Genomic DNA, 68,441 nt, shown 5'->3' with positions numbered 1-68,441 from the left:
AAAAAAAAAAAAAAAAAAAGAAGCCTTTATTAAGCAAGACTTGCCATGTTGCCAAATCAACAGCTTATTTTTGTAATTCAAAACTGTGAGCTCTAGCTATACTTTTAAAATCATTGATTTAGGTAATTGGTACAGTTTGGGTGCTAATTTTATTATGAAGATCTTTTAAAATAGTAATTCTTATTTGCCCTATTCTACTTCCATTTGTTGAAGCATGTTTATTATCAGAACATACTGTTTCATAACCATTCCATAAGACTTCAAAAATTATGGTAGCATTAGGCGCTGTGAACAAAGACTCTGGAGCCAGACAATCCAGCTTTGAATTTCAGCCATCACTCACCAGCTTCATGAGCTTGGGGCAATTGCATAACCCTTCTGTGCCTCTATTCCATTACTTGTAAAATAGTAGTGATGACAATGAAAGTACCTACCCATAAAGTTATTCTATGGTTTGAAAAATTTACTGTATATATTAAATTGCCTATTTTTTTGAAGGGCCTCAATCTGTGCAGTGGTGCCATCTCAGCTCACTGCCTCAACCTCCAAGGCTCAAGTGATTCTCCTGCTTCACCCTCCTGAGTAGCTGGAACCCTAAGAGTATGCCACTCATCTGGAATTTTCATTTCTTTTTTTTTGTAGAGACAGAGTTTTGCCTTGTTGCCCAGGCTGGTCTGGAACTCCTGGGCTCAAGTAACCTGCCAGTATTGGCCTCCCAAAGTGCTACAGTATTTAGAATAGAGTCTAGCACACAGGAAACATGTGTGCTTATTATGGCTATTGTTATTTTCTTCTTTAAAGGCTTCTCTCAGGATACCACACTATTTTAACCATAACATCTTCCAACCTACTCACTACTTAAACTATCCCCAGATAGGGAAAGTAAAGAACTAGGGTGGAATCAAATATGTATAGATTGGCATTGTAATGTATTTATTTGAAAATAAAACCAATATTGTCTATGAGTCACAGAAGTATTACCCACCCCTTTCTCAGCACCACTACCCCTGGATACAATCTGAAAAATTTACATGATTTACTTTTGTGTATCAGTGAAGAGCATGGGACAGCAAACTTTTCTGTAGCAGTCAAGAGATCATATATGTTCAGTGGTATTGGTCATACAATCTCGTAGTCATCTGGAAATGCATTATGCAATCCCAGCACTTTGGGAGGCCGAGGAGGGCGGATCATGAGGTCAAGAGATCGAGACCATCCTGGCCAACATGGTGAAACCCCGTCTTTACTAAAAATACAAAAATTAGCCGAGTGTGGTGGCAGGCGCCTGTGGTCCCAGCTACTTGAGAGGCTGAGATGGAAGAATTGCTTGAACACAGGAGGCGGAGGTTGCAGTGAACCAAGACTGTGCCACTCCAACCAGCCTGGCAACAGAGCAAGGCTCCATCTCGAAAAAAAAAAGAAAAAAAGAAAACCGCCACAACCCAATAGGTAAACAAATAAATGTGACTGTGTTCCAGTAAGGCTTTAATTAGTAAAATAAACCTGAGCTGGATTTGGCCCATGGGCTATAGTTTGGTGACCCCTAATTCAGAGCATCAAAGATAATGATTTTAGTTTTCAGCAACTCTGTTGACTGCACATGTTATAATTTGATGCAGCAAAACGGTCACTAATATAAGCCTTTGCTTTCTTCCCTGCCTTTAAGTTTCCTAGCTCTATCCATGGAGGATCAAGTTATGAGTCCCAACTATAGATCTTGACCCTTGTTGACTCCCTTTCTTTTGCCCTCCAGATCAACTCTCCACACTTGAACAATCTTGTTGGATTTGTGTATTAGTCTGTTCTCACAATGCTATAAAGAAATATCTGAGACTGAGTAATTTATAAAGAAGATAGGATTAATTGGCTCACAGTTCCACAGAATGTACAGGAAGCATGGTGGGGAGGCCTCAGGAAATCTACAGTCATGGTGAAAGGCAAAGGGGAAGCAGATATGTCATACATAGCCAGAGCAGAAGGAAGAGAGCAAAGAAGGCGGTGCTACACACTTTTAAAAAACAAGATCTCATGAGAGCTCATTCATAAGCATGAGAACAGCAAGAAGAAAGTTCACCCACTATCTCGTCAGCTCCCACCAGACCCATCCCTCAACATTGAAAATTACAATAAGATATGAGATTTGGGTAGGGACACAAATCCAAATCATATCATTCTGCCCCGGCCCATCCCAAATCTCATGTTGTTCTCACATTGCAAAATACAATCACCCTTCTCAACAGTCCCTCAAATTACTATCATTACTATTTTTATTATTATTTTATTTTAAGATGGAGTTTTGCTCTTGTGGCCCAGGCTGGTATGCAATGGCATGATCTTGGCTCACTGGAACCTCCATCTTCCAGGTTCAAGTGATTCTCCTGCCTCAGCCTACTGAGTAGCTGGGATTACAGGCATGTGCCACCACACCCAGCTAATTTTGTATTTTTTTTAGTAGAGATGGGGTTTCTTCATGTTTGTCCGGCTGGTCTTTTAACTCCCAATCTCAGGTGATCTGCCCACCTTAGCCTCCCAAAGTTCTGGGATTACAAGCATGAGCCACTGTGCCCAGCCCCCAATTTTTAACTCTATCCAGCATTAACTCAAAAGTCCACAGTCCAAAGTCTCATCTAACACAAGGCAAGTCCCTTTTACCTATGAACTTCAGGGTAGCTGAGTTCGTCCACAAAAGTACTATTCTTCTTAAAGTGGGCAACACACTAGAGCATTCTCTTCCTCTTGGGTTTTATGCACACCTTTTGACCTCATACTTTTGAGCTTTTGAGGAATAAACTCTGGATGACCAAACTCTTCTTCGTGATTCCCTACCCCCATATCTTTGGAGGTAATGCTTTGAGAATGAATTATTACTGACATATCCTAATTTGAGTGTTTGATTAGTTTCCTATTGAGTCCTAGACTGACAAAGACTCTGTCTCTCAGGATAAATCCTACCAGAACAGAACTGGCATCAGTAGGCTCAACATCAATGTCTTATGAGCATTAGCATTTATTACTGATTATTCCTGAAATGTGAGGTTGGAGTTTACAGTAAAGAGTAGTCAATGTTGACTGTACAGGTCTCTGAGTCACACAACATGTTGGGAAGAGTTTCTCAAGAAGTTCTGAAGAGAGGGAGATATTAGAAAGTTAGCATGGAAGCAGAGAAATGAAGGCAAGAGATGAAATTTCTTAGAGATACAACAGGCAATCCAAGGCTCAACATAAATAGATCAACTTCAATTTTAGGCCAGGGACCAGAGGAGGAGGAATTTGATCTGGTGAATCAGAGAAGAGCACAATTTTGGTGCCGAGACAGAAAGAAGTGGGTACTGAGTGTACGAATTTCAGATCCAATGTTAACTGTCTGTTGTGCTGGATCTATGAGTTAACACTTAGGTCTGCTTCTGCCTTGCCTTGGGTGTGGTACTGAAATATACACATCTGAAACTGTCTTCTTGAGATTCCTTCTGGTCATTGGAAGAAACTCTATCCAAGTTCATAATATTCACCAGATACTATGGCAATCCCTTGTATTTCCCTACCCCACTGTGTTGAGCTATTATTCTTTGTGTTCTCAGCTATTGGTTGGAGTCCTATTTTATCACAATATCCAATAACTAAAATGCAACAACCCCTATATAGTCAGAGTTCTTCTGAGAAATAGAATCAATTAGATATATGTATACCCAAACACACACACAAGTATGTATATAAAAACAACATATATAATATATAAACATATAAATACTTGTATATGTGTGTATATATACACATTTATATGTACATATAAAACAACATATACAATATATATAAACATAAATATGTATGTGTATATATATACATACATATATATATTTATATGTACGTGTACGTGTATATATGTGTGTGTGTGTGTGTGTGTGTGTGTGTATATATATGGAGAGAGAGAGAGAGAGTTTGAGTTTCTTTTAGGAAAACACTTATGTGATCATGAGGCTGACTGTCCCATGATGTCATCTGGAAATTAAAGATTCAGAAAAGCCAGTGGTGTAATTCCAGTTTGAGTTCAAAGGCCTAGAAACCTAAGATGCTGATGGTGTAAATCTAATTCAAGGGCAGGAGAAGATCACTGTCTAATCTAAAACAGACAGGCAAGAAACGAAAGAGAGTAAATCCTTCTTCCTTTGCCTTGTATTCTATTCAGGGCCTCAGTGAATTAAATAATGGCCACTCACATTGGGGAAGGCAATCTACTTTATGGAGACCACTGATTCAAATATTAGTCTCATCCGGAAACACCCTCACAGACACACACAGAAATATTTAATCTGAGTACATGTTGGCTCCAATAAAGTTATCACGTAAAATTTACCATCATACTTTATTACGTAAATTCTTGCCTTCTGTCTGAGATTAATATGTTTTCTCATCAGAATTGAATCTCCTGGAACAAACTCATTGTATTCTTCTAGCTCTTCTTACACAGGCCAATCTATAGCCAGGTTAATTGTCTCAGAACCATGTCATAAAAATCAGAGAAAAGGACTCTAAGCAACCAGCTTAACCTTGCTTTACTGTGTGCTGCCCATTCTAAATGCTTTCCTACTCCAACTGCCTTCTATTTTGAAGTTGTCCTGTGTGAAAATTCACTGTGCTTCTTGACCTTGAAACATCCACACATTTATACACACGTGCACACACACACACAGGGAATACAAAATGCCCTTTGATTTCAAACTGCATTTGGTTAAAAGCAGCAAAATCTAAGTGTGAAGTATCGAGGAATCAGAAAAAGCATCTACTGAGAGTCAGGATGCAGAGATAGTCATAGTTTAAATCTTTACAAGAAAAAAAGCCAGGCCAAAAGTGATATAGGGAGAGTGAGAAAAGTGCAAACGAATGGGTGGCTGGTTAAATTCATTTTCAATAATTCATTTAGAAACGAGTAGCAGAATAGAGCCTGAGAAATCTGAAAATGTCAAGAACGACCTATTAAATGACTTTGAACTCTTATCCAAGGTCACGAGAAACATTAGCTTGAAACCGTGAACATCCTGGCTCCTAGGTTCCAATTTTAACAACTAGATGATGTGCCCTGTTCTTCCAGGTGCAATCTTCATTCACTGAGGAATGAAAAGGAAACAAACCCAGAGATAAACAAATTTAATCCAGATTATCTTGGCTTTATCTGTTAAAAGACATTTGTTTAGTAGAAGTAGCAGTGAGTGTGAATTATTCAAAGCCCATATCCTTCCCAACTTTAAGGATTTTTTTTAAAGCTAGGTATATAGATCATTAATAATTGATAAAGCATTTGTAAACCCTTAGCAAATGAACCGTCAAGGGACACATTAATAAAACATCTTTTAAAATCTCCGTCTCTCGGCTGATTCTCATCACGCTGTCCCAAAGCAGAGTAAACCGGGATGCTTATCTTGCAACTGCTGGTACTTCCCAGTATGTCTAGCAAGGTGAGACAGAAGACAGAGGGCAGAGCCTTTTTGGAAACCAATGCCATCTTTCACACAGGTATCCACACACCTCCAGCTGATTCACAGCTTAAAACCATCCCCTAAGTAAATAAATCCTTAGCCAGAATTTTTTGCTGGGTCACTAAACATAAATTTATAGATGGACCTTTTGACATTTCTATTTGCAAAGCAAAACATTCAAGACCCTAGGGGAATTGAAGGGTTAGGCATGTAGGAAGAGCCAATGAAAGTGTTCACTTTGAGGTCACTGTTCATCTTCAGCTCAGGCTAAAGGAGCGGTCAGGGTCACTGAACACCAAAGCTCTGAGGCAGTTAAGTGGCTTGGCTCACCTTATTCTTACCAGTTAATGCAAAAGATACAAAAATGTATTTCACTGACATGGCATCTTTCTTCTTCGCAATGAAGAGCAGTGCAGGCCCAAGAAGAAGCCAGCAATTAGCATATCAACCTGTCACTGCCCTTGGACAGAGCAGAGGTTGTCAAGAAACCTCAGTGTAAATACGATCAACAGCAGGGGTCAGGAATGAGGAGAAGAAAGCATTTTCTACAATCCTATAAAAAGAATTACCCACCTGGGGTGTAACTAGAGGTTACCCAGAAGCATGTATTCATCAGCTAATTTGTCCTCATGTCAAGGCACCGAACAGTAATTTTAGGGATGGTAAACAATTTTGTCATTAGCAGTACCCCGAACATTTATTGAACTCTAGCTAGATGAACGACTTTGTTGGCACTGAGTGTATAATGCTATTATAAGACCCAGTCTGTGCTTTCCTGATGATATCACTCTATTTATGAAGGTAAAATTTGTAGGTAAACAGAGAAATTATTTTTCAAGGTGGCACAAAATTTCAAGGTGGCAGAAAATTTCAAGGTATCAGAGTAGAAACAATTTTACAGAAGCACTGAGAGGAGATGGGTATTTTAACAGTGTACAACTGATATAATGAAGGGCATTATAGGATAATAAAACAGAGATTTTCTTGAGTCCTATACATTTTGGCCTAATTCACTTAACACTGTGCCCACTTGGATCCAATTTGTCAGATCAGTTCTGCTTCATCCAAATGAAGGAGGTAAGCCTCTTATTTGCAAGAATGCTAGTTGAGACGCAGAGTTTATGTTTATTACTCAGAAGGAAACCCAGAGTCTTCCGTTCATCTTTAAAAAGCATAAACTTTTATCAAATCTATATCAAAATTTTCAAAGGCGAATAAAGCCCTTTATCTGTATGATTTCCCCTGCTGATCCCTTTAGCTTGTGTTAGGGTTAGAGCTTGGGTTAGGTAAGAATTAGAATTCATGTTGCCCCACATTTTCCTGATTTAAAAATAGAGGTTGCCAAAATGAAGACATATCCTCATTCCACAAAGACTTGTTCTTGGTTTCATTTAATTGCTTACTTAACTAGTTCTCAACAAAACCCAGGGTGAAATGATATAATCCACCCTAGTTCAAGCCTCACCCACTCTCACCTGGATGAATGCATCCCCCTTATAACTAGTTTTCCTTTTGTAATTCCAGCATGCTTATAATCCTGTTCTACACAACATTCAGAAGGTTGTTTAGCAGTGAAACTTAGTCTGTATAACCCATCTACTTAAGATATTCCTTTTCACAGCATGCTAGGGCTTCCTGATGGCTTCTCCAGCTTCTATCCATTCCTGAATGTTGACTGAGAACACATACCCACATATTAGCCATTTTTTCTTTGCTATGCCTTACAAGTTTACAACTATAAGAGGCTTGCTCTCTGTTACTTGTCCCTAAAACACTCTAATAACAAATATTTGCATCTTCAGTTCTTTCTTTTCCTTCAAGCCTCTGCTTGAACACCCAAGAGGTCTCCCCTGATTATTGAACTCCTCTACCATCTACATCGTCATGCATAGAAATCCACCCCACCTCCATTGCCTGGCCACTCTCTACCACCGAGTGTTTTATTTCTTTAAAAAATGATTACAGTGTGTTAATATGTTTTATGTTATTTGTTTATTTATTTCTCTATTTTCTCTACCCCTACCTTCAATTAGAAATGCATTCCAGGAAAATAAGACTATGTTAAATGAATGTTCGGATAGTTCTTAAGACATAGTCCCTATGATTAAGAAATATATATAGTAAGAAAATAGGGAACATATCAAAATAGGTATTAAAGACAATGTGCAAGAATTATTAAAAGTAAAGGTGAGCCACAGATTAGAAGAGATCAAGGAAAGATGACTTCTACCTACAATGAATAAGGAAAGTGCTGTGATCAAGGTGATCCTTTAATTGACAAAGGATTGGGGCTTGAGGGTGATTTTAGGGAACCATTCCACTCACGCTAAATAATAGGCAAATATTTTTAAAGACATATGGAAAATTAATCTCAAACTCCCATTCAGAATGAAAGAACAGAGACCAGGTAAGGCAGCCAAGACCCTCCGGAGGATTTTATTATTTCTTTTACGATGTGGCAAAAAAATTTCCCATCATTCAAACTAAAACATTCAAGGCAGTTTTTCTTAAAGATTTGAAAACAGTAAATAAACAATTTATTTTAATAAATTGTATTCCTTGGCACGCATTGGCTCATGCCTGTAAACCCAGCACTTTGGGAGTCCGAGGCAGGCGGATCATTTGAGATCAGGAGTTCAAGACCAGCGTGGTGAATATGATGAAACCCCATCTCTACTAAAGCTACAAAAATAGCCTGGTGTGATGGTGTGCACCAATAATTCCAGCTATTCAGGAGGCTGAGGAGGAAGAGTCGCTTGAACCTGGGAGGCAGAGGTTGTAGCCAGTGGAGATTGTGCCACCGTACTCCAGCCTGGGCGACAGAGTGAGACTCTTATCTCAAAAAATAAAACAACAATGACAACAACAAAACAACCCTTTGGCAGGGCGCAGTCTCTCACACCTGTAATCCCAGTGCTTTAGGAGACTGAGGCAGACAAATTGCCTTAGTTCAGTAGTCGAAACCACTAGGCAACTTGGTAAAACCCCATCTCTACTAAAATAGAAAAAAAAAAAAATAGCTGGGCATGGTGTCAGGCACCTGTAATTCCATCTACTTGGGAGGCTGAGGGGAAAGAATCGCTTGAATCTGGGAGGCAGAGGTTGCAGTGAGCCAAGATGCAGCCACTGTACTCCAGCCTGGGCAACAGAGTGAGACTACCACTCAAAAAAAAAAAAAAAAAAAAAAAAAGAGAGAGAAATTGTATTCTTCTGTAAAAGGACCATATGCACATAGCTTATCTATACCGTACACTCAAATGCTTGGCTACATATAATAAACTATGCTTTCCTTCCCTGAGACACGAGATTGTTGCTTACATGATAGTAAAGATAATCTCAAAGAATCCTAAATCTGATGTTTCTTCTTCAAAATTATTGTCTCCTTAATGACAAGATACACACTATTTTTGAATATATAAACAAACTGTCTAAACGTAAAAAATAATATCTGTGAGTGTAGATGCAAAAGGCCTGGAAATTATTCTTTGTTACCAAAAGCGGTACATTCTCCTCCCGGATGATATTTAAGTCCTGCCAGCATCCCAGTTGCTCACTCCCTGTTCCCCACCCAGATATTTGCTCTTGTAATAGCCTTGTTCTTCTTGCAGCAACACAATTCTCTCCAACAGCCTCCTATATCCTTGTAGGCAATGGGCTGTGTCCATCCCTATCAGCACAAAGGATGCAGTGAAATAGATCTTTAGGTACATACCATGTAGTGAAAGGCCCAGGAAAGGGGTTTTGACTATGACAGGGCCCTAGTTACTTATGAGCACCGTCTGATAAATCACCTAGTAAGACCCCTACTGCCACTTTGCTTCTGTGCTGCTGTAGTCTGATATTTTTCAAAGCAAAGTCCACGCAGCCATTAAAATAAATAAGGAGACCATTACTGACTTCCAGTCTCTTCACAGAAAAGTAAGTTAAGAACACCCACACCCGCACGCACACACACATATACATATACACACACTCCAAGACCAGTGACAGTGAAGATTTCATCAGCTGTCTGACAAGAAAATATTTAATTAACTTTCCTGCCTGTCTCTCCCTGCATGAGACAAACAAATCAAGAAGTTTTGGAAGAATAATTAATTCAAGATGTAAAAGCAGCATCAGATTAAAAAAACAACAACAACAAGAGACGGAAGCAGTAGGAGTCTGGAGTGTTTAATTTTCATGAAACAGCCCTTTGCTAAGAATTTCGCCATCAAGCATGCCTCTGAGGTCAGGACCCAGCAGGTCCTAATCCACCAAAATACATACAATAAACTCCAAGGTCCTAACAGAGGGCCACATCAGAAGGTGAAAATATGCTTTTGGAAATGAATGCATACAGAGTGTTAAAGCAGCTCTCCAATCTCATCTTCGGAAGTATGTAGATTGGGAGTTATTTTCTCAATGGTGAGGATGGATTCAAAATATTAAAAATAGACTATATCCTGGCCTGGTACAGTGACTCACTCCTGTAATGCCAGTGCTTTGGAAGGCTGAGGTGGGAGCGTTGCTTGAGGCCAGGAGTTCCACGCTGCAGTGAGCTATGACTGTGCCCCTGTACTCCAGCCTGGGTGACAGAGCAAGACCCCATCCTTACATAAAATAAAATAAAGAAAGAAAGAAAAAGAAAACAATTATTTCTCTTCGGCCAATTTATGTGCACAGAGGGGCTCTAGCCCCTCCTCCTCTCTATAAATACCCCTACCCAATGGGAAGAGATGTAACTTTCTTAATTGATGAATTTGGAAGAAGTACTTGAGCATGCTTAATTCTGCTCCTGCTCTCTACTTTTGGCCTTATCTTGTAAGCAAGAAACTTCTATTTTCTGATAGACAGTTCCTCGCCAGGGAATGCTCGATTTTCCTGTTTTTCCTGTCATAGGGATGAAGCATTAACAAGATCAATGCATCACAGGTATTACATCACATTCCCCAGATTTACACTGTTTTGTAGTAATAAAGCTACTATTTTGTTCTTTGTCTCTCTGGTGTCTACATCTTTCTCTCAGTGATTTTGGAATTTGAAAAAGGATGTATTTATTGGTATCACAATACCTCTTTCACCTGGTAGAAGGAATGTTTAGATACCAGCTATGGTTTAAATGTGTCCTTCGGAGTTCAGGTGCTGGAAACTTAATCACCAGTGTTGGGAGGTGGGGCCCAATGGAGGCGTTTAGGCCATGAGGGATCCACCCTCATGTACAGATTAATGCTGATTATGAAAGAACAACGTCTGTGGTATTCTTTTACAGCAACACAAAATGAGTCGAGGCAATACCATAAAGATAATTTCAATGATTTTGTTTTCTTTTGCTACATTAATAGACTCTTAATAACTTTTTGACTTCAGGCAAACAAGGATAAAATTAAAAGGAACAGTCACACAATCAGAAATCGTTCTTTTTAATATGTGTCGATTTGAAGTTATAAAAATTAGAAAATTGTCTTAGGGAAGAATTCTCAAATGGAGGGTTGTGGTTTAAGAAATCCTACACGCATTTACAAGAAATGTCAGACTGAGAACAAACTGCCATTTACTTCCTGTATCCTCTGTCTATTACATTTTCATTAATAGCAGTTTGAAGAAATTTGCATATTTTAGAAAAGAAGCCATACTTGCCAAGCTTTCTGCGAGAAGAGTCGTTTGATTCCCTGGTGACATCTTTAATAATAGTTTGTTCTCCATGCACTGAAAACAATCCTGCTCCTGGTGGCCTCAGGGCTTCTCTTCTGACTCTGATTTTCCTCTCCCAAAACCTCTAGATTAGCTGGCTTTGCAGATCCCTTATGCCAGGTCAAGTCTAGTCAACCTCTTTCTTCCCACTACATGTGGTGCTTTTAACCATCTCCTTATTTTCAAGCTTTATTAATCAGAGACAATTCTTTTTCTTCCTCTTTATATACCAGACATGTATAGACAATAACAACCTCCTCCTAACATTAATACCTCAAGCACTTCTGGGTATGAGTCTAGGCCGTCTACAAGTGACTGCTTCTGCTATGTACCCAACACTTTAAAAATGTTATGATACTTATAACAATACAAAAGTACATAGGCACAAGGTTATTCCCTGCAGCATTCTTTGTAAATGCAAACTATTAGAAACAGCCCAAGTGTCATACGTAGAAGAGGGTTTGGGTAAACTAAGGTGTAGCCACACAATAGAGAACTATGCAGCAATAAAAAAGAATAAGAAGATACCTTATTAATTAAGACGGACAAATTTCTTGGATGCATTTTTAAGTGAAAAAATTCAAAACACATACGAATATCTGTTATATGCTAAGAAAATATATGTGTAGCTAATAACATATGCAAAATAAATACAAGAAAGATAAACCAGAGAAAGTGAGATAAGTTACTTAGGTGGGGAAGATGACATTAAGGTAAAAAGAATGAGTAAATGAAAATGGGATAAAAGGATTGAAGTTATAAAAATTAGAAAATTGTCTTAAGGCCGGGCGCGGTGGCTCAAGCCTGTAATCCCAGCACTTTGGGAGACCGAGGCGGGTGGATCATGAGGTCAAGAGATCGAGACTATCCCGGTCAACATGGTGAAACCCCGTCTCTACTAAAACTACAAAAAATTAGCTGGGCATGGTGGCACGTGCCTGTAATCCCAGCTACTCAGGAGGCTGAGGCAGGAGAATTGCCTGAACCCAGGAGGCGGAGGTTGCAGTGAGCCGATCACGCCATTGCACTCCAGCCAGGGTAACAAGAGCGAAACTCCGTCTCAAAAAAAAAAAAAAGAAAAAAAAAGAAAAAAGAAAATTGTCTTAGGGAAGAATTCTCAAATGGAGGGATGTGGGTCAGGAAATCCTATATGCATTTACAAGAAATGTCAGACTGGAGTCATACTTCTCTGAGTACAACTTTTGTTATGGTTCTGACCTGTAGAACATACATGTATATATACACATATAGTTATGTGCATATGTGCATGTGCATATGTGTGTGTTTGTATTATATACACATTTTCTAACCATATCTATTGCAAGCGCCTAGAAGCAATAATATCTTTGTAGGCATAAGCACACCTACCATCTGGATCTTGATATCTAAATGCAATTTCCCAAATAAAAAAACCAAGACTCTTTGGAGAAATAGCTGATTTCAGGGTTGAGTAGAAAAAGTACAAGTTGAGCCCAGAATTTTTGTCATTCCAGAAAGTAAACACTCAAAAAATGATGGGATCAGTTTCAAACAACTCAGAGTCTAATTTGACATAACTCTCAATGGCCAAATCTAGGAAAATTCAAGGAAAGAATATACGATGATGGAAAGAGGTTATAACCCATAAAATACAATAGATATACATGAGTCCATGCTGATATAAGTAAATAAGTGAATGAATAAATAAGGAAGAAGAGATAACTCTTCCTTGCAGTAACATTCCAATTAACATGCAAGAATAATGAATAATAATTCATCTTTAGGTGGTCAGTACATAAGGGCTGCAGACAGGCATTGTGGGTAGATAATAAAATTAGTGGACAGAAGTATGAGAAAAGGGACATTTTTATGGTCTCGAAATATCTCACCATAAGACATTCATTACAAAGAAAAAATGGTCACCGTACAGTGATAAAATCTGGCAGACTCATCTTTATCAAGTGATCAAAATTAATGTCAGTAATAACAAACCACAACATAAAGTTCTCCCTGTTATGTTGCACTGAGGAAGACTCATCACGCACTCATCACAATGCTACACATTAGGTTGCATTCTTTCCAAAAATGTGTGATCTCATTCTAATCATTTATAAAAATCAGCCAAGTCCAAATGGAGGGAGAGTCTAAAAAGTAAATTGCCAGTACTACAAGATTCAAAAGTATCAAGGTTGTGAACAATGAAGAAAGACTGAGAAACTACCACAGACTGGAAGTCACTAAACAAACTTGAAAACTAAACGCCCTACCAAATTCTGAATTGGATCCCAGACCACAAAAAAAAAAAAGGACATTAATGGGAAATTTGATGAAATTTGAATAATACATATACATTAGTTTGCAATCTCTAAATTTGAATGATATCAATGTTAGTTTCCTGCTTTTGATAATTGTAGTATGGCTAGGAAGGTTGTTAACATCGAAAGAAGCTGGATGAAGAAACATCAAGGGAAGCTGGATGTGTTACTTTTACAACTCACTAAGTCTAATATTATTTCAAAATAAAATTCTATAAAATTCTATACTTTATTCTCTCATTAACACTATTCTGTAGTTATTACTACCCCTACTCCATAAATGAAGAAACTGTGACCCAAAGAGAATGCACTGATTAAGATTACTAAACAAATGAGATGCTAAATCTGAGTTTATTTGAGTACTATGAACAAGTACTTTTAATATACTACACTGCTAAATCTTTCTTTGGTTATTTAATTCTAAAATTAGATGAGATCACTGTCAACTCTTTTCCTTGTGATACAGACAATAGTAATAAAATATTCCTGCTTTAGATAGAAAACAGAGGCCAAGAATAATTGTGTGATATTACAACAAATTGAAGAGTGATTGGTGACTTCCAAACAGACCTGGAATTAAAACCAATTTACCAAATTTATCAAAGAAAACGGTAATATCTCTGGAATCTTTATGGTCTACATTAGATGATATATTCTTTTAGTGCAAGGGTAGTCATTTAATGTAGAGCATAAAGATGCTGTTGTCTACCTTATCTTAAACTGCTAACATTTTTCAGGGATCTACTATATGGCAGACCTTTATATACAGTGTTGAATTTCATCTTCACAATCTTCCCTGAGTTAGGAACCAACATAATCTCCATTATCTCAGGAAGATAGGTGATGGGCTAGGTAACTTGTCTGATGGGAAATTTAGATCCAGACTTTTCATCTGATTACAGAGCCCATCCTCTTCCCAACTGCACAAAATAGTCAGTGTAAATGGAGGATAAGTACATTTAACTGTAATATGTTGTTCTCATCTCTTTTTCCTTTGGTATCTTTGAAAACTCAATGCGCTTCTAGGACACAATTGTGAATGCTGGTTTCTTGAAAAGGTCAGGCAGTGCCCCTGAAGGTGCATTTTTCCATCACACACCATGCAAGCATATCTCTTCCAGCTCTGTCCTTTATTGTTATGGATTTCCTATAATTTCAATTATGTTCTTTTTTTTTGCAGCAGGTTAAATCAGATTTGAGGACAATAAAGGGTTAATGAAATGATTTGGTGTAATTACTCATTATAAAACACCTCCCTTTTGGTTGAGGCCTTCTTTGGAATAGAAAAATAATTCTCCTTGGGCAGCAGCAACAAAGGAAGCTGATAAAGGAAGGGAGAGCTGCCTATTCTTTAGTGATTTTTATCGCAAATGGAAAAAGCATGTTACTTGTCAAAAATGCTATTAGGAAACTCACTGAAAGATGAAAAGTGGGACCCCAAAAAAAAAGACTCCCCTCCCAAAAAAAACACAACAGCCTGCTTTGCTCTTTCTCATTGCTGGGGAATGTTTGTATTTGCTTGTTTAAAATGACAGTTTGAAATGTAAGACAGAAAATGCCTGGTTGACAGGAGTCTTTGTTTCCTACTCTCCCTATTGTATTTGCATGCACTGTATATGTATAAATCTTGCGAACCCTCCCTCCTCCCCTCTGCGAAGCGTCTTGATAATGATGTGATTGGAACGCTTAGAACTCAAAGTTGTATCTTAATTGAAAGAGAGAGAAAAGGAAAACATTTAAAAAGACAGCAATAATAAAAATCTGGGCTTGTCTTTTACCTAAAGTAAAGTGGATTCACTCTATACTTAATCTTTATTACACAGTCATTTTTGGAAGGTGTTTTGGTTGATGCCTGTCTCCTTTTTCTACAGCAAAAAGCATTTCTATAACTCAAGCTGTTAAAATCATGGATAGAAATGCCAAGGTTTTGGGGTTTTGCTTGCTTCCAGTGTGGAAGCATGGTACATCGCCTCCCACAAACCCTAAGTCATCACATCCCCTTTTCCACTGATAAATTGGTGATCATTGAAGCTGCATAAGAAAGCAAAGATTAAAGCAGGAAATCTCAAAAGATCTGTGTGCTTCATATTTTAGACAGCTTTCTGCATGAAACTGCTAAGGCGTAGATGGCAAGAAAACACTGGGTTCTAGTTGTATTTCAGCCCTTATCTGGTTTGAACACTAGAAAAGCTTCTTGCTAACAACTTTACCATGAGTCCCATTGCATTTCAGTCTCTAATTTAATAGGTGCCGTCCAAAAAAGCAAAGCTAATCATGACATTTCCCCATACAAAAGCATCTTTTAATTACCTCAATTCAAAGAATAAAATTAAAATTGTTCAGATAGACATTTAAGGCCCTTCACAACTGCAGCCTTTTCTAGAACCTTACCACCTGTTTGTCACCTTTGACAGCCTTTGAAAAGTAGAATAGGATGATCAGTATCCTCTGACATGACTTGGTAGATTACTAGGTGAGTCAATATGATTATTTTCCTGGAGTTTGTGTTAGGAAATCTGGAGGGAAATCATTAAATTGTTAACAGAAAAATAAGTGGACAGATATAGAGGTAGATCTGAATTAATACTAAGGAGTTAGAATAGAAATTGAGAAGCTTTGCTGCAGAGATTTCTAGGGCTACTTAGGATTCAAATGACTGACTTGTTCAAGCTCAGAGACCTTGGTTTTGCTGCTGTTTCTGCTCCTTCTCAGCCTGGATGCTTTGTTTTGCTTGGTTTCCCTTCAAATCTATGCATACGGCTGAAATCCTTGTTTACTTATTTCCATGTCTATCCTTAAAATAAACTCTACATAGTTCAAGGTAGCCACAGTTGATTATTGAAGAACATGGGAGTCAGGGTTGCTGAACTCCCAATCCTGTGCAGGCAAAAATCTGCATACAACTTTTGACTCCCCAAACGCTTAACTGCCAATAGTCTACTGTTGACTGGAAACCTTATTGATTACATGGAGTCAATTGTCAGATGTTTTATGTGTTCTATATATTATATACTATATTCTTACGGTAAAGTAAGCTAGAGAAAAGAAAAATGTTAAGAAATTCAGAAAGTAGGTTGGACATGGTGGCTCATGCCTGTAATCCCAACTCTTTTGGAGGCCAAAGTGCATGGATCAAAGTTCGAGAACAGCCTGGCCAGCATGGTGAAACCTGTCTCTAGTAAAAATACAAAAATTAGCTGTGCCATGGTGGTGTGTGCCTGTAATTCCAGCTACTCAGGAGGCTGAGGCTGAGGAAGCGGAGGTTGCAGTGAGCCAAGATTGCACTACTGCATTCTAGCCTGGGTGACAGAGAAAGACTCTGTCTCAAAATAAATAAATAAATTAGAAAGTAGAGAGAATATATTTACTATTTATTAACTGGAATTGGATCATCATAAAGGTCTTCATCCTCTTGATGAAGGCTGAGTAGGCTGAGGAAGAGGAGGCAGAGGAGGAGATGGTCTTGCTCTTTCAGAAGTGGCAGAGGTAGAAGAAAATCTGTGTGAGTGAACACTTGTAGTTAGTTCAAATCCTTTTTGTTCAAATGTCAACTGCATAGTGAGCTTCTCATTACCCAAACATCGCCAGCACTACCAACTTAAGCTCTGCCAACAGGAATGAAATGGTAGATTGACCCTAAACTAACTTCCCTGGAAAATACTTTTTTAAAAGTTCTGGGTCCTGCCCGGAGCTTTTAAATCCTGTCCATTGGAAAACCACATTGTCCCCCAGACAGAGCTTGGTTCTACTCTATTTCACCATGTATTTTGCTTCTCTCTGTTACAGCATGTAGGGAATTCTTTGGGCTGCTACAACTACAAACCACCGCTTGGTGACTGGAGACAGAGGACATTTCTGCTCTCACACCCTTTAGGCCTGAATTCAAAAATCAGTGTTGGTAGGAGCACACTCCCTCTTAAGGCTCTAAGGAAGAATACTTCATTATTCCTTTTGGCTTCCAGGGGTCCTGGCACTCCTTAGATTGGGAAGCATAGCCCCAGCCTCTGCCTCTGTCTTCATCTGGCCTTCTTCCCTGTGTCTTTATGTGTCCCGTCTTCTGTCTTTTTAAAGGACATTAATCATCGGATTAAGGGACTGCCAAAATCAAGATGATCTCATATGGAGATCCTGAACTTAAGTACATTTGCAAACATTCTGACTCCAAATAAAGTCACATTTTGCTGATATACATGGTCATATCTTTGGGGGACCACAATTCAACCTAATACAGAGCAGTTACCACATTATTTTATAGTTCACTTGGCTTTTCTTTGAGACTACAGACCCTCAACTGCAAGACTCATACCTTATTTTTTTATATCCTGGTATTGAGCAGTATCTGGCACATAGTTGAAATTCAATGAATAACACATTGAATAGACACATGAATAAAAATATTAAGCACTTGTATCTATATTTCTAGGCTTTAGTTTCCTAATACTTAAAATGAAATCCTTACTTTGTTTTTCTGTCCACTTTTGGCATTTGATTAGTAGAATAAACAGCCAGAACACTAAAATTTGGGCCTCTCAACCTTCCAGTAAATCTTTCTGAAAAGATCATCCCTTATAGTCTTTGATAATTTAAGAGAACTATCTCTAAAAATAAGTCTTTTTTTTTTCTTTAAGTTGTTCTACACAATGCTTCCTTTGGAGGTAAACCTACATACAGGATCAGCAATATACATTCAATGCCCTTATGGTGATACATGTATCTTATAAGTCAAAAAACTGGGACTATAATCAGATAGGTAAGAACATTTTTATGGCCATAAAGCAAAAGAATATTTTGAATCAAGTGTAGTTGATACTATGCTCTACAGCCCAGATTTCTCCTTCAGAACTGAGACAAATATTCTGCCCACAGATGGGAGTAGCTGTGCAGATGACAGATGAGTCACTGTTAATGCCCTCCATGAAGGAGAACATTCTTGCCTAAATCATGATCTTCACTGGGGGCAAAGCTCAACCAATGACAGGCCACTTGTGGGGAATGGTACAGGGTCTAAAGGCCCAGCCTCCATTCCTTAGGACAGGACACTTCTGAAAGGCCACCTTGCCACCAGGGAATCTTATGGGATCAAAGTTTCAGCGAAAATTCTCCTTTGGCTTAATCGTATTTCCAGTCAGGCATCAGTCCTGACGGCATCCTCCAATATTTTTGGGTACGTGTCTCTGCCCTACAGTTGCTTTATTTTGAGCCTACACCTAAGATACCAAGCCTGTTCCAGAAGATCATTTAGCATATATTCTGTTTAGCTTTAGACTTTTTTAACTTAGTTGTTAATTTTATTTAACTGAGACATTGTAAGTGTACATATCGAGGGGGTAAAATTTGATGTTTCATTGCATATCTATGTTTTACAATGATCTTTCGGGGTCATTAGTGTATCTATCACCTCATACATTTATCATTTCTTTGTGGTGAGAACAGTCAAAAACCTCTCTTAGCTATTTGGTAATACACACTAGTTTACTGTTAACCGTAGTCACCCCACTGTGCAACACAACACCAGAATTTATTTGTTCTATCTACTTGTAACTTTGTACCCACTGACCAACCTCCTTCCATCCTCTCCTTAGTTTCTCCCCTTGCCAGTCTCTGGTAACCACTCTTGAACTCTCTGCTTCTACGAAATCAAGTTTCGTTTTGTTTAATTCTACATATGAGTGAGATCAAGAACTATTTATCTTTCTGTGGCTAGCTTACTTAGCTTAATATAATGTCCTCCAAGTTCGTCCACGTAGTCACAAATGACAAGACTTCATCCATTTTTATGGCTGAATAGTATTCCATTATATGTGTGTGTACATATATAGATACCATATTTTAGTTATCTATTCATCTGTTGTTGGACACTTAGGTTGATTCCATATCTTGGCTATTGTAAATTATGCTGCAATAAACGTGGGAGTGCAGATAATCTCTCAACTTCTAATTTTATACTCTTTGAAAATATATGCAGTAATGGAATTGCTGGATCATAGGTAGGTTTTTAATTTTCTTTTTAATTTTCTGAGCAACCTCCATACTATTTTCCATACAGTTGTACTACTTACAGTTCCCCCCAAGTGTGCAAGTAACCCCTTTTCTCCACATCCTTGACAACATCTATTTTCTTTTATGTTTTTGATAATAGCCATTCTACTTAAAGGGAGATGGTACTTCATGGTGAATTTGATTTGCAGTTCCCTGATGATTGATTACTGATGGTAAGCATTTTAAAAACATTCCTGTGGGTGATTTGTATGTTTCTTTTTCTTTTTTCTTTCTCTTTTTTAAATTAATGTTTATTAAGGTCTTTTGCTCATTTTAAAATCAAGTTACTTGTCTTTTTGCTATCTAATTGAGTTTCTTATGTAGTCTGGATATTAACGCCTTGTTAGATGTGTAATTTGTAAACATTTTCTTTCATTTTGTATATTTTCTCTTCTCTCTGTTAATAGTTTCATTTGTTGTACTTTTTAGATTGATGTAATCTCATTTGTCTATTTTTGTGCTTTTGAGGTCTTGTTTAAAATATCCTTGCTCAGCCCAATGTCATGCAATCTTTCCCCTGTGTGTTTTCTTTCATAATTTTCATAATTTTCCATCTTACATTTAAGTCTTTATTCCATTTGAGTTGTTTTTTCTATATGGTGACAGGTAGAGGTCTCATTCTTCTATATGTAGATATCCAATTTTTCCAGCACTGTTTATTGAAAATATTGTCTTTTCTACAATCTGTGTTCTTAGCAACTTTGTTGAAAATCAATTTGCTGAAGATCTGTGAATTTAATTCTGGGCTCTCTGCTCTGTTCCACTGATCCATGTCTGTTTTTATGTCATGGTTACTATATGTCGGTAATATATTTTGAAGTCAGGTAGTTTGATGCTTCCAGNTTTTTTTTTTTTTCTGAGGATTGCTTTGGCTACTCAGAGTCTTTTGTGGTTTTATATTAATTTTAGATTTTTTTTTTCCTATTTTTTGAAGACTGTTCTTAGAATTTTGATAGGGATTGCATTACATCTGTAGATCTGTTTGAGTAGTTTTAACTACCATCACTTTAGTTATTTTAACAATACTAATTGCTTCAATCCATTCCTGTGGGGCATCTTTCCATATTTTTCTGTCTTTTTAAATGTCTTGCATCACTGTTTAATAGTTTTCAGTGTAGAGATCTTTAGCCTCTTTGGTTAAATTTATTCCTAGGAAGCTTAATTTTTGTGGCCATTGTAAGTGAAATTATTATTATTTATTTTTCAGTTAGTTCACTACTGGCATATCATGAATTTTGTATGTTAATTTTATATCCTGCAATTTATCTGAATTTGTTTGTTAGTTCTAACAGTTTTGTTGTTGTTTTTTAAATCTTTAGGGTTTTCTCTATATCATGTCATTTGCAAACAGGACAATTTGACTTCCTCTTCCCAATTTGGATGACTTTTTTTTCTCTCTTGGCTAATTTCTCTGGCCAGCACTTCCAGTACTATGTTGAATAGGAGTGGTAAAAGTGGGAGTTCTTATTTGTTCTTGATCTCAGAGGAAATGAGTTAAGCTTTTTTCTCTGTTCAGCATGATGTTAGCTGTGACCCTGGCATCTATAGCCTTTATTGTGTTGAAGTACATACTTTCTATGCCTAATTTGTTATAATTTTTATTATGATGGGAGATTGAGTTTTGTCAAAGGACTTTGTTGCATCTGTTGAAATGACCATATATTTTTTGTCTTTCTGTCTACTAATGTGGAGTATCACATTTATAGATTTCTGTAAATTGTCCTTGCATGCCTGGGATGACCTCCGTTGATCATAGTGAATGATCTTTGTAATGTACTGATGGCTTTGGTTTGCTAGTGTCTTGTTGGGAATTTTTGAATCTATGGTCATCAGACCTACTAAACTGTAGATTTTTGTTTTGTTTTGTATGTGTGTGTGTGTGTGCGTGTGTGTGTGTGTGTGTCCTTTTCTGATTCTGCAATCAGGGTAACGCCAGCCTCATAGAATGAGTTTGGAAGTATTCCTTCCTTCTCAGTTTTTGAAATAGTTTAGAAATATTTGGTATTATTATTATTTGAATGTTTAATGCAGCTCAACAGTGAAGTCATCAGATCTGAGTTTCGTGTGTAGTTTGAGCTTGTTTCTCTGGTACCTTGAGTTGAACCATTAGCTTATTTATTAGAAGTCTTTCTTTTTTTTGAGGTAGGCATTTATTATTATATATTTTCTACTTAGAATTGTTTTTGTTGTGTCTTCTAGATTTGGTATGATGTGTTTCCATTCTCGTTTGTCTCAAAATTTTTAATTCTTAAAAATTTTATTAACTGCTTGATCTTTTAAAAGCATGTTGTTTAATTTTTATGTATTCAAAAAGTTTAGAAAGTTTTTCTTGTTGTCAATTTATATGGTTTAACATCATTGTGGTTGGAAAAGATACCTGATATTATCCCTGTCTCTTGATGAATCTCATACAGACAGCATATAGTTAGCTTTTCTGCTTTCCATTTGTTTTTGTTGTTGTTTATATCCATACAGCCCCTCTGTGTATTTTTATTTGAAAATTTAATCCACATACATTCAAAGTCATTATTGATAGATAAGAACTTAAGAATTTACTCCTTTTCTGTTAAATTTTTTTTCTGAATATTTTGTAGATTCTCTTTCTTCCTCTCTTTGTTGTTTACTCTGTGGTTTGGTGGTTTTCTGCAATGCTGAGCCTTGTTTTCTTTCCTCGTATTATTTGTATATCTGCTACAATTTCTTCCTCTGTGGTTACCATAAAGCTAACATAAAAAGGCTTGTGGTTATAATAACCTACTTTAAGCTGAGAGCAATTTAACTTTGGGGGCATAAAAATACTCTAGACATTTTCTCTCCTCTCCACAATTTATATTTTTGTTGTCTCAATTTACTTTGTTAAAAATCTATTATGCGTTCCTTAGCTGCTAATGATACCTTATCATTTTTAAACTATTTTGACTTTAAACTTCCATACTAAAGGATTGAGAGATTTACGTTACACTGTTACATTGCTGGTGTATTCTGAGTTCAATTTATGAATTTTCCTCTACTGGCAAGTTTCCTATTTTATTGTATTTTCATGATAGTAATTATTCTTGTTTTGTTTCAAGATGCAGCACGCCCTGAAGCATTTCTCATAAGGTTGATTTAGTGTCATAAATTTTCTTAGATTTTGTTTGTCTGGGGAAATATTTACTGCTATATTTCTGAAGTATAGCTTTGTTGAAAGCAGTATTCTAAGCTGACAAGTTTTTTATTCTCTCAAAACTTTGAATGTATCATTTTATTCTCTGCTGGCCTGAAAGGTTTCTGTTGAGAAGTCTGCAGGTAGTCTAATAGAGATTGCCTCATGTGTAACTTGATGCTATTCTCTTTTATCTTTTAGAATTATCTCTGTTTTGAATTTGATAATTTGAGTATAACATGCCTTGGAGCAGATCTTTTTGGATTAAATTTAATTGGAGATATCTGAGCTTTCTGAATCTGGAGATCATATCTCTCTCCCATACTTGGGAAGATGTAGGCTACTATTTTGTTAAATAGGTTTTCTGTGCCATTCTCCCTCTCTTATCCCACTGTAACTCCTATAATACAAATAGCTGTTTGTTTAATGGTGTCCCATGAGTCCTCTAGGCATCCTTTAGCTTTTATTTCTTTTATTTATTTTTAATATTATGACTGGGTTATTTCAAAAATACCTGTTTTCACATTTAAGCACTCTTTTCTTCTGTTTAATATATTCCATTGTCGAAGTACTCAATTGTGTTTTTAAATTTTATTTATTGATTTATTTAGCCCCACGTTTTCTGTTTAATTCTTTTGCATAATAATGACTGTTGATTTTCACTCAGATCATGAATTATTTTTGTTTTATTGAATTATTTGTGTGTATTTCCTTGTATTTCAATGAGTTTTCTTGAGGTAATTATTTTAAATTTATTTTCAGGCATTTGTTACTGTTCTTTTCTTTGAGGTGTATTACTGGAGACTTATTGTATTCTTTGGAGGGTGGCGTGTTTTCTTGATTTTTTATTTCTTGTGTCCTTACATTGATATCTGCATATCTGTTGGCATAAAAAGTGCCTTTTAAAAATTACTTATTTAATTTAGAAATGAGATTTTACTCTGTTATCTAGGCTGTAGTGCAATGGTGTGATCTTTATCAAGTACCTTTTATGAGAAGGCTCTTTCCTATAGATGAGTTCTTGGGTTTTATTTGGTTATGTTGCATTCAGTTTGGTTCTGAGTAGACTCAGTAGCACAGTGCAGTCTCTTTAGCTGTAATCCCTGTTAGCATCTTTTGTGACAGCAATGTCTGCAATTACCTCAGTGGCTTAGGCTGTGAGAATCTGTGATGACAGTGTTATGGTTTATATTATGCTAAGGACCAGTCTGGCATGTATGGGCACAGATAGTCAGGCATCTGACTCTCTGGGGAGATGAGGCTGCTTTTGGGCCACCTGTCATGCTGAATGGCTCTTCAGCGGCCTATCAGTGGAGCATGGCCACTGCAGGACCAGCTGTTGGGGCAGATGTGAATATCTATGGGCATGATGGGGCTAGGCAGCTATACTGCATTCTTCCTTGGGGAACAAGTTGCAACAAGACTGTGTTTAGCCTTATGTTGTACAGCTGCACTGTCCAATATGATAAGCACTCGCCAAATACAACTAGATGAATTTTAATTAAATACAATTGAATAAATTAACAGTTCAGTTCTTCATCTACATTACCAAAATGTGGTGAGTGACAATAATATTGAATATCAAAAATATATAACATTTTCATCATCACTGCGAAAATTTCTACTGGGTGGTGTCTTAGTCTCCTTGGGCTACTATAACAAAATACCATACACTGGCAACTTAAACAGCAGAAATTTATTTCTCACAGTTCCACAGGCAAAATCCCTCTTGTTGGCTTGAAGACTGCTGCCTTCTTGTGTCTTCACATAGAAGAGAAACAGAGAGAAAGTAAGCTCTCTGATATGCCTTTTCTTATAAAGGCACTAATCTCATCATGAGAGCCCCAATCTTATAGCCTCATCTAAAGCTAATTACCTTCCAAAAGACTAATCTCCAAATACCTTCACTTTGGAGGTTAGGGCTTTAATATATCAATGTGGTAACACAATTTAGTTCATAGCAGTCAGTGATATGTTAGGGTACAGAGTCATTTCACTTACACTTCTCAACCTTTCTTCCACTCCTAACTTAACAACGAACCATTTCTATAGTCTTTGATAGATGGGAGAACATAAACGTAGGAACCAGGGTATCTCATTTCCTTATATAATAGTGTTCTGTTGGTCCTCTGCAATTGGCTTTTGGAAAGGAAATCAGATGCCTAGCCTATGGCCTGATGGAACACATACAGCCACTGCCTTGAATGCTGGGCATCTTTCCCTACACGTGTGGACATTCCCCCACAGCTCTTCAGAATGTGGCATCTGTGAAAAGCAACTGGTGGTATTTTAGAAGTCTCTGAAAAAAACAAAAAAAACAGAAAGTGAAGGAGGTCATTGGCAGGGCTAAAATTATGAATACTATAGATATATGTATGGAAAATGAGATAAAGACAAGAAAAGAAAGGAAGAATGCAGTAAGTTGCTTGTAGTGACAAATTTCTCCTCTATTTCAGGGGAATTGGGAAGTATAAGACATAAAACACTAGATTTGAATCTTGCCTCTGTCACGTATACTCTATACAATCCTGAGTGATTTTCTTTGTCTTGTTGAGCCTCAATGCTTGCCTGGACAATAGACCTAAATTATATTTTGAGAATTAAATAAGAAGATATGTAAATTCGATTTAACCTATTACCTAATACAGTGTAAGCTGGCACCAAATATTTGTTCTTTCTGCATCCTATTCCATAAGTCTCCACAGAAAATAATTTACTCAGCCATTTGTTTTAGACGTTGCATCATTTACTTTTGTTTACTTTTATTCAAAAGTATAAATAGTGAATTATATATTATCATGGACTGAATTAGACTGATATAATGCAGTATGAGAACGTGGATTGAATTTGGGCTCTGAAATCAGGTAAATTCAGCTTTGAATCCCAGTTCCATAACTTATTTTATTTACAACCTTTGGCAGGTTTGACTCTCTGAGCCTCAGTTTCTTCATTTATAACATAAAGATAATAATAGTAGTAATTATCCTTTGACTATTGCTAGAATAAAATAAAATAATGTGTGTATAGTGTTTATCTCCATGTCTGACAAATAAATTGAAATATAGAAAGGGAAAAAGAAGAGAGAAGATGAACATTTGGAAGTTGTAGAAAACTTTAGAGGAAAATCATTTTCATTGCTTCAAAATTCCTTTGGTCCCACTCTATTTCTAAAAAGTTGAGGCAGTGTGCCACAGGAGAAGGAACACTGGTTCAGGGGGTCTATTCGTTTTCCAGAGCTGCAATAACAAAGCGTCATAGGCTGAGTGGATGAAAACAATGGACATTTTAAAATCTCACTAATTGTTTTGTCCTTGTGTGCCTGTCTCTGTGTCCCTTGTTGTCTTCTTATAAAGACACCAGTCTTGTTGGATTAATGGCCAATCCCACTCCAGTATGACCTCATCTTAATTAATTAATCTGACTGATTTGCAACCAACCTATTTCTATATAAGTTTACATTCTCAGGTACTGGGGATTAAAATATCAACATGTAGTTTGGGGAAACACAATTTAACCCATAACAGGGGCCAAAATTCCTGGGTACAAATTGTGCGTCATCTTCTAGTTAGCTGTGTTCATTGAGTCTAGTTATTTTTTATTTTATTTTTTTTCTTTAGAATAACAAAAAATATTTTACTAAAACATAAGATTTACAGAAGTGTCCAGACAAGCCATACAAAACGGTCACAAGCTTTCTCGGAAGGGGGGAATCTACGCTTGACAGCAAAGTCACAATGCTATTAGTGAGGGCTGTGATGTTTGTTTAATGTTCACATTTTGGTTCAAACAACCAAGCTTGTCCATCTACAGCATCTAAATAAAGTTAGACTTGGCTAGAGAGCATATTCTAAATAACAGCTTAGCTGCTTTTAACCAATGCAATTAGATCACCATAAAAGGGGGAAAGGAGCCCATAAAATTAAAATAAAACTACCTCCCCCTTCAAAAAAATAAAGGAAAACACCCACACCCCTGCAGCTAACCTGACAACCACCTTCATTCACAGTGCTTTATACTTTAACCTCATCTCCTTTTCTTCTTCTCTAAATTAGTAATTATAATACCCATTTAACAGATTTATTGTAAAGAGTAAATGAAATGTTTGATATTTCATATCTGTTGTATAGCAGGCATCCCAAAACTTTGGTGAACACATACACACATAATCATTCAAACACAGAAATCTACATGTATATATTTAGCAATATATTCTGATTACATAAAATATAATTGGAACTACCAGAATAAAAAAAAATGTTTGTTCTGATTCAGATAATTTTTTCATATTCTAGTTTTGTTCCAAGTGAATTGTTATAGAAACTATATAAACTCTGTTCTGATCATATTGTTTCATGATTCTCAGCAGAAAAAAAATCCAAAATAAAGCAAAATTAAAAATTCTACAAGCTCTATTTTGGAGTCATAACATTCATACTGTCTGTTATCATTTTTAGTTGACGATTTAGCCCTATTCAAGTCCCTAGTAATTATTACCGTCCTCCTGGCTTTTGTAAAGGATGAGTGGTTTTCCTGCTATAGAGTGATTATTTATTTGCTCTATTACTTAGAAAGACTTGTGGCTGTAGCAGTAAATTGAAATCAAAACGATAATTTAAAATGTCCTCTTTGTTGTTGATTCATCTTCGCCTTCCAATGAACTGTGACAAGCACAGCAAACCCATTCAAACCTACTATATTTGTGTATGTGCTCACAAGACATGAATGACTCTGCATTCAATTGGATGCTTATAAATTGGATCTCCATGTCACCTTTAAGTGAGAAGGTAGGAACACAAAATAGCTTAACATAAGAGCAGACTTGTACTAGATGCCTGAGTGAAACTAAAATAGTGAAAGCTCTGTCCTGTTTTCAACAAGATGTGTGTGCATTGTACATACAGCATTTTATTTTTAACAAAAGATAATTGATAAAAGTCATTGCATTGTAGAAAGTAAATAGCATAATCGAAGGAAAATAAACCTGCCTGAAGTACTACCATCTATTTTGTCCCTTTGAGACACAACAAGAATGTTCATATGGCTGAGTCTTGGACCGATGAGAACTTGGAATCAATGCTAATTTTATAACAAGTCAAAATTTTAGGATTTGTGACTTTTTGCCAAGATTCAAAATTAACTTTTTTCTCATGCTCTTATTTTTATATCATGCAAGTCAATTCAAAATATTAAAAAATGTTTCATACTGGGCTTTCTCATTCATTTGCTTGCATTCCCTGTCTCTCTTATGTATATTTATATTATGTTTAGTAATTACTCTTTGACTTTGTAGGTCCATTGGTACTTTAATTTTGGAATTTTATATTCATTACTTCCTTAGGTTTCTCCTGCTATAGATAACAATCTCTTTCATTTGCTTTTTTAAAATGTATTATTTCTAAATGGATTTGTTCTCATTTTTCATACTCATCATTACACTTATAATAGCTTGTTTTCCATCTGTCTCCTTTCTTTCTTGCCTCTTGGGGCTTCTTAAAATCTCATCAGAAGCTCATCAATGAACAACACTATTAGGAATCAAAGTGGAGCTCTCCTAGGTAACTATTTACAAACTATTTTATCAAATAAAGGAAATATGGGAGACTCTCAGGGTTTCTGGCTAATTCTGCTCTTCTCCAGGACAAAAACCCGTAAATCATCTGCTAAGAAAGATTGTCTCATAGCTTCTCAGATACTAGGGAGGGCTCTTAACAGAAAGGCAGGAAAGGGAGATTGAGAGGAAAAGTTCCCCACTTAAAGTAGTGCTTAGTGTATTGAGAATCACAAACTAGGGGGAGTAGTATGAGCTAAGGCTATGGGGGAAGAGTATCTCACAGGCCATTTCGGGCCCATTAGCACAATCCTGGAATCAAATTGAAGTATAATTAAAAGTTATAGAAATGGTTCAGAAAGGACAATACTATTATCCAATTCATTATATGTTAGAAAGATTTTTCTGAGCCCTATGAGGATAATGGATGGAGAGGGATGGTAAGGATAGATGCTAGAAGGCATATAATCAAAGAAAGTTAAGGGTTGCTTCAGCAAGATGTTAGAAGAAAGTGTTTGTATTTTGTAGGCAGTTATAACACAGTTCGATAACTTCTACAAATCAGAAAGCAAAAGTATGAGCTTGGTGTTTCCAGATTTTTTTTTTTGGAAGGTCTGGTATTTTGAAGAGAGAAATCCCCCCAAATATAAGAAAGTTACATTGGTTATGATATAATTATGACCTTTTAATATTAATATTCCCCAAGGCTTACTGTCCTGTAGTAATTTGGGTTGTATGGATATACTATCCACCAGACTTCATCTGCATACACAGTTCCAGGACCTTGCCACTTTACTAACTGCTGCTTCTTATGTATTTTAGATTTGGTCACATAGTCTTGCTGTCATAGTGTTTTGATCAAATTAAATTCTGGTATAATATTAAATCATGATTGTCAGGAAGAGTTGTATTGAGTGTGCTTTACTGCTGGGTAGCTCTCTCCCATGGATGGTTAAGCAGGTTGTGCACTGTACACGCCTACTTAATGATCTTGCATGCACACTGATGACCTCTTGTTGTGCCAATGAGGTCTCCACCCCAACCTCCATCTCTCTGTGCTGCAACTCCTCATGCTCCATTGCAAGTGCTTCCCTGGCTTCCACTGTCAGTACTATCCTTAGTTTAACTCATCCCATCTTGATTCTAACAATGTGTAATGAGCTTTCCCTCTGTACTACTGCAATTTTGTTCTCCTGGAAATATCGGTCCAAAGCATCCACTACAGGTTTTTGAAATGAACCAAAGAGAAAAATGAGAATGCCCATCACAAAGCAGCCAGCATCTGAGATATGGGATACATGCACACAGCTGTATTGACATGGACTGCACCAGAAGGTAAATCCTTTTCATTGTTCATTCATATAAGCCATTAGTTTCTTTACGGCTGCTCACTCATTTTTTAATCACTTATGTTTAGTATGCCTCCTGCTATAATTTGCCTTTTTTTATTACTATCCTTTGGTTGGACACAAACGATAGTTCTTCATGAAAACCAAAGACTACCATTTATAAAGGCCTTTCAGGTGGAATTATTTCATTCTTTGAACATTCCTATAAGGTCCTTGATTTTATTTCCATGTCTTTCCTATTGTTTGTTAGATCTTAATAACTTAATAAAACATTAGTGAAAAAGGTTTAGATATATCTGTTTTACTTGACTTCCTGACCTAGGATATTTCTGACTTATTTTCAAAGCCCTTTCTAAGGTGTTTCTAAAAGATTTCAAATTCAATATAATGCAATTAGCTATTTCTCTGGCTTTATTTTTTTAAAAAAATGGCAGGTATCAATCTTGAGATCCATCACCATCAATGCTGCCATTTCTCTCCATTTGTCTAATTGTTATTGACCATGGAAAAGTAGTTTTTGATTGAGGTACAATGCAAAGTAATATGGATTATAGTAAATGAACTTTTCTACAGTTGCTGAATCAATTAGGGAAAAATATCTAGAGTTGCTCCTAATGCAATAAAGTCCAATTTTCATGTCACTGACTCATAGCCCTAGTTTCTTGCTTGGTCTAGGCCTAGATGTTTAAAATAAATCCCTTCTTTTGTTTATATATCAAAATCCCATTGCCCTGAGCAGAAGGATAGTCAAAATAAGTCTGTACTCCTGCTGTTCAAAGAGAACAGAATGAAATTAGAACAAACCCAGATTTTACTTTTAATCCTTCAAATAAGAAGCTTTTCCACATGCATTTATATCAAAGCAATATACATGGTATTCTAGGTTAACAATCAAGAAATCCATATCAAGAGGATATCAGCGGTCTGCAGCTGCTATCACACAGGAAGGAGGCTCAGCTCTGATTTTTCTGAGATGACTGATAATGATAGCATTGTAGATAGATGAAGCACCTTTCACCCTGAAATGCTTTATAGAAATCACTCATGATAGCTGCGACTACTGATGCTTAGTCCTCTAGGGACTTATACGCAGCAACAGAAATGTCACATGGAGGAAAAATGGAGAGAGAAAAAAGAAACGGCTACAGGACAGGTATAACCTTATGGCTAAAGACCCATTCAAGAGCAGGGAGGGACTCTTAAGGTATACAGTACTCTCAAGATCTGAACGTGGGGTCTGAAGGTTTACAATCTTCGGATCTGTTCTTTTAATCTAACTATTGAAATTCATGCCAGCCTTAGATCTCAGGGCCTCAGTGTTCCTTTGGTATAAAAGTTAGTAGGTTCATATGTAATACTAGAATAGCTGTTAATCCATGTAATTTTTATTGAATTTGCATAACGATCTCTGCTGTAACATAAGTGAGTTGGATTATTTCTGTGCATTTGGGTGTTCAATGACTATCAAATCTGTATATCATTATTAGTGAAAATTCATAGCTCACTTTCAATAAAGCATTGCAACTTACAATATTATATCATATGCTTTTTCATTTGAGCCCCCACCTTTCATATGTGATATGAAGGAATGCTTTTGCAGTTGTTTTGTCTCTGTGTTATAGAAGAAGATATTAAGGCTTTTAGAATTTAATAGACTAATACAAATCTGTGAAGGTGTCAATTGATTATCTAACACCAGATCCACTGATGTCTTCCTCTAGACAATATTACTAAATGATGCTTGAGGTTACATTTTTTTACATGTGTCACCAAAATATTCCCTAATAAACTCTTCTACTCATATGCCAATAATTCTGGAACTCCTAATTCATGAAATAGCCCTTCTTTATGAATACAAATTTTCTTGGTAATCTATATTGCTATGACTATAGTTATTTCATTTGTTTTAGAGTTTAGAGGTTGTTTTTAGAGTTAAAATTCATTTTGTATAATTTGAATGATTCATACTGGTGTTAATGACCTGCTTTTTCTTGTGCCAACATTAGCTATGTATGCTTTTAGAAAAAAATACTGAATATGTCTGTTTTATAGATTGCTCAATGAATTTCAGGTCTCTGGTTCCCAGACTAAAAGGACTGAACATCTTCATTACAAAACTTGATTGTTACTAATTTATTATAAGACAATAATTAGTGTAATTATATTATCCTCCTGAATAAATCAACTACTCATCTTCCACCCTGCCTTTCTGCAAATATAATACTTGCTACGGTTCTAATATGAGAGTAATCAAGACTTTTGCCAAGGTAATAAATAATGTAATCTTCAGCATATGGGGAAAATGAATTAAAATGAAAATTTTCCACTCACCTTTTATATATGGCTCTATAACATTCTTAAGAATGTTAAATCATGATTATAAGGAAGGGTTTTATTTAGTGTGCTTTACTTCTGGGTGGCTGCTTCCTGTGAATGGTTGAGCAGGTTCTGTGCTGTGCTCCCATATGTAATTACCTTGCATCCACACTGATGACAATAATTATTTCATTCAAACATTAAAAGCTAATTTTGTGTCTTTTTCTAAAAGATAGGGACATCATTAAACCAGATGGCCTAGGTGTCTGTTTCATAGAGTAAGTATTTCAGCATATATATGTGTGTGTTGTGCACGTGGGCCAGAGGATTGTAAATAAACAAACAAGAAAATGTATCAATTATTTACGTGGTATGAATAAAATAAAACGATATGATTTGTAAGTGATTCAAGAGCTCTTTTAGACTAAGTGGTCAGAAATTGTATTCCTGAAAATGCGACATTTAAGCTAAGACCTGAATGATAAGAAGGATCCAACCCAGCAATGATGTGGAAAGGAGTATTTTAGGCAGAAAAAACAGGAAGTCCCAAGGTCGTGTAAAGAGAATACATGTAAGCAAAGGGAAAGTGATACTAGATAAAGTCATAGCAGCAAAGGGATGAGGAGCAGATTGTGTAGCAACTAACTAACAAGAGTAAAGACTTAGGGTTTCATTTTAAACTCTGTATAGGAGTGTTTTGAGCAGTGGAATGACATGATCTGACAGATGTTTTTAAAAGATGCTCTGGTTATAGAGTGTCAAACAGAGGATACCCAGCAGTTACTAGTTGTTTCTGTTTTCCAAGTAAGAAATAAAGATGGCATGGTTGAGGATGCTCTTCATGGCTGTGGTCAGGAAAGATTTTGATGGTGGAGCCAATAGAATATGCTAATATCCTACATATAGGATAGATATTTTATATGTAAGAAAGTAAGGCATTAAAACCATCCCCTGTGTTTTGATCTTAAGCAACTAAAAAGCTTTGTTATCACTTAATGACTGGAAAAATCCAGTGTAAAAGCAGGTTTGTGGTGTTGAGTGGGTGGAAGAGTTATTTTCTAGATATATTAAGCTTAAGATGCTTTTTTAGATATTCAAGTGAGTTGCTGAGTAAGTTGTTTGATAAACATATATTTGAGGTTCAAGAGGTGATTGAGGCTACAATTAATTTTTTTTCAATATTTGATTTATATGTATTAAAAATAAAATTAAAACATTGAACATCTATTGAGGTCAGGTACTGTATTAGTAATTAAAACCCAGAGGCAGAAATAACTGTTATTAATCTGATTGTAGTAACAACTAATAGAAATCTGAACACAATATTTTGTGTTATGATACGGACATGTAAAGGATACTGTGGGTATCATGAAGTTTGGTATCACAGAAGAAGTCTTAGAAGAGGCCATGAGTGAATTGAGTCTTCAGAAAAAAGTGAGAGTTAGCCAGTTGGGGCAAGCAGGATAAAGTTATTTTATGTGCAGTCACATGGAGGTTAATGCGATTACCTTACCATGTGTTAACTTTACCATGTAATTTTAGCACAGATGACATATGGTGAGGACTCGAACATTACACTGTTTAAATTTTCTTTTAAAGCTAATAGGAAACAAGGAAGGATTACGATCAGATTTTGTTTTTAGAAAGAATTGTCTAAAAGCAGCTTGGAGAACAGAATAGAGGATAGTACTGAAGACTGGTTGATCATTGCATTTGTTTTCTGTTAACACATGAGAAATAATATCGCACAAGGGACTTAAGCAAAACTCATGTATTAGCTCACAGTTCTGCACGTAAGAAATTGCAGTGGGGTGGCGGGTGTATTAGTCCATTTGCATGCTGCTGATAAAGACCTACCCAAAACTGGGCAATTTACAAAAGTTTAATTGAACTCACAGCTCCACATAGCTGGGGAGACCTCACAATCCTGGAGGAAGGCAAAGAGGAGCAAGTCACATCTTGGATGGATGGCAGCAGGCTAAAAAAAAGCGTGTGCAGGGAAACTCCCCCTTATAAAACCATAAGATCTCATGAGACTTATTCACTCTCATGAGAACGGAACAGGAAAGACCTGCCTCCATGATTCAATTACCTCCCACAACAAGTTTATCTGTGTCCCCACAAGATAAGACTTGGGTGGGGACACAGACGAACCATAGCAGCTGGGTTCAATGTTTAATGTCCCACAAGGTTGACAGCAAGCCTTGGCTTGGACATAATTTTATCTTGAAGCTCTGGTATCTATCCTAAGCTGCACCTCCCTCAGGAGAATCATCAGAAGCTTAACACTGTGGAATGAAAATCTATGTCACTAAAATAATCTAACCAGTCATGAAAGAAAGAAATAAGCAAACAACAATAATAAGCCTCAGGGGAGAAGGTGATACTCAGAGTTGTCAAAATATTATATTTTAAGCTGGATGCGGTGGCTCACTCCTATAATCTCAGCACTTTGGAAGTTTGAGGCAGGTGGATCATTTGAGGTCAGGAGTTTGAGAACAGGTTGGCCAACATGGTGAAACCCCATCTCTACTAAAAATACAAAAGTTAGCCAGCCACGGTGGCGGAAGCCTGTAATCTCAGCTACTAGGGAGGTGGAAGTGGGAGAATTGCTTTAACTCAGGTTGTGGCAGAGGTTGCAGTGAGCCAAGATCTGCCACTGCACACTAGCCTGGGCAACAGAGTGAGACTCTCTCTCAAGAAAAACAAAAAACAAAAACAAAACCTATATATACATATATATATAGTACGAATATATATAATAAACAGAAACTGCCTGTGAGAGTGACCAGAAGTTGAATTTAAGAGAAAAAAGACATCAAAAGTAGCCATTATAAATATGTTTAAATAACTAAAAGAAATCATTATTGAACAAGTCAAGGAAGATATAATAAGCGGGAGTAAAGTTCTATTAGGCTGAGAAAATGACTCCAGATGGCAACTTTACTCCACAAGAAGTAATGAAGATAATTAGAAATCTTAAATGAGGATGTTAACATATTAGAATCTCTAACTATGAGTAAGGGATTTTTATATGTTAACATCCTTATTTAAGATTTGTTTTTACTTTCTTTTCTCCTCTCAGCTTCTTTGAGACATAAAATTATACACAGTAATAATTATAAAAATATACTGTTGGATCTGTACCATTACTAGATATAATGTGTATAACAATCATACAACAGAAATAAGAAAAAATAAATAGAAAATATATAGGAGCAATGTTTATAGGTCTTAATGTAACTAAGGTAGTATAAACCTGAAGCTGATTCTGATAAGTTATGGTGCATATGGGAAACTGTAGAACAGCTACAAATAAGCTACATTAAAAAAAAAAAAAAGAGGATAAATTTTTAAGCTACTAAATAAATTTAGTGCCTTATTAGAAAATATTTACTTAAGGGAAAGGAAACCAATAGGGGGAAGAGGAACAAAATAGATATAAGACACATGCAAAACAATAACAAAAATGACAGATGTAAATCTATGTAAAAAATAGTGTAAATGGATTAAACAAATCCAATTAAAAGTCAGAGTTCATCAGATTTAATTTAAAAACTGTATGCTATTTACAGAAGACATACTTTATATATAAAGATAAAAGTAGATTACATGTAAAAGGATAGAAAAAATTTTATCAGGCAAAAAGTAATTACAGATAGCTATAGTGACTATATTTGTATAAATCAAAATAGGCTTTAAAACAAAAAAGTCACTAAAGAGGGAACTTTTATAGTGATGAAAGTATAAATTGATCAGGAAGGTATAACAATTGAAAATATGTATGTATCTAAGAACAAAGAATCAAAATACATAAAGCAAATACCTTACCAAAGTGAAGGGAAAAATGAGAAAATTTCCATAATATTTAGAGACTTCAACATATTACTTTTGTTAATGGATAGAACAACTGGGCTAAGTATCAAAAAGGAAACTGAAGATTTCAACATCAATATAAATTTATTAGAATTAATGGTATCTGTTGAACACACTACCTAATAAAAATCAGAGTATACATTCAGCTCAAGTGTACATGAAAAACTCTGCAGTACAGACTGTATGCAAGGCAAGAAAGAAAGAAAAGAGAGAAAAAAAAGGAAAGAAACAAAGAAAAAATTCAATAAATTCAGTAGAATGGTAATACTACAAATTATGTTCTCTACAACATAATGAAATTAGAAATCAATAACAGAAAAAGATTTGGGAAACTCACAAATATGTGGACATTAAACAACAGACTCCTAAATTACCAGTGGGTCAAAGAAAAAAGTAAAAAGGAAAATCAAAATACTTTGAATGAAAATAAACATGCAACACACCAAAATGTGGAGAGTGCCGCTGAAGCAGTGCTTAGAGGCAAATTTACGGTCCTGCATGCCTTTCCTAAGAAAGAAGAAAGAAGAAAGATTTCAGATTAATAACCCAACCTTCAACTTCACGACACTGGAAAGAGAGGAGCAAACAAAACCTACAGCAAGCACAAAGAAGAAAATAATAAGAACTAATGTGGAAATGAAGTGGAGAATATTAAAAATAAAATAGATAAAATCAGTGAATCCATACTGTGGTTCTTTGAAAACAAGAGCAAAATGGACAAACCTTAAAAAGGGGGAGGTGAGGAGATAAAAAACATGTTAAACTAATTGAATCACGAATTCATAAATAAAAGATGAAACATTACCACAAACTACACAGAAATAAAAGGAATAATAAAGCAATTCTTTGAACAACTGTATGCCAACAAATTAGATAAATTAGATGAAATGGACAAGAACCACAAAATCAACTATTCAAAGTGAGTTTTGAAGAAGTAGACTTATGGAATATAGCTGATATAGAATGTAGGATAGACCAAGAACAAGTAATCAAAACTGTCAACAAAGAAAAGCCCTGCACTTAGATGGCCTCACTCGTGAACTCTAGCAAACATTTGAAGAATTAAAATGAATTCTTCACAAGCTTTTCCAAGAATGTAAGAGGAGAAACACTTCTCTACTCATTCTATGAAGTATTACTCTGATACCAAAACCGGAGAAAACCAAACATCTGAAGAAAAAACACCTACAGACCACCATTGCTTATAAATATGAACACAAAATTGCTAAAAAAAAATACGATCAAACTAATTCCAGAAACATATAAAACAATTATTCACCCTGACAATGTGAGATTTAACCTGGAATGCAAAGTAGATTTAATATTCAAAAATCAATTAGTGTAATACACTATAACAACAGAATAAAGGACACCATATGATCATTTTAATAGACATAATAATACATTTAATAATATGTCATACAACTTTATAATAAAAACACTCAACATACTATAAATTAAAGGGAATTTCCTCAACCTGATAAAAGTCATCTAAGAAAAACTCATAGACAACATCATACTTAATGGTGAAAGACTGAAGCCTTTTTTCCCAAAAATCAGATGACATAATCTTGTATGCAAAAAATCTTAAAGAATGCACTACAAATATATTAGGACTAATACACAAGTTGGCCAAGATGATAGTGTACAAAATCAGTGTGTGAAAATCAATTGGATGTTTATACACATGCAATGAACAACCTGGAAATGAAGTTAAGAAAACAATAGAATAAAATGCTTAGGGATACATTTAATGAAAAAAGCACAAACCTACTCTGAAAACTACAAAAAATTTTTGAAGGAAATTAAAGAAGACCTAAGACAGAGGAAAAATTCCATGTTCATGGATGGAAAGACTTCATATTGTCAAAATTGAATACTTCATATTATCAAATTGACAGTACTTCTCATGTTGACCTACTTACTCAATAAGATCTCTGTCAAAGGAAGAGATACATGATAAAAATGTTCTAAATTTTATTGCAATAATGGTGACATAACTCTGTGAGGACACTAAAAAAAATGAATTATCTGCTTTACATAAGTAAACTATATGGCATGTCAATTATATCTGAATGAAACTGTCAAAAATGAAAAGAAAACTTAGAAAGGAGAAAAAGAGTTAACACTGATTTCCATAAATATTTAGTTCTAATATTTAAAATTATGTAGAAATTTACATTTAAAAAAATAATAGCCTGTAAAAAATAGCAAAATAGCAACATTTTGATTAAGCTATTCCTTCTCTTACAACGTTTCTTTGAGCATGTTCACTATTTTGATATTCTATTTTGAATGACCTTCCAGATTATCACACTAAAGAGATGGTGTCCCAAAGTGAATTTATGGCCCAGGATGGAGTGTGTCTCTTTCTTTCCTTGTCCTAGATAATCTTCTTCTACAGATACAGTCAAATAGCTCAGGAAATCCTGCTTCCCTCTCTAAATGCTCACACTCTCATTGGTGAGTTCTAAACTGTGGACTGGAATGAGTATCAAACTCACTTTTAATAATTTCAACAACTTACCTTTTTCTACTCCTTGAAATTGGGTTACCTCAATTTCATTCTCTCCTAATCATAAAGATGCATTTTCAAAGTTTCCTGCTCATATTTTAGGGATTTCAGCACTTCAAACTCAATTTCTTACTTCTCTTAGACTCCAGTTTCCTCTTAACAATGTTTCTTCCCTTTCTTTCTTCTTTCCTTCTTTTTCTTTCTCTTTCTATTTCTTTCCTTTTCTTCCTTTCTTCATTTTCTTTTTCTTTCTCTCTTTTCTTTTTCTTTCTTTCTTTTTTTCTTTCTTTTCTTTCTCTCTTTTCTTTCTTTTCTTCCTTTCCTTTTCTTTCTTTTTCTTTTCTTTTCTTTTCTTTTCTTTCTTTTCTTTTCTTTCTCTATGTGTCTTGCAGTTTATCCTGTTTTAAAACCAAAGAAAAGTTGACCAATTGCAAATTTCATCCGTTATCACCATGTTATCGATACCAAGCTAAAGGTCTATCTTTTATCTTTCCCTTTAGAAAACGAATTTGAGGCCGGGCGCGGTGGCTCACGCCTGTAATCCCAGCACTTTGGGAGGCCGAGGCGGGTGGATCACGAGGTCAAGAGATCGAGACCATCCTGGTCAACATGGTGAAACCCCGTCTCTACTAAAAATACAAAAAATTAGCTGGGCATGGTGGCGCATGCCTGTAATCCCAGCTACTCAGGAGGCTGAGGCAGGAGAATTGCCTGAACCCAGGAGGCGGAGGTTGTGGAAAAAANATTGCCTGAACCCAGGAGGCGGAGGTTGCGGTGAGCCGAGATCGCGCCATTGCACTCCAGCCTGGGTAACGAGAGCGAAACTCCGTCTCAAAAAACAAACAAACAAACAAACAAAAACAAAAAAAAAAGAATTTGAAATCCTCCTTTTTTTTCAAAGTTGAATTTATCTTCATTTTTAATTTATTTTATTTCATTTTTTGAGATAGGATCTTGTACTGTTGTCCAGACTGGAATGTAGTCGCTTGATCATAGCTCACAGCAGCCGCAAACTCCTGGGCTGAAGCTATCCTCCTGTCTCAGCCTCCTGAGTAGCTGGGACAACAGGTGTGTGTCTCTAGTCCTGGCTAACATTTTCAAAAATTTTTAAATTTCTAATTTTGGTGGGTACACAGTAGGTGTATATATTTACCAGGTACATGAGATGTTTTGATACAGGCATGCCAGGTGAAATAATCAGATTATGGAGAATGAGGCATCCATCACCTCAAGCATTTAACCTTTGTGTTACAAACTGGCTAATTATTTTCTTTTTTGTAGAGACAAGGTCTCACTTTGTCACCTAGGCTGGTCTTGAACTCCTTCGCTCGAGCAATCCCCCTGCCTTGGTCTTCCAAAGTGCTGAGATTACAGGCATGAGCCACTGCAACTGGTGTTAGCTTTTTTATTTTTAATATTAATTCATGGGGTGTCTTTTCCATCATATACAATTTCACAATAATATATTACTTCCAGCATATTATTTTGAAAACTCTATTTCTCCAAAAAGTTTCCGTGTGATTTTCTCCTTTTATTGTCATCTAAGATCTGAGTTTTATCAGACTTGTTTGTTCCACAGCAAGTCATCCTTTTACTCATCTTTGGCTATGTAATGAGGAGTGAAAATACTAGCTGATACTTATTTAAAGTTGACTAAGTGTCAACTTCTTTCCATCAGTTTGATATGGATTGCCATATTTAATCATTGCAACAACCGTATGCAGGAGGTGTCCTTTTTAGATGAGGAAACCAAAGCAAAGAGGGTTGCATAACTCACCTGATCTTATCTGGCAGGAGAGTGGTGGAGTTAGAATTGAATTCTGAAAGTTTGACTATAGAGATTGTTATCTTGATCATTATCATAGATGCTGTTTCCCTTCAGTCCCCTGATCTCTGTCCTTGGTTCCCAGGTGTCCCAGGGGTTTTGCGATTTTTTTTTTCGTCTGCACAATTTTTGTATATGCTCATAGGATCAAGTACATTCTTTTCTTAGTATTCATCGTGCCAGATGACCTTTTGCATCTGCTCTATCCGCATCACACATGCTGACTCTAGGATATGTTAAAACAAATATGGATGAGGTTTACAGGTAGAAAGATTTGGTGTGTATATGTTTTATACCACCTGTTATGTTATGTAAGCATCAGTTAGGTTTAGAAAGGTAAGCTGAATACCATGGGAAATGATATTTCTACTAAAAGGAGCAGCCCATGTAAAGGTATTGTTAGTGGTTCGGTACATAAGAGTACAGGGCACCTGGTGGGTGGGCAGAAGTGAGGCTAAAGAGGAGGAAGCAGAGAGGAGAAAGACCATAAGGTGATAAGTTATGTGAAAGAGTTTGTGATGTTATCTTTAAGTTTTTGGCAGGCAAATAATCAAATCTTATTAACATTAGAATTCAAATTTTAACATCAAATAATAAAAATTATGCTACTTTAATTTTTGTGTAAAAATGATATGCAGCCAATGTGGCTATATGTTAGTATTTTTATATTTGTTTTCTAGCAAAAATAATCATTTGTAATTAAATATACGAATTCATATTACGTATAAAATTTTAATAGTTTATAATGAAAATAGTAGTAATAATAATAAGCATTGCTATGGTGGAAGTGAAGGGGAAAATTGTGAGTCTGAAGCAGAGAAGAGACTAGAAGAGAGAGGGGTTTTCGTAATAAGAGGGAAGGGAAGAAAGGAAGGAGAAAAAGAGAGAGGAAGAAAGAGAGAGAGGGCAAGAGGAAGAAAGGAAAGTGACAGGAAGACATTGAAGAAGAAAGGGAGGGAGGGAGGGAAAAGAAGGAAGGGAAAAGGGAAGAAAGAAGGGAGGAAGAAGGGAAGGAGGAAGGGAGGGAGGGAGGGAGGGAGGGAGGGAGGGAGGAAGGAGTTCAAAGAGAAAAAAATAAAATGAGATGTCAAATATGCAGATCAGTATGTATGGGTTAAAGGCCAAAGTTGGCATCTTTCTCATTTAGAATCTAAATTTTGGGTAGTAGCTAAAGACTTGGGTTTGTGATAGGGCCAAGGAAGACAATGTAGACTAAAAGGAGGAAAGGGAAAACAAAGTTTCTATCTGTGGGAAATATCACATTTAAGGGGCGAGAAGAAGCAGATATGCTTAGCTTAGATTATCTGAGAAGGCTTTGTTTGTTTGTTTGTTTACCATGACTCTATTGTCGACCTAATGCTGGGGATGAAGACCTCATACCTGTACCTTAAACCATTTAGCCTCTTGGTGGTGAGTATACCTGGGTTAGGTGCTGTCTCCTTCCCACTTGGAGGCTAACCCAGATTGTGTCTAAAAGTGACCCTGCACTTGTTTATGTCTGTTCTACGTTACTCATCCCTGATCTTTAGGATGTAATATTCCTGCTAAGTTTGGTTGAAATAAGGTACAATTCCTGGGTTTTTAAAACTCATTATTCCAATATATTTGTCCATTTCCATGCCCCCATTTTAGTTATATTAAATAAATGCTGAAGGTATTTTTAGTAGATTACTGGGAAGAATTCATCTACTTGATTCTATTTGCTTAGTGTTAGAACTTCTTGATTGCAATATGAAGATTGATAAAGTGACAAGCAACTTTGCTGACTATGCTATATTGTTGTTGACTTCAACAATATAAAAATTGAAATTAAAAACCATGTTCTTCAGCTTTATTTCAGTCCTTACAGTTATTCCAGATATAAATTAGGCAAGTGAACTTGGAATGTCCTTGGGATTCTTTACTGGTGACCTTAGTACTAAGCATAAAACTCGGTACTGCAGGAGGACTGCAGCTGCATTGATCTCTCTGTGGTTTAACTCACTATGTGTTTATCGTCAGCACTGTACAACTGCCAGGCTATTGCATTCTTTAATTCTTCTATAATGTTATTGTCTCCTATCGCTTTCTATAAACTTATTAATTGTTGAATGTATATAGACCATCTTTCAACAGTTAGTATAAGGTCTTCTTTAGGGGAGAATCCATGTTTCATACTTCCCTTGAATGCTGCAGTTTTTGGCATAATGCCGCAAAAGTACTCAATAAAACCTTTTGATTTATCAATTAATGTACCGATTACTTACAATCATTCTTATAAAACCATGGTAGGTAAAACAGAAATGCTAATGATGTCTTTGTCTTTCATATGATGTTGTGAGGATCAAATCAGGTATGAGATGGGAAATTACTCCACTGCTGTTAGGAAGCCCTACTAGGCCATTAAGAGGAATTCGGTTGAAATTGTTCTTTATTTTATAGGATACGCTTTTTTGCCGCCTGCTTTGGAATTTCAGTAAAACAAAGAAACCAAACAACTCCTGAATATACACTGAATGGTTTGGTTCTAGTGAGATATTTTTAAAGTTTTGCTCCAGAGCTGGGCTGACTCCAATCCCAAAAACAATTGTGCAGGCTAGTTAGGAAATTCTTATACAACATATAAAATAGAGACCACAAAGGGATTTTTGGCAGAACAGAATATAATAGAATAGAAAAATAGTTTGATGTGTTTTGAAGATTTAATCCCTTCCACTTGGTTACCATTAATGAAGACAAATGCTCCTCTAAGATCAAAGCGAAGATTTTGACCTGTTTCCCAAATGGTGCGGCAAGGTGCTCCATACCACGTCATGGGACCTCCCTTTCAATGACATCTTTGTGAAGTTAAGCTTGTAGCAGGTTTGATAAAAAGCAAATATGGGGTAAAAACTGAGGTGGAACAGAAAATGAAGATGGCTATATGCAATCTGATTCTAAGGTCTGGGAAGTCGTGGAGTGCCTAACAGTGCACACATCCCAACTCCAAAAGCAGTAGGCACTCCCACTGCCGATTCATAGGAAATATATTTCAAGACCCCTGATGGATGCCTGAAACAGGAGACAGTATAAAACCATACGCACACTGTATTTTTTCCTATACATACATATCCCTAATAAAGTTTAATTTATAAGTTAGGCACAGTAAGAGACTAGAAACAGTAATGATAAGATAGAACAATTATAACAGTGTACTGTAATGCAAATTACCTGAATGTTTTCTCCCCCTTCTTCTTTCTCTCAAAATACTGTAACATTTTCAGATCAGAGTAGATGGAAATTAACTGAAACCACAGAAAGTTGTAACTGTGAATAAGGGAGATTACAGTTTTGGAGATAAGAATGAAATAAAAATACATTTTTATGTTATGTGTATTATATTTTCAGAGTGCTAATAACTTAAGACATAAATACTTTCTAAGGTGTTTGGATCTACTTTCTTAATAAACTGAACTCTTAGGTCTTTGTTTTTGCCCAAGTGTGCTCTAAAAAATTCCTGAGACATTGTGAGCACTGAGGACAAAGAAAGATTGAGAGCTACTAGCTCAGTGCAATGAAATACATATTCGGTTTTGGTGAAATACAAATATTTGACACGTGCTTAGTTTTTTTATATCAATTCCTTTACCCACCTATGACTGTTTTAAGAGATTTTATTTTTTTTGTGCAATTTATCTAAATAAAATACATTTTTCTCATAGGGCACCCAGGGGAGGTTCTGATACATGAGTGTCACCTTTTGGATTAAGAAAGTCACTTCACCACTGTTGGCCTTGATCTCTTCACATCTATGAAATAAGTGTAGATTATGTGACATTCCTAGTCTCTTTCTAATCTAGAATTCCATAATACTATAAATTTAGAAAATTCTTAAAATACATGAGATGACCATCAGATGGCAGAATCAAGAGAGTTTTCCGCTCATTGTTAATTGAAGAGAGAATTAGCATTCTCTCTGGAAGCAATGGCCTAAAATTTTGACGTCTGATATGTTGCACTGATGTGGGCATTGTCCAATGTAAAGGGTACCAGAGAAAGACCCTGGATAAATAGGTGTCAACACTTGTGGTAAATTGGAAAGGGATGTCTGAGCATTGTGGAGCAGGCAGTTCTTCAGACTTTATCATTTTGCTTGGGTTTTGCTGTCGGAAAAAGGATGATGTTGAAGAGAACGTGCTATCACGTTTTTGATAGCAATGTACTTAGAACTCAGTCTTGTTCTTTCAAGTGTCCTAAAACTCATGTCATATGTGTAAAAAAAAAAGTTCACAATCATTTTCTTTTGCTCCTCCTCAGGGTGGTTGATAATGTAGCTAAACTGTGAATGCAGGTAGAGTCATCTCTCTGGATATTTATGGTGATATAAGGGTTCCTAACATAACTTTTCTGATATTTCAATAGCTGCTTTTATGTAAGAATAAACTCTTAATTGCACTTTAAAAATACCTCTATCGCCGGGCGCGGTGGCTCAAGCCTGTAATCCCAGCACTTTGGGAGGCCGAGGCGGGTGGATCACGAGGTCAAGAGATCGAGACCATCCTGGTCAACATGGTGAAACCCCGTCTCTACTAAAAATACAAAAAATTAGCTGGGCATGGTGGCACGTGCCTGTAATCCCAGCTACTCAGGAGGCTGAGGCAGGAGAATTGCCTGAACCCAGGAGGCGGAGGTTGCGGTGAGCCGAGATCGTGCCATTGCACTCCAGCCTGGGTAACATGAGCGAAACTCCGTCTCAAAAAAAAAAAAAAAAAAAAAAAAAATACCTCTATCACCCTGTTGATACTCTTTAAAGCAATATCGAATGCTTTTCCAGTAGATTTAAAAACAAAAACAAAACTCAGCCTATTTGCAGTTTACCTTTTCCTTACACCCGTTACCCACTTTTGCTCTTCTATGTTGTGAGTAGTTCTCTCATGCCTTCTGTGTAGTCTTAATACCTGTCACTTCCTCAATACTTTTATCCTTTTCATCTTCATCTTCGTGGTTCCTCTGTGGCTGAACTTTATTTTTTTTATAATTCACTATACAGTTTCTCTCTGATGTTTTTCTCGCAGTACTTTTATAATCTGTATGCATTTATTGTTCTTTGCAGAACCTTCTCCTTGCCATGTTCATTTATTTTCTGATAATCTTTATTAGATCTTTTACTTTGTATTTTTCAAGTCTTTTAAGTACCCTCTTATGCAAATTCTATTTTTTATTTAACTCTCTTAGCTTGCCTTGTCTCTGATCTTCCTTTGACAATTTTATTACAATTTCTTTCATCATCTTTACTTTCTTTTTTTAAAATGTCTTTGAAATACAATCTTCCCACTTTCCTTTTACTGTTTCTATGATTCAACTCCTCTGTTCCCTCTCGTATTCTTGGCCTTATAATTTAGAACAATTCTATCTCAGCTCATCTTTTTGCCTCTCCCCCTTCCTTTGTTTGAAACTGGTCCTTTGCAAAAGGCTTGGCTACCCAGAATGGCTTTCTTAGTTGTTGAAAGGAGGACCAAACTGATATTGCCAAATACCTAAAGCTTTACAAAAATCAAGGTCAAAGAGATGACAAATTGGGGGTCAGGGCTGAAGGGCAACTATATGGCTTGAAAGAAGATGTTCAAGTCAGGTGACGTTATTTCATTTTGTAGGTTATATGTGCCATATACATTCCACAGTTTTCTAAATAAGCCAGTTTTCTAAAAAGCATGGTGGTTGGTAGGTTCTTGGCAATTTTAAAATTTTTATCTTTTGGAGAAAGGGTCTTGCTCTGCCTCTGACTGAAATACAGTGGTGCAATGATAGCTCACTGTAGCCTCTAACTCCTGGGCTCAAACTTCGAGTAGCTGGATTACAGGCCTCACTATGTTTTCTGCTTTGTAGATAAGAGATTACCATGTTGCCCAAGCTGGTAACTCTTGGTCTCAAGCCATCCTACCACCTCCGCCTCCCACCCTCCCACCTCAACCTCCCAAATAGCTGGGATTACAAACACATGCCACAGACGCAGTAGGTTCCTGGCATCTTTTATTTTCTTTTTCACCATTAGAAACTAAAGTCCAAATTTCTAAGTTAACATAAGGCCTATAATTAGAGAGTAGACAGTCTTCTCCAACCTCTGAGCTGACTTGGGATGGGGAAAAAATATAGTAGACAACTTGTTACATTTCTTCTTTCCTTTTTCAAAATCTTTGCTTTTAAAGCTAGCCTGCTTCTTCAGAATGGGATAAAATAAAACTAAACCTGGGTGGGTGTGGTGGCTCCCACCTATAATCCCAGCAATTTGGGAGGCCAAGGTGGGGGATCACCTGAGGTAGGAGTTTGAGATTAGCCTGGCCAGCATGGCAAAACCCCGTCTCTACTAAAAGTGCAAATATCAGCTGAGCATGGTGGCATGTGCCTGTAGTCCCAGCCACTCAGGAGGCTGAGGCAGGAGAATCACTTGAACCAGGCAGACAATGAGCTGAGATCATGCCACTGCACCCCAGCCTGGGAGACGGAGCAAGATTCCATTTCAAAAATAAAATAAAACCAAGCCCATTCATCCATTCCTGCAATAGGATGGTCCCAGAAGAAGGCATAATTGTCTGATAGTAGTTAATTAGTGAGTATTCCCCTACTAAGGCATTGCAGGGTCTTTGCTATTTCTAGGCGCTAAATATCTATTTAGTATACTGCTCTCTAGGATGAAAGGCTCAGCAGAGTGCTGGGCTCAGGAACTGATCTAGCTGCTATTGGATATGAGCATTGGATAGAAAGGACAGGCAATCTTGGCTGCTGGTAGTAAGGTAGCTACTGCTGAGTCTTCCCTCAAAGCAAATGGCACGTTAGGCAGCACATCTTGTTATGAGTCTGATAACCTGAATCCCTGCCTGAGTTACTGACCTGGGGCTGTTGTGTGACACCTGTCATTTCTCTCTCTCCTTCTACTTTTGCTCCTGCAGAAGATGAATTGGTTGCACTCAGTGAAATCTAAAAATTCCTTTCAACTCCTTCTCCTTTGTCATAATATTTCAAGTTCCATCATTAAACATTGATTTCTTTTGGTTTCTAAGGCTTTTAGGTTTTCAAGGATTGCCATTAAAATGCGTAGCTGAAGGGAGGAATAACATTTTAGAGTGTTTTTAGCCCATATATTTGAGGAGGTTTTGACTGACCCCTTAAGGAACAGGCCATTTGGGAGTAAGGCATGGATGATCTGCTAGGACAAAGGGGACTAGAGGATCAGGGAGGGACACACATGGGGAGACAGAGGAGAAAACAGACACGAAGAATAACTAAATGCTAGTTTCTTTGACACATATTTTATCGATTCCTGCAGAAAACCTGGGATGTAGTCATTACCACACCCATATTTAATATGAAAAACTGAACTTCAGAGACCAAACACAACACAGCTACGCTTACTTGGAGAAGCAGAGATAGCATGGGAACCAAGGTTGTAGGATGCCAGGGTCTCTGCCCATAGCCTTCTCACTGCAGCCCGTTTTTTTTTTTTTTTTTTTTGAGATGGAGTTTCGCTCTTGTTACCCAGGCTGGAGTGCAATGGCGTGATCTCGGCTCACCGCAACCTCCGCCTCCCAGGTTCAGGCAATTCTCCTGACCCAGCCTCCTGAGTAGCTGGGATTACAGGCACGCGCCACCATGCCCAGCTAATTTTTTGTATTTTTAGTAGAGACGGGGTTTCACCATGTTGGCCAGGATGGTCTCGATCTCTTGACCTCGTGATCCACCCGCCTCGGCCTCCCACAGTGCTGGGATTACAGGCTTGAGCCACCGCGCCCGGCGCCAGTTATTTTTTGCTTATTATTATTGTTTACAGTGTTACTTAGAGTTAGTTCTGCAGAAATAATGTACTTCACCTTGATTATCACATTCAGTCCTCACCAGTGGATATCATTATTTTTTTCCAGGTTTCCAGAGGAAGACCTGAAGTTTAAAAGTCTAATAATCTGAAAACAACACATAGCTCACATCTCAGGGACTGATATAACAGGTATACACATATATATGGGAAAAAATCTTCTGGAACTTTTGACAAAGGCCTTAGCTCACACTGCATTGAATCACAACTGCTAACAAACAAACAAAAACAAGCACCTTTTCTTTCCCTCTATCTCTTTGGCTTGTCCATCATATTGCTCATTTCTAATAATTCAAAGTTGTAAGAAATTGATCCCCTTCCCTATATTTCTTTTTTTTTTTTTGTCAGAAAACTGTTTCCTGTGAGCCTCTTTCACTGCAAAGTGCCTCACACTTTGATCTAAAAGTCAGGTTACACAAACTGGTTTATTCTTTTTATCAATTCAAAATTTTAGGAGACACTTTTTCAAGTGTCAGATATCATAATTAAATGCCAAAAATACTTGCTGTTGAATAGCTAAGCCATTTCTGGAGTCAAATTTCATAAAGTTTGTCTTCTTTCAATATTACTAGATGGCATTGCACAAATTATGTCATCTCTCTAAGATCAGTTTTCTCTCACTATAAAAGAAAGGAGTTGTACTAGATCGTCTGTAAGAGGCCGTGCATCTCCCAAATGGTGTGCTTCTTACCATGCCAAAGCCTTCACTAATTTATTTGAAAAACATGGAGAGCATAGAGTGTGCCAAGTACTGTATAAGGCACTGTAAATACGATCATTAGGTAGCCCTGTGTCAGGGAAGTGAGAATTCTCTGGAGAGCTCACTCTAGTAGAATTACAACATTGATTTATGTTTGCATGCTGCTTACATATATTTAACCCACCTTTTCTATGTAACTTCCCTGTGTCTCACACTATCCATCCCATAATAACATGCATTTCATTTTTTGTTTGTTTGAGACAGAGTCTCACACTGTCGCCTGGGCTGGAGTGCAGTGGTGCAGTCTCAGCTCACTGCAACCCCCGCCTCCTGGGCTCAAGTGATTCTCCTGCCTCAGCCTTCTGAGTAGCTGGAATTACAGGCACCCACCACCAAGCCCAGCTAATTTTCATATTTTTTAGTAGAGACGGGGTTTCACTATAACAACATGCATTTCTTCTCTTCTTCCCTACCACCATCAATGAGTCCATTTTCAATCTGCCCAGTTTTCAGGCCTCCTCAGCTTTCTCTTCTATACATAAAAACATAGATAGAGGTGGAGTTAATAAGAAATTAGTAAATACCTGATTTCCTCATAGGGCTTAAGGGAATCTTCTGCTTGAATGTATATGTATACATATTTATATGTATGAATATATATATGAATTTATAAATATAGATATAGATACATATTTTCTTTCTTCTGAGACAGGGTCTCACTCTGCTGCCCAGGCTGGAGTGCAGTGGTGTGATCATAGCTTACCACAGGCTTGATTTCCTGGGCTTAAGTGATCCTCCCACCTCAATCACCTGAGTAGCTAGGACTGCATGTGCACATCACCACACCTGGCTAATTTTTAAAATTTTTTGTAGAAATGAGGGTCTTGCTGTGTTGCCCAAACTCATCTCAAACTCCTGGGTTTAAGCAATCCTTCAGTGGCCTTTCAAAGTGCTAGGATTACAGGCATGAGCCACAGCAACTAGTTGAATTTTATTTCTTTTTATTTTTATAGTGTTTAAAGAAGTATGGAGATAACAGTTGTATTAGGCTGGGAGAAGACAAGCTAGGGAAAAGTAACGGACAATGGACATACTGATGAAGGGGATGTTTTGGTGTGATGGATATGCCCATTCAAGGTCTTCAGCCTACCCCAATTTTTTTTCAGCCTATCACACTTTTGAGCTGTTTTAGTCTGAGTGATCAATTGGGATAGAGTTGTCAGCTGGTTTAGAGCTCTATTAATGCCTTGGTATTTGTATAGTTTGTTATTCCTTCATGGACCATTCCTCCACTTAGCTTCCTGGACACATACTCTCCTGGCTCTTCTCCCTCCTTCTCCGTTCTTTAGCAGTCTCCTTTGCTAGGTTCTCCTCTCCTCTCGGAGGGTCTCATGTCTTAGAATTTACTGATAATCCTAAATTCACCTCCCACCACCCTTCCTAAACTTCATATTTGTATATCAAACTACCTACTTAACCTCACTAGCTGGGTGCTTAAAAGGCATCTCAAATTAGTATATCGAAAGCTCAGCCTCTGATGCCCCACATACTCATCCTTCACTAGTCTTTCCCATATTGGTTATTATCTATCTCTTCGTTCTAATTATTTGTGCCCCAAATCTGCACATCATTCTTGCTTGTTTATTTTTTCCCTTTACCTAGCACACCAAATCTATCAGTAAATCTTGTTGTCTCTACCTTCAAATTATACCCTGGACATAATATACTCCTTCCTCCACCTCTACCACCCTAATCCAAACCATCCATATTTGAACCATAGACCAGAGCAATAGTCTTCTAAGTAGTTTGTCTGTCTAGGAGCTATTTTTCTTATTACAGCCACAGTAATCTTTTAGAAACCTACCTCTTTTTCTTTTCTTATTTATTAATTTATTTTCTTCTGAAATGAAGTCTTACTCCGTCGCCCAGGCTGGAGTGCAGTGATACAATCTTGACTAACTGCAGCCTCCACCTTCCGGGTTCATGCGATTCTCCTGCCTCAGCCTCCTGAGTAGCCGGGATTGCAGGCACACACCACCACACCCGGCTAATTTTTGTACTTTTAGTAGAGACAGGATTTCTCCATGTTGGCCAAGCTGGTCTCAAACTCCTGACCTCAGGTGATCAGCTCACCTCAGCCTCCCAAAGTGCTAGGATTATAGGTGTGAGCTGCTCTTGGCCTAAACATTTAACATTTAATAGACTGTGAAACCTCTTATTTGAAATCCAACACTTTTCCAAAATATGAACTCCCTACCATAGCCTTCAAGGCAATTCATAATCTTGCCCCTGTGCACCTTTTCTATGACATCGCATGATTCTTGCTGGCTTGCTTCATTGACATTACTGGTCCTTTTACTATTCTTCGTGGTATACATAATTCCATTGTGATTTTGCATGACAACTTGCAGGCTATAGTCCGCACTCATTTACTCAAACACCAGTTTAGGTATTGTGAAGGTATTTTGTAGATGTGATTAACACTACAATCAATTGGCTTTAAGTAAGGGGTATTAGCCCTGATAATCTGTGTGGGCCTGATTCAATCAGATGAAAGGCTTTAAGGGCAGAGCTGAGGCTTCTTTCTGTAAGAAGAGGAAATTCCACTTGTAAACTGCAGTCAGCTCCTGCCAGAGAGTTTCCTGATGGTTTTCCTTGTGGGATTCTAGAATTGCCTAGCCAGGTCCTACAATCAATGGTGCAAACCAATTCTTGGACTAAATCACCTTATTTCTCTATATATATATATATATATATATGTGTGTGTGTGTGTGTGTGTGTGTGTGTGTGTGTGTGTGTGTGTATATATATGTATGTATATATATGTGTTTGTGTGTAATATATACATATATGTGTGTGTGTCTGTGTATGAAATGTGAATAAGAGAGGGAGATTGATTTCTTGCAAGGAATTGGCTCACCATTGTACACACATAGAAAGAGAAAACAATATGTAAATAGATCATTGTACATATGTTTTATACATATATAATTATACATAAAACATACGTATCATATTGCTCTGTTTCTCATAGAACTCTGATTGATGCACCCGTACACATCACTTTTCTCTTGGGCCATTTGCTTTTGCTGTTTCCTGTGACTGGGATGCTTTCTTCCAAATATTTGCATGGCTCATGCCCTTATATGATTCAGGTCTTTGATCAATCGGCACCTCCTCAGAAGGGTCTTCTTTAATCTCCTTGTTAAAAGTGACCCAAGTGACTCTGCATAAATCATATTTTCTTCCCCTCACTGCTTTATTTTTTAACATTTGCCACTATCTGAAACGACATACTTCTTTATGTACTTGGTTATTGTCTCTCCTATTCCCTATGTCTAAGCTCCGTGGCGGAGGCTTTTCATTTGTCTTATTCACTGCTGTATCCCCAGCGTGTAGAGCAGTGCCAAGTCCAGGAATGCACAGCATATATTTGTTGAATAGTGAGAAAATGGGACACTGTATTTATTTATTGGAGTTTAGAGGGTGGTCCTCAAAGGGAGAAAATAGCTGAAAAAAGAGAATACAAACTAAAAAGCTTTCTACTTCTGGCAATTTTTCAATCTTAGCATTTCTTCTTTCTAAAAATAATTAAAAAAAAAAAACCCTGGACTTATTCTCAGCACTTCTCTTTCCCATGTTATTCTATATCTGCCAATTTTCTTTTATTTATCAAAACTTTACTTAGAGCCTAGTATGTGCTCGGAATAACTAGACAAGCCAAAAACAATCAATCATAAAGGAGAACTTCTCAAATGAAGGACTTGTAAAGCTAAGATGTGATAAAGTCAAGTAAGCAAAGAGTAGTGGAAAATAAACAGGATAGAGAAAAATGCGTGCAGAGTGGCCTGGAAACCAGAAAGAACATACTGTTTGAGGAAGTAAAAGAAGATCAGCTTGGCTGTGCACAGTGGCTCGTGCCTGAAACCCCAGCATTTTGGGAGGCCAAGGCAGATGGATCATGTGGTTAGGAATTCAAGACCAGCCAGTTCGAGATCAGCCTGGCCAACACGGTGAAAACAGCTCTCTACTAAACATACAAAAAACAGCCAGGTGTGGTGGCACGTGCCTGTAATCCCAGCCTGGGCAATGGAGAAAGACTCCCATCATGGGAGAAGAAAAAAGGAAATCAGGTTGACTAAACTATAAATTTCGAGAGAATGTATGTGGGTGCATTAAGTAGGTGAATCTGGAGAGGTGTTAGAGCATGAAGCTCCTTTCAGCTTAGTTATGTTGTACTGGACCGAGTATAGAAAGTTAGCACCAAGACAAAAGTATGCCAGATTGCAGGGTCATTTATTATGCCGGCGACCACAGAGGACTCACGTCTCTCCAACCTGTGGTGTCGAAAGGAGGGTGCCAAGACTTTTTATACCCGAAAAACCACCTTGGGAGTGGGGGTGAGGAGCGGGGATGGGGATGAAAAGGTTTCAGACATTCCAAGGGCCAGGGGATTCTGTAATTCACCTCCTGGGCGGAGATGAGGGTGGGGGTCTCCGGACATTCCAAGGGCCAGGGGACTTTTGTCATTCTGTTTGTTACTTCAGTGGTTTACAGAAGTCAATATAAGCATTTGTTTACACATTATCTGGGTAGTGATAGAAGTCACAGATCTTAGTTACTTATTACAAGTCACAGGAGCCAGGATGGAATTAGCCTGGGCTGCTTATTTTGGTTATTACTGGTAAGCAAAGGCTAGCAAGTCTGGCACAATATCACAGTTATGAGTTTTTAGTTTTGTCTGTGGAAGATAAGAAGATAACGGAAGTGCTAGGTAAGAAACTAATGTCACTTTTGTGATTCAGTAAAACACTTTCAATACAAGAGCAGAAAGACCAGTGTCACATGGAGTTTTTGCATTTACTGCTGCTTCTCCTTAAACCTCTAAAACTTACTAGTTTCATTGAAAACTTTGATCCATGCATTTTAACCTCAGGTAAATAAAAACAAACAAACTAACCCTCCATAACCACCAATAACCAACAGAAATAAAGACAGCAAGCAGACTGATTTCATCCAGCTAGATTCAACATGTCCAAAATTTATTCTGGTTGGAGATAGAGTAGCATATTTATGTATGAAATGTGAATAGGGTTTGAAATTAGAATACTTCAGACCCTAGCTCTGCCTTGTGTTGGCAGAATTGCTTAACTTTCTGAAGTCTCCTACAGCTCATGTGTTAAATGAAGCTACCAAGAATACCTTATTCACAGGATAATTGTGTGAATTAATGTATGGTGAGTTACCTGGTGAAATATAAAACTCTGGTTATAGTCATCTTTGCCTCATGAGTTCACAGGTATTTGACGTCAAATAACCACCTTATCATTAGAAGCTACTGCTGTGGGACGGGTGGAGTGGATTTAATGTGATCACATATGGAATCCTACAGAACTCTGAAGATGGAGGGTCCGAGCAGGAAGAGTGCTACTGCCGAAAGAGGATAAAATCCCACCCATCACCACAGGAGGCACTGATTATGCTGATTCTATAGACAGAACGTTACTGTCGTAAGAAACACAGAAAAGACACTGTTAATTCATGTTATGGGGGAGAGAGATATAACACTCCATGGCCATTTCTAGTATTGAAGATTATATTAAAGAAAGTAACTATTTTCTTTTTTTTTAATTTTCAATTTTATTTATTAATTTTTTTAAGAGCATCTTTTTTTTAAAATTTATTTTACTTTAGGCTCTGGGGTACATGTGCAGGTCATGCAGGGTTGCTGCATAGGTGCATACTATATCTGGCATTTCTCCCCATGTTATCCCTCCCCACGCTTCCCACCTCCCCGCAGTCCCTTCCCTAGCCCCCTACAACTGCCTCCAGTGTGTGATGCTCCTCTCCCTGAGTCCACGTGTTCTCATTGTTCAGCACTCGCCTATGAGTGAGAACATGCAGTGTTTGGTTTTCTGTTCTTGTGTCAGTAACTATTTTCATTCAAATCAACTGAAAAAGAAAGCTTGGAACTTGAGAAATTCATGGGAGCCAATGCATAAAACTCATTGGGAGAGACCTTGATACAAGAAACTGACTCACTGCTACAGAGGTAATAAGAAAGGCCTTCAGATGAGAATTCCCTTTGTAACCCTGATTGAGTGGCTATGGGCGTGCTGGTAACAAGGATCTGCAGAGTGATGTAAAATAAACATTTTTTTCTTTTCTCTACCTTTTTCTTTTGTTTATTTTTAAATATTTTTATTATTATACTTTGAGTTCTGGGGTACATGTACAGAATGTGCAGGTTTGTTACTTAGGTATACACGTGCCGTGGTGGTTTGCTGCATCCATCACCCCATCATCTACACTAGGTATTTCTGTTAATGCTATCCCTTCCCTGGCCCCTCAACCCCCGACAGGTCCTGGTGTGTGATGTTCCCCTCCCTGTGTCCATGTGTTCTCATTGTTCAACTCCCACTTATGAGTGAGAATATGCAGCGTTTGGTCTCCTGTTATGGTGTTAGTTTGCTGAGAATGAAGATCAGCATTATTTTGGCTTTTTATTTTTCTTTCTATATACCATTTTTTCAGTGAGATTATTTATTATTCCAAAAAATGATCAACTTTATGCAACCATACAGTAAAGAATCCCTCCAGAAGGAGGAGCTAGAGATAATTTGGGGCTTAAGAAAATGTACATTTTTAAGAAGGTAGCAGTTACACGGGCGTATACATATAGAAAAATTAACCAAGCCACACATTTAAGATTTGTATCTTTGACATTAACTGAGAATAATGTAAAAACAAGATCACTCTCTCTAGGAATTAAATATGCAGGTGGTTAGTTTGTCTTGTTACAACATATCTATTATTGTCAAAATTCTGGCGCTCAGGTAAGTTAAACCAAGTAAAATAGTTCTCCCCGCCAACACCCGTGTTAGCATTACAGGGTTCTTCCTGTAGAAGCCTATTTCTGCTTGCATATGCAACAGATTGCTCCATAAACATGAGAAAAAGCCCTGAGAAAGCCACAAGAGTCATTTCTTTCCATCGACCCCTGCCCACGCTTTCAGCATTTATAAAGAGTTGAAAGCAGTCTGTTTTAGCATCTCATAAAGCCCCCTACTTTTACCAAGGACCAGCTTTCGACTTTTTCGATGATCATGGCTCTTATTAGAGTATGCACACTTGTGCTTGCAGCTAAGTTGTTACTATACACACCTTCAAATTCCAGACAGTACAGGCAGCCTCTAGGATCCTTGAGTCTTAGTGCAAAGTCCTTCACACTCTATTGGTAGGTGGCCCTCCTTCCTAGAAATTCTTTCTCTTCAGCTCTGCTGAGCCTTGCTCAAGGCCAGGGCATTAAGTGGTGTGTGCTAATGATATATTGGATGTAGGGTGTAAATGAGAAGGAAGAATGGCAAAGAAAATGAACTAAGTTTCAAAATAGTGACTTTAATTGCTTTTGCCTGTCAAAATAGAGTCATGTAAAAGGACAGCTAGGGCAGAAATGTACAAAGCACTAATGTGTTACTGAGACCAACCCAGAAGCTGCTGATAGTGGAATCTTTCATAATTTGAATGATTTTAGATTCTTCTATAAACTCTTCAAATTATAACTTTACATTGCCTAAGTGTTTCTTGGTGTTTTATCATGATAACGGCTGGCATTTATATTGTACTTATAATACCAATAGGTGTCTGTAGGTAGTTACAGAATGACACATAAATTCTAATATATAAACTAATTAGAGAAAACCCCTCTGTTTCAACCAGATATAGAGAAGGAATAAAAATGTACAGTAAATGTGTCAAATTTAATATACTTGGCAAGAGAAGGCATAAATATGATATAATACCAATGCTAATAATGGAGTGCTTGAAAAAAAAATGTAATGCCCCTTCCTGTGGCTGTTAATGAGCTTTTCAGGAATTATCTGGTGGCAGATGTAGAAGTCACTGCAGAGGAAACGTATGCGGTGTAGTTGAATTCAGATGTAAGGTTCTGAGTCTCTTTCTGCCAAGCAGCCTCCAAGTGGTCTTGAAGCAGTGAATTTTGACTGACATCAGGGCTTTTCTCAGCCTTGCTGTTGGCTAGGCAACTGAATTTTAAAATGTCACCAGCTCCTTAACTCTCAGTGTCCTCATCTCTGAAATGGATTCAATACTTGCTGTTGTTAAGGGTTATATGAAAATGTATTTGTCTTTATATTTTGAACTCCTTGAGGATGAGTATTTTGTTCTATGCATGTTTGCATCTTTGTAGGCCAGTGCAGTGACTGTCACATGGTAAGTAATTTTAAAATGGTGAACCAAGAAAATTATTTAATGCTTAAATTTTATTAAATGAGTTACTCATTCAGTTAATTAGCCATTTTTTCAGAGGCAAAGGAATTAGGATAATAGGATACTTAAGCCACTGCGATTTAGCAAAATAATTGATGGGGATATAAGGTTGATTAGAAAGATGTCCCCATGGAAGCTAAACTAGTCAGTCTTGAGGGAGAGCTGGAGCACTCTGAAGAGCACGGTCATTCTGTCAGTCTCTCAGGAGATCCTGCTCTTCCTGACTCTGGACAGAGCAGGAACTTGGCCAGTCCTGATACAGCTTGGATATTCATACTCACTCAAATCTCATGTTGAAATGTAATCCCCAGTGTTGGAGGTGGGGCCTGGTGGGAGCTGTTTGGGTCACAGAGGTGATTACCTCATGCCTTGGCAATGTCCTTGTGGTAGTGAGTATGTTTTGTTTCTGCTGAAATGGTCATATAGTTATTGCCCTTGATTCTGTTAATGTGATGTATCATGTTCATTGATTTGTAGATGTTGAACCATCCTTTTATCTCTGAGATGAATTATAATTGATCATGATAATTTTTAAATTTGTTGCTGAGTTCAGTTTGCTAGCATTTTGCTGAGAATTTCTACATCTATGATCATCAGAGCTATTGGCCTAGAGTTTTCCTTTTGTGTAGTGTTATTATGGGGTTTTGGAATCAGGTTAATTCTAGACACATGGAATAGTTTGGAAGTATTCCTTAAAACTTTTAAGAGTCTGAGAGCAATTGGTGTTAGTTCTTTAACTGTTAGGAGAATTCAGCAGTGAAGATATTAGGTGCTGGGCTTTTTGCTGGATGACAGAGCTTTTATTACTTCAATCTCATTACTTATTATTGGTCTGGTCAGGGTTTCCATTCTTCATGATTGAATCTTGGTAGACTGTATGTATCCAGGAATTTATCCATTTTCACTAGATTTTGAAGTTTGTTAGCAAACAGTTGATCCTAATAGTCTCATACGAATCTCGGATGATCCTTTGAATTTCTATAGTATCAGTTGTAGTGTCTCTTTTTTCATCTCACATTTTATTTATTTGAATGTTTTCTTTTGTTCTTAGTCTAGCTAAAGATGTATCAATTTTGTTTATCTTTTCAATAAATCGACTCTTCGTTTTGTTGTTTTTGTAGTTTTTAAAATATCTATTTTGTTTATTTTTGTTCTGACCTTTGTTATTTTTTTCTTCTGTTAATTTTAAGTTTACCTTGTTCTTGCTTATTAATTCCTTGAAGTATAACATTAGGTTTTTTATTTGAGATCTTTCTCTGTTTGAGATGTAGGCAGTTATTGCTATAAAATTCTCTCTTATGACTGCTTTTGCTGTATCCCATAGGATTTGGTATGTTGTGTTTCCATTTTCATTTGTCTCAAGATATTGTTAAAATTTTTTAAAAGTCTTCATTGTCCATTTGTTGTTCAGGAGCATGTTATTTAATTTTCATGTGTTTGTGTTATTTCTAATTTTCCTTCTGTTATTGATTTCTAGTTTTATTTATTGTGGTCAGAAAAGATATTTGATATGATTTTAATGTTTTAAAATGTGTTAAGATTTGTTTTGTGACCTAATTTATGGTCTATCCTGGAGAATGTCCCATGTGCTGATGAAAAGAATGTATATTCTACAGTTTTTGAGCCTTAACAAGAAGTTTATGTCAAGTTTTGTCATTTCACTACTTTTTCAAAGAGCCAACTGAATTCTCTCTACTACTGTTTAAAGAAAAGGAGCATTTTTAAGTATTTGATGAATATCCTCCCACTTCCCTAAGGTTAGAAAATAAAAATGTCAGAGATTTTCATTCTATCCACAAAACGAAATGTCTTTCATTCGATATAATTATACCCTTTTCTGCCTGGCTTTGACCTTTGCCTCTCTGTCATTCTCATCTTGGACCCTGAAAAATAAAATATACAGGAAAACAAAAATGGCATCGATAGCACTTAATATGGCATAACTTAGTGTGTGGGAAAACAATTCTACATAGTCCTAAGCCTGTTTTATTTATTTTTTAGGGAGGTAGCAGAGTAATTACATTTAGAAATCTATGAAGAGATAAAGAAAAGGGAAATGATAGAGGAAGAATATTCCTAGAAGGATAATAAATTAATTGTCATATATTTCTCAAAAGTTTCTTAAGATTTTCCAAAAACTGCAATCTCTAACCAAACTCACAAGATGATAAAAAGAGGTAAAAATTCCAAAAAGACCCTTCATTTATTGATTTATTATTCATATGTATCAGGTTCCTACACTGGATTGCTGTGTCCTGGGCATTGTCAATAGGATGTTGAAGAAGAAAAAAATCTCTAAAGTCTTCAAACTTCATACTAATAGGGGAGGATTTGAGGAATAACAACAATGAAAACAAATAGAAGAATTTCTTGTCCTAGGTATTAATCACCTGGCCAAACGATTGATTTTCTACATACATACATCTGCCTATATCTGAAATGTAGCATATTACACTACCTTGTTTCATCTTCACACAAAACTGTTTAATCAGCATTCTTATTACGCATATTTTGAAGATAAACATACTACTGATTTAAGTTGACTGACATAATCACCCAATAAATTAAAGAAACAGCTTAATATACTTTAGCCTCACTTTTCTTATTCAAAATCTTTTCCCCTATAGTGTGATAAAAATTCTGAGAAAAAGAGAATGCAACAAAAATTTAAAGTCATTTTAAAAAATAAAAGGGAACAAAAAGCCAAAAAAGACAGATAATAGCAAATGAAAACACAATTTCATTTTTTTTTTTTTTTTTTTTTTCACAAAAACGACATGGTCTTACTCATGCTTTTTCTTTTTTCCTAATTATGTCCCCCATTTGTATACCAGAAAGTGACTTTTGAAAATTATATCTAACATTTCATTTAAGCTAAACAAATAGGAGAACACATACAAGAAAGTCAACTGTTGGAATGGCTGCAGAACACATTTATGAGACGGAGGAACAAAAGAGCACATATCTAAACATGTGCCTTCTTAGCATCCTTGGCAACCCATTTGTCTTCACTGAAAGCACTTAGAGGAGTTTCCTAGGTATGGATTTAATAATGTAAGGAGGTAAAACAGAAATATCCTTTGCAAAATAAGCAGAAAATATATTTCCCTTGAAAAAACGGTTCATTCTGGATCAGGCCTGTGAGAGAGCTTCCTATCACCAAAGCTTCTGACAAGCCAATTTCCTCTGAAGTCAACACAGCTTGTTCAAGCCTCATCTGTACTCATTTTCAGAAGACCTAGACTGGAGACAAACTTCTAGATGAAGAATCATGTTTGCTGAATCATCTCTCTTCTTTGGTTACTAGTTGGCTAGCAGGTCTAAATAGGGTAGCACTATAAATTCTAAATAATATCTCCCAGTGTCTAAACCTCACAGAAGTCATAAGCAAGAGAGAATTCCAGGAGAGTTTAAAAATCACTCTGTGAGTGATGCTGACAAGGACATGGGGAGCTGAGAGAGTATATCAGCTATCAGTGGCGTGCAAGATGGTTTGAGCAATGTTTGCATTTGGCCAACCAAAACATGAAAAAACTTGCTTTCTTATTAATTTCCTGGAAGCAGACAGGCTTCACAGCCAAGATAGTATGCCTGGGTGACCACAGAATCAATTTTATTTATTGACTGGTAGGATAACAGTATTTTAGAGGAGCTAGAAGAACTCCTAGTGACCATATGGTTTCTTCGTTTTTCTTAAGTTATCAAATTCCTTCTTGATTTTTTTTTAACTTTTCGTAAATACTAATTGAGCACCTATCTTGTTGGAAGCACTGTTTTAGATATTTAAGATGTAAAAACAAGGAAAAGTAGGCAGAGAAGCCCTCCATCATGAAGCTTATATTCCAGCAAATATACATGGTTAATAAGTAAGAGCCAATAAGTAAAATGTAGAAAATTAAAATGAGTAATGGGTAAAGATAAAAAAAGGGGGTATAGGATAAGAGGAATAGGACCAGGTGGAGCAGGCGATGGATTGAATTTTAAATAAAGTGGTCAAGGCAGGCTGTGTTGAAAAAAATGAAATGTTAGCAAAGACTTTAAAGAGGTAGGGAAGTTAGTCCTTTTATACGTGAGCATAGGAGAGTATCCAAGGCCATAGCAAGACCCCGAGGCAGAAGCAAGTCCAGCTTGCTGAAAGGACAGCCAGGAGGCGACCGTGGCGGGCGCTGGATGATGGAGACAGGAAGTGGAAGAAGAAGCCAATGGGGCGGTACCCCAGCCCACCTGCAACACAGATTGCTGGGATGTTTTATGTCACGGTATTGATTTTAGCTTTTATTCTGAGTTAGATGAGGGAACGACTGGAGAGCTGTGAGCAAGGAAATGACATAATTTGACTTAAGTTTTACGAGTACGTGTCTGGCTGCTGTGTGGATAATAGACTGGTGGGATTAAAGATAAAAGCAGAGACCAGAGGTTCTTCATATAATCCATGTCAGGGATTATAGAGGCAGCCTCCAAGGAGGGGGTGAGATGTAGTATAATTCCAAATGGATTTTGAAGATATAGCCAACGTAATATACAGAAAAAAATTGATGTGGGTTGTGAGAAAAAGAAGAATCAGAAGGACTGGTCAGATTTCATGTCTGAGCAATTCGATGCATGGTGTTACATCAGCAGAGACACAGTAGGCTATGAATGCAGCAGATATGGGATAAAGATCAAAGTTCTGAATTGGGGTTGATGAGCTATTAGGCATCTATGTGGAGATATCAACAACAGTTTTTTTTTTTTTTTTCCCAAAAAAATCTATGGAAACTCAGTAAGTAAAAATATAAATGAGACACTATGTAGAGAGGTCAGTGGAGAAACTCTCTCCGCTCATGGTCACCTCTCTCCTTCTGTGAGTCTAGCAGTAGCTATGTGCCACCCAGAAACTTCATAACAGATCTACAAAACCAATGGTTTGCCTCGCTAATCTCATTTATAAATATAGAAGCTTGGGTTCGCATTGTTCTAAAGGAGCTTTCAGGCACTCACATATTCAAGCAGTGACAGAATTAGGACTTAAACTCTGGCCTCTGTCCTCTCAATCTGTGGTTCTCCCAGTACCTATCAACAGTTTTACTTTGTGTTCTTGGAACTTTCTTGTTTCCAGACTGGTTTTTTTGGATCAGCTGAATTTCAAAAACCCTTTTATTTTTTTGAGACGGAGTTTTGCTCTTGTTACCCAGGCTGGAGTGCAGTGGCACAATCTCGGCTCACCGCAACCTCTGCCTCCTGGGTTCAGGCAATTCTCCTGCCTCAGCCTCCTGAGTAGCTGGGATTACAGGCACGTGCCACCATGCCCAGCTAATTTTTTGTATTTTTTTAGTAGAGACGGGGTTTCACCATGTTGACCAGGATGGTCTCGAACTCTTGACCTCGTGATCCACCCCCCTCGGCCTCCCAAAGTGCTGGGATTACAGGCGTGAGCCACCGCGCCCAGCCCAAAAACCCTTTTTAAGTTCTACACTGCTAAACTTTAATTTGTTCAAGTAAAAGCCTAAAAAATAGAAATCTAAACTAACAATAAAAAAAAATCAAAGAACAAAGACATATCAAAGAATAAACATACAGCCATTGTTGTCATTTCTTCTAAACCAGGAAAATTCAATAGGAAGAAATTGGAAAGGATTTAATCTCACAGTGAAAGGTAGTCGTTAGTAAAGCACAGTTGGCAGTTTGACACCTGTCTATACTTGTGTGTTTGTATGCTCTTTGTTTTTTGTTAATTTTGTTTATTTTTTGCAGGTCATAAAAATTTCAGCACAGATAATTTTACCTGTGGGGTTTTCTAAGTCATGGACTTTTACTGAGTGGCATGTGAAAAAAATAACATTGCCAGAAAACATCTCGCTCTAGTCATAGATCTTCTTCTCATTGTAGCCATTCAGTTTCTTCTAGTGGATCCAGTTTATTTCCACTTTGCAGAGGAAGCCACTCTTCTGAAGTGAGAATACCTGCTCTGGAGAAAAGACATATTCTCCATTCCTCCACAAACTCAAAAGGGCACATTGCCATCATGCTTCAGACTCTAAAAGGTCTCCCAATCTTTAATACTCAGTAGTCATGGCTATCTCTTACTATTAGTTTCAATTCAATTCAGTTGGGTTCAGAATAACTCAATTACCTTGCTTGTGTGACACTATGTACAATACCATGAGTTCAAACATATATGCCTTCTAGAAAGACACTTTCAATTACAGTAAACCACATCAAATGCTAAAAGCTGTCGGAGAAGTGTATATAGAGTGTTTTGGAAATACAGAAAAAAACACAACTCATTCTGTGCTGTATGGGGGCAATGGGATATATAATATCAGGGAAGGTTATGGAGAGGAAGGTATGGTTGAGTTGGAGCTTGAAAGATCAATCAGAGTTTCCAAGACAGAAACATGAATCGGGATAAACCAAATGCATGAGCAAAGGTGAAGAGAGATAAAATGGCACATGAGAGAGAAAGGAGTGATCTGGTTTGTTGGGAAGTGACTGGAAAGGAGGCTGTCCTGATTGTGAAGTTTTGTCCATGTCTTGAAAAACAATTTGAACTTAATCCTCAAGGACTGATTCTTAAGCAAGAGGGGGATACAAGTATTTCATCAACAACATTTACCGGGTTAGAAAATGGCCTGCTGGATTTGACAAGGAGAAAAACTAAAGGCTAGAAGAATAGTTAGAAGACTGCTAAAATTGCATGGGCAGAGGATAGTATGGTTGTGAGCTAAGCAGTATGAATCAAAGAAAGGTAAAAATCAACACGTGATCTTCTCACCAACTTGAAGCCACTGTAAAGGTCCAATAATCCCATCCTTCTGGCACAATCTCCATTCATTTGAAAATAGCAGTATTAATTTTGGTAAAGCAAAGCATCCTAGTAAAATGTAAAATATTTTACATTTTACATTTTAATGTACCTCAGGCTGCATCCTAGAATCGCTGTGACGGGTAGTAAAATCCATCCTCAGCCAGCTGCTAAGTCAGACTCCATAGACATTCTTAACAGCAATAATAAAAATAATATAGCCCCCTAGAAAGTTAGAAATGTATTGGAACACAGATTTTTATTAGCACCACAAACTTTTCATCAGGTTTCCCACATTTGATTTGTCTGAGTAGTGATGTGATATGTCAATAAGCAGAGAGCATCACAGGTGAGCAAGTGAGTCTGGGCTTTGCGTTTCACCCTGAGGTTTCCTGGCAGAGATCTTCATATTTATCCAGAATAGAATGGCTTTTGTCTTGAAATCTGCTTTGACTTACTTGGTTTTTTTCTAGATATTTGAGCTATAAATGCCAGAAATCTAATCTTAATATCAGATTCATTTATATTTTCTTATTTTGTCTACAAGCATGTGATGTTATACACTACCAGAGTTACATGTCAAATCAAAGGCAGATCTAGGAATGGCAGCAGCCGTCCTGCCTCCGAATCTAGTGCTTTTCTTTTTTGTTACCCTTTGCTGTCTTTTCAAGGAATTCCTCTGAAGAATTTCCTTCATTTGAATACTTCAACTATCATGGCATGAACCATTCAATGAATTCATGTGAATTCAATTCACAATTAGTTCCTGATGTGCTAATTCCATTTTCTATTTTCCCATTCTTCACCCAATACTGTCTCCTGCAATTTCTTGCTTTAACTTAGTTAAGCTTTCTTCACTTAGCGTCATGTTTTTCTTGACTTTTTCCTCCATCTTCTTAGTATTTTATTTTGTTTGATTTTGCATCAAGGAGACCTGCTTTCTTTTTAAGCCCAGAAGCGAATTCATTGTATTATGTTTACTACTTTATAAGCAAATAACCAAAGAAAGCCTTTCTGTATTCTGTGAATTCAACAAGTTAATCCCTTATGGGGCAATCCTCCTCCAGCCCTGTTATTACACAAAGGTTTTATGTCACAACATCCATGCTCCACTCTTCTCTTCTGCAGATTTCTGGTAATCAGAGGTTTCAGACCTAATAAGAAAATCTGAACAATTCCACTTTCACTTTCCCTGTAACTTGAGAATAGGTCCTATTAATTTATTCAGCAAATAAGCTGAGTGCCTATGTGTTAGACACTCTTATAAATTGACAGGATTAATAGCTGGCTGAAATAGATATAAAGTTTATTTGCTAGTGAGTGAAATAAGAATGAAACATCGAATACCACAAATAAGTATAAATTGAGAAAAGCGATGTGGAAAAAATCAACGTGCATAGTAGAATAATTAAGTTAGTATGCCATACAGGATATGGGACAGAGAGGAGAGGTGGAGAAAAAGGTTTGTGAGAAAGTAATGTAGAAACAGAGATCAAAGGCACGATGCTGGTGGATCATGGGGAAGTAAGTGGGATCACTGCAGGCCAACGGAACGCTGTGTCCCTGACCAGGGCATAATCTGGTTGTATTTGAAAACTTTAAGGCCGATGTGGCTAGAATCTGTCAAGCCAGGGAAAACGGAACAAGATGAGACTGAAGAAACAGGCAGGATTTAGATCATACAAGGCCTTGGACAACAGAGTGAGACCTTGGGATTTTATTCCAAGTGCAATAGAAAGTCTGCTAAGGGCTTTAAGCAAAAGAATAACTAGAGTAGTCTTTTATTTTAGAAAAATTCTAAATTCCTCTTGGAGAACGGATGAAGGAATGAGAGAGTTAGGTGGAATGGCGAGGAGACCACATAGGAAGCGATTCTCTGAGTTCTTTTCAGAGTTATTGGTGGCTCTGAAAAGGGAGACTCTGGTCCAGGGCTGCTTCTTTGCAAAATGCTAGAGACACAGTTTGAATTATTGTTGGTACAAATAGTACTCACTGGAATTTGTAATAAGAGGCTGACTTCTTTTCCTCTTTCATTTTCTTTTCTTCTCTTTCTCCTTTTTTTCTTTCTTTCTTCCTATACCCTAAACTATTTTTTTAATTTGAGTCTTTTCTAATTATATAAATTAAAGCAATATGTATGATATTTAACAATACTGTCGATGCTATATGGCTTTCAACAATAGTATATTAGTAGCAACGGCCTTTAGCATGTAAGTGTTTATTCAGTGTCTTATGTTCCTCCAATTCCACTTATTCTATCCACAATTTGGATTTGTTTTTCAAACTTGTGTTTAAATTTACCGTTAGGAATGCATGACTTTCTGCACACAGAAAAACAAATCATAAGATAAACAAAGACATAATGACAAAACAAACAGACAAATCAATAAAACATCGTGGAGGTTTTCCAGAAGGAATTTCAGATGGTAATGTTTATGTGAAAGTTATTTTGGATCTATTAATAAGGGTAAAGTAGTTTTGACCTGCTGGAAGAAATTTTAGAGATCATGTAGCATAATTTTAAATTTTTTAAAGATGAGAAGGGAATCCCAACCAGAGGTAGCAAAATCTGGGGAAAATATAGGTGTCTTCACCCTTGGGCTAGTATTTATGTAATTATCATTTGTTGACTTTTTCTTGCTTCCTTCCTTTTGTTTTCTTTTGGAGCTCTATCTTCTCTGCAAAATGCCACAGCCTTTAACTATTGTGATTTCTACTGCAAAAATCTTATAAGATAAGCAATGCAATCTTCAACTAGTTGGCTAATGTTCCACACTAATAGCTTTTCCCATTATCAATTGAAGTGGAACAATAATTTTACCAATCCAAGCCCAGAGTTGTATTAGTACAGCCATATTTGACCATAAAGTAGGTTCATTCAGCTGATCAAGAATGGCTTATAAATTCTCATGTCATCTACTCTTATTTACACCAAAGGAAAAACATCCCTGCTTTCTCATTCACTCCTTATTGCACAAGCTGATAGAAATATCATGCTTGTAGTCAATAAGAATTCAATTACACCAATTTAAAGACTTGTATTAAGAACTTAATGGACTGTTTTCGCTCTCTTATTCTGGAACTCAGCTCATTTCCCACAGTAATTTAATGTGCATTCTTGATATTTGACAAGTGCCCTTTGATCTAACCTTCAAACTTTACCATTTTACCATGCATACCCAATCTACACATTTCTGTTTAATCATAGAAATGCTTCAAGGCAAATATATATATATATATTTCATAGAACATATTGCCAGATGGAGTTTGTCGGGGGGATTAGCAATGTACTAAAAATATAAACTACAAAAATTCATATATTTTGGTCTGGGGTCCTTGTGGCTTAGAAACAAGAGTGCAAAATGCTAGCAGCTTCAGTTAGGACTATGTGCATATTGATGTAGTGTATGTTAACCAACAGCTACAGGTGGAGGTGACAACACTTATATTTTGGCTCTGAAAATAAACTGGAAAGAGGAAGCTAAAAGCTTGCCTGCTGCTCAGTCTTAGCAGTATCATGAGTCCACTGTGACAGCTATAGAGTGGAAAACATCCACACAGGTAATTTTTTGTTGGCTACTCCAGGCAGCCGAGGCTGCAGTTGAACTGCTAGCCTCTGTCTCCTAGAAACCAATCCTAACTACGTACTCACTCCACAGCTGGCTTAGGTTTTGATTAAAAAGCATTCAATACATTTATTCTAAGAGTTCAAAGTTCTTTTCCTAAAATACATATAATTTCTAGGCAGTTAAAATAGTGTTCAAATTTGGGACTTAGGCATATGGGTGTCAGGCCTACTTTCTTTACATGAAAATAATGGAATTAATTATCAATAGCCCACACCCCTCATATTCAGCCTGGGTTCCCACTTGATGTCTGCTGCCACGCTAAAGATGGAATCCAATCAAAAGTCATGTTGATTATCAGTGCTGGATCCTCAGTGTCTCCGATTCTTTTCCTACCTGACTCATGCCCGGGGCCAGTTCCCTGTTGTTAATTATGAAGGAGAGAAGGCAGGCTTTTGTGGAGCAAAAAATGCGTCTATTGGCAGGATGCAGTGGCTGAAGCCTGTAATCCCAGAACTTTGGGAGGCTGAGGTGGGTGGATCGCCTGAGGTCAGGAGTTTGAGACCAACCTGGCCAATATGGTGAAAACTCGTGTCTACTAAAAATGCAAAAAGTTAGCCCAGTGAAGTGGCATATGCCTGTAATCCCAGCTAGTAGGGAGGCTGAGGCAAGAGAATCTCTTGAAATCGGGATGTCGTGGTTGCAGTGAGCCAAGATTGTGCCATTGCACTACATTCTGGGAAACAAGAGTGAAACTCCATCTCAAATAAATAAATAAATGAATAAATAATGCATCTATATGTTGTATATGGAAGTGCACATGTGGGAATATTTTGAGGTGAAAGAGAATAATTGCTGTCTTTTTTTTTTCTTCTTCTTTTTTCAGATGGAGTCTAGCTCCGTCACCCAGGCTGTAGTGCAGCAGGGCAATCTCGGCTCACTGCAACCTACACCTTGTGGGGTTCTAAGCAATTCTCCTGGCTCAGCCTCCAGAGTAGCTGAGATTACAGGCACCCATCACCATGCCTGCCTAATTTTGTATTTTTAGTAGAGACGGGGTTTCACCATGTTGACCAGGCTGGTTTTGTGCTGTCTTAAGTCAATAGACACATTTACTGACTACGGTTATTTTCTTGTTAACGTAATTGAGTAAATAATTTCCCCATTAGATATTCTTCAAGCTGTTTAAGCTCAAAAAATGTCCACACGTCCAGAATTATTATAACTAT

At 37.0% G+C, this 68,441-nt stretch overlaps 1 long non-coding RNA gene across 1 annotated transcript; it reads right to left on the bottom strand.

The window, feature by feature from the left end:
* Positions 1-15,828: 15,828 nt before the first annotated feature.
* Positions 15,829-55,909, bottom strand: LOC108309210. Its single transcript, XR_001827226.1, has 3 exons — positions 55,738-55,909; positions 46,895-47,102; positions 15,829-15,951 (listed from the first exon to the last, which is right to left on the bottom strand). It is a non-coding gene; the product is annotated as an uncharacterized LOC108309210 (long non-coding RNA).
* Positions 55,910-68,441: the final 12,532 nt, after the last annotated feature.

The sequence above is a fragment of the Cebus imitator genome, unplaced genomic scaffold, assembly GCF_001604975.1.
Source record: "Cebus imitator isolate Cc_AM_T3 unplaced genomic scaffold, Cebus_imitator-1.0 Scaffold5, whole genome shotgun sequence".
Classification (NCBI taxonomy): domain Eukaryota; kingdom Metazoa; phylum Chordata; class Mammalia; order Primates; family Cebidae; genus Cebus; species Cebus imitator.
Note: the sequence above shows the minus strand (reverse complement) of the source record. Positions and strands in the feature narration are given on the sequence as shown.